The sequence below is a fragment of the Lynx canadensis genome, chromosome A1 (genome assembly GCF_007474595.2).
Source record: "Lynx canadensis isolate LIC74 chromosome A1, mLynCan4.pri.v2, whole genome shotgun sequence".
NCBI lineage: Eukaryota > Metazoa > Chordata > Mammalia > Carnivora > Felidae > Lynx > Lynx canadensis.
In genome coordinates this window covers 12,670,878-12,742,966 of record NC_044303.2, presented here as the reverse complement: position 1 = coordinate 12,742,966, position 72,089 = coordinate 12,670,878, and the positions used below count along the sequence as shown (strand labels likewise).

Here is a 72,089-nt window from a genome sequence, read left to right as displayed (position 1 = left end):
GTCTTACTGTATAGTTTTGACCCCAGAAATCTCTTATGCCTTCTACATTGTTTGGTTTCAGGAGACAGGAGAGGGGGATAATGAGAGGTAGGATGGAGTACAGGCAGAATAGTGCCCCCCAAAGATGTCTACATCCTCACCCCTGGAATCTGTAAATATGGCCCCTTACATGATAAATTGAACTTTATAGGTATGACTAAATTAGGTATCTGGGTATGGGAGATTATTCTGGATTATCTGGCTGGGACCTTTGTAATTGCAAGTGTCCTTACAAGAGGGAGGTAGGAAGGTCAGGGGCAGTAATGGAAGATGGGGCAGTAAAAGCAAGAAGGTGGAGAGATCCAAGGAAGAGGCCCCAAGCCAAGGAGTGCTGGTGGCCTCTGGAAGCTGGAAAAGACACAGAAACAGATTTTCTCTCAGGCCTCCAGCATGACCCAGCCAGTGAAACTGGTTTTAGACTACCAACCTCCAGAACAGCAAGATAATAACTGTGCTGTTTTAAGCCACTGAGTTTGTGGTAATTTGTTATAGCGATATAAGTGGGAAGCTGTGTTCTCTAGTAAAAAGAGCAAAGGACTGAGGGTCAGAAAGACTTTGGCTCCTGTTATAAGATTGGCACTACAAGGTGCCTGTGTGGCTCAGTCATTAAGCATCTGACTATGGCTCAGGTCATGACCTCACAGTTGTGAGTTCGAGTCCCACATCCAGTGAGCTTAAGTCCCACTTAGGGTGAGCATAAGCCCCACCTTGGGTGAGCATGATCCTTGTTTCAGGTAAAATATGAGCCCCAGGTGAGCCCAGCTTCTCTCTCTCTCTCTCTCTCTCTCTCCCCACTTGCTTACTTGGGCCCCCTCTCTCAAAAAAAAAAAAAAAAAAAAAGAAGAAAAAAAGATTGGCACCACTAGCCATGGGACCCTAAATGAGTCACATTACCTTTCAGGACTATCCATACACCACAGGGTTTAACTCTGGTTAATGCGTTAGTCCCTTCCAGCCCTGAGAGACTTTAATGGGAACAATGCAGATTATATTCTAAAATTTAGTTTACATTCTCCCTTCCATACCATAACTCAAATGACGATATAGCCAGATCACAAACCCCAGACATTAGTACTAAAGATACAGCGGCACACAAAATTTATTTCTAAATCCTGGGATGTATTTGCCTAGTACACAAGACTTTTTAAAACACACGGTGCTTGCCTTAGGTAGTTTTATTTCGGAGAAGGAGTTGCTTAGTTCTGGCCAAACATATGGTCTGGCAGTTCTACTACACCCACTGAGTGTTTATCTTCTCTGCTCCTGTGCAGTAATTTCAATAAAAGCCCTGTACCAGCCTTCACCCCAGGTGGTGAGCCCACCCCACCTGTCTCTTCCTGACAGAGTGTTGAACATGGATGCCTTCCAGCAACTAAAAGTCATTATTTTGCCTCCTCAACCTTTCTGCTTTTGTTCGAGGTAGCTGTTGCACAGTGTTGTATATTTAGAAACATGATGTCAGCTATTTCTTATCTTGCCATCTTTAAGATGTCATGTGTCTTAGAATTTTCAACAAAATAGATTCCTCCTTGTAGCACTCCCTATTCTAGACACACAAAAGAAAATAAATGGATTAAAGGAATCCCATTATTTTATCTGGGATTTATCTATTTCATCATCTTCAGAATAAATAAGCCCACCCACCCAGGCACTTGGTGCTGGAAGTAAGCTAAGGAGGACAGCCAGGTGATGCTTTTTGCCCTTCACTGGCCCTATACAAAGGACAGGGCCTTTTTTGTCTGAGACTGAGCTGTTAATTGCTTTTAATCAGACAGATCCTTTGAGAACATTTTCACCAAAATCAAAATAGAAACCAAAATATTCTGAGTATATACATTTAAGAACCAGATCCCAGGAACTTGGCAATTCTGAGAGTTCATGAGAACACTCACTGTATTTTGTCAACTTAACAAAGACTCACTCCTTCCCTTTGTGAAGCTAGCAAACATCAGGAAAAGAGAGAGTTAGATTTTTGTATTTCTTTCTCTCAGACTTTTGCGGGGGGGGGGAGGGTTTCTGTACCGACCATCTTGAGGAATCTGGAGCCTCTGAAAGCTTAAACAATAAAAGGGGGGCCTTTTAGAATGTGACATTAAAAAGATGATACAAATTATTTAGGAGATTAAGATATAAGAGACATGCTAGGAGATTAACCTTCACAGTGCAGAAAGGTCTGACCTTTGTGATACTCCTCCTGAAGGCCAGATGATAATGAAATTCTTTTCTTTCTCTTCCCTTTACTTGTAGGATCTGAAGCACTCACTTCACCTTATCCTGCACCTGCAGGCCAGTTCCATCCAGCGGTGGAACCACATGAAGATGAGAAGGGCAAATAACCCACACTGGAGACACAAAGGCAGAACTCTGCAGGCACAAGGCATAAGAGAAATTCAATAGTATCCTCTGCAGAGAAACACTCACCTCCCTGAGAAGAGTTTAATTTTCTATTAGTGGAAATGATTCCACATTTTTTTCTACTTTTTACTTTGTTATATAAAAAAGTAGATGAGTAAAAAAAACAACAATCATAAAAAAAAAATCTGCAGCATTTTTCATGTAGCCCTCGATTTTTTGTGGTTCACTGTCCCCAGACAGAAATCAAATGTTATCCATGAATCAGTCTTGTAAAGGTCAAGGCTCTTGGTTGCAAACAATGGAGACCAAATATCACTAACCTAATGAAGCAGCAAGGCATTTATTAAAAGAATATTGTGTTGCTAACTCAATCAACAGGAAGGCTAGAGGGCCCAGGCTAAGAAAACAGGCAGGGCCACAGTACAGTGACCCAGGAACACCCAGTCGGGATGTGACCACCAATTACCACCACCACCAACAGCTCAATGTTGCCACCACCGGACACTTCACGGCCTTGCCTCCAGAATTTTGACACTGACCACTGCCATTGCTGAGCTCCACGAAATCCCCAAGCTAGCACCAGGAAGTGGTGCTACTACTTTTTCACTAGCTTTGTGATTTAGTGCCCTACCCCAGGAACGCTAGAATGCTCCTCAAGCTTAGGTAATGGAGGCTTATCCCAGCACTGGGGGCCAGGCAGGAATGTCTGGCCATTTTAGCTTCTATAATGGGAAGTGAGGCCTGCGTTCCACCAAGGTTCGAATGTTGCAGGATTTCCCACAAACGGAAGGGTGTTGGGATGCCAGGTAGCCAAGCAATAGCAGATGTCCAGCACAGTCCAGTGCTCTTCTTACCGAATTTCTACATACAGTCCTCACTCGCAAATACTCCTGCTTCATCATGGAATGCTCTTTAATCAAGATATTTTCAGCCCCTCCCAACAAAGGAAGGTAACCTTCAGCCTTGCTAGTTCTGCCTCTAGATCAAAGTCTGAGATCTCGGAGTAATCTTTTTTCCTCCATTTCTGTTGAATGCCTACTTAATATTCTGCTGCATATAACCCAAAACGTAAAGTTATTCAACAAAATTTATTTAGAAATGGTGTGGGAAAGAGGTAGGAAAGGAAAAAAATAGCTAAAATACACAAATCTATACATGACATGGCAAGGAGGGAAACGGTGGTCACAGGATATATAGTTGATAGTTATGATTTCTCCCTCTATCACACATTTTGTTTACCCATCGTCTTTAGCCAGCATTGTAACTGGTACGGGGTCTTTAGCCACATGGATGATACAAACCTTCTTTCTCACCTGGGGTATCTCAGTCCTGTGGGTTAGCCTATAAGGGGTATTTGTAGTGTTTCAGTAACTCGTTTAACTTGATAAAGTGGTAATAGGATGCTTCCCAGGGAATTACCTGTACTCATCTCTGTCTCTTTTCAGTAAGTGAAACTGTATTTCTTCTCAATAGTCAGGATGCATCACCCCAGTTTACCACCATGATCCTCCTTTTCCTCTGTTTTCCCAAAAGAATGAGTGGTCTGAAATGGTTAATGTTAGTTTCCAGTTCAGTTGAAAACTATTGCTATTTCCTCTGAAAGAAGTATTTCTCCTTGGGGTATGATAATTAGTAAACTAACAGAATCCAGAGTCACAGAACAGAAAACAAGGTTTATAAGTGGGTCATTAGTCATACTAGGTAAAGAATCCACCTTACTTCCAGTTCATTATTCTTGGACATGCACATTCTGGCTATGGGAGAAAGAACACCATATTTCAGTTGTCGGTTCAGAGCACATTCTGAATTTTGTAAGACAGTATCCAACTTCACTAGGCATTGGCACTAAAATTGAGTACCTCATAGTCCATTGCACCATTTCATAAAGCTAACTGCTTCTAGTCATAAAGATATAAATTTAGTGAATTCCATGGACATCAACCATTGCCTTGTTTCTCATACCATAGCTTAACTTCCACTTGGCCCTTCCTACCATACAGTCTTTACTTAATGGATCAGAAAACTAATGAAGATATATGCCAATCACTCGGGATACTATTCTATGTAATATGTATACTTACCTTACATTTATTTATATATACATATATATACATCTAAATTTATAGGAACTAGGTAAATAACCATGTATACAAACACACTGAACCTGTGATAAGGTGGATCTGAGTCAAAACTCTATTATCTCGCTTTTTCAAACCCCATTCTTCTTGGTAGACCTTAGTGGCATTTGGGGTCACCAGAAACTAGCCTGAATTAGAACCATTGTGAAATCCTCCCCAAAGTAACTTGGTATTATACATTTACAATGGTAAATGGCTATGAGCCCTTAAAGAACAAGTAGTGCCTAAAGTATGTACAGAGTACACACTTGTTTGTGACTTTCTAATATGTCCTTTTTAAATTTTTTTTAACGTTTATTTATTTTTGAGATAGACAGAGCATGAGTGGGTGCGGGGCAGAGAGAGAGGGAGACACAGAATCTGAAGCAGTCTCCAGCTCTGAGCTGTCAGCACAGAGCCCGATGTGGGGCTCGAACCCACAAACAGTGAGATCATGACCTGAGCCGAAGTTGCACGCTCAACCGAGCCACCCGGGTGCCCCTCTAGTATGTCCTTTTGGAGGGGTCCCAGAGCCACCTTTCTTCAGGGGCTTCAGGTCTGTGATGTGGCTCAGGGCTGGGCATTGGGTGAGGAGATACTACTCTATCATAGAAGTTCATCAGGCCTTTTTTCACCACACCTACAGATATTTTTATTTTTTACTTAAATACATCAGGGACCACAGAGAGCTTCCAATCAGGTATCCCATGATCAATTATCCACCTCCAAAATCTGTATGAGTCACACTCTTCTAGTCAGCCATTATCCCAGCTGCCTGTGAAGGTAACCACACCACTTTGCCTCTGTCAATAAACACCATTACCTGGCCTGGGCATCTGAGTGCTTCCCATCCCCACTGAGTTTATGAGTCCATTTTCCTGCAGCACTTCCCACTGCCATAGCAGCCTCCAGAACAGAACCCCTGGACTGCTTCTCAAAGCTGCTCACCTCATCACTGCTTTACTCAAGGCCTTGGTGAAGAGTTTCTTCTGAGGCCTCTTGGAAGGCATAGCTATAGGAGTCACACTTGATTAATGTAATCAAGGACTCCTGTCTTTGTAGACACAGGCTACCTTGCACTATTTTCTGACCAATCACGTTTATTTACTCTAGATCTCTGTGAAACCCAGTTTTCACTCAACTAGCCAAATCAACATTAAGAACTACTTCCAGCCGCTTGGTCCAGCACACAGGACCCAGAATCCGTGGGGCATATGCCTGCACTGATAAATTCAGTCGACTCTGTGATTCTGTTCTTCCCTCCTGGATACAGCTTCCTCAGAAGTCATTCCCCTGTAGATTTTGCTGACGTGAATTAGCTAACAAAGATGTTTACTTCTTTCCTTACGTCACCTTCTCCTCCTGTGTTTACTTTTGTAATTTCCCAAGCACCCACTCCTCCATCACCCACATTCAACACACACTTTGGTTTCAAGTCTAAAGACATCACTAGGGTGAGTAAGTGCAAAGAGAGAAAGTACTTCTTCCAGGGCAACTCTCTCAACGTACTGTGAAATAAAGTTGCCTTACTCTGAAATTCAACAATGCTTATAGAAATATTTTTGCATATTTTACGGGCTTTCCAGGTGTTCTGCGTTGAGAGGATTACTCTGAACAGCAAAAGCACCATATTCCTGTAAAATTCTCCTGAAACATTTGATGCTTGTAATCACTGTCCTATTTGGAAACCCTTCTCCTTCTAACCTTCTATCCTTCTCCTTCTATCCTGTGTCATTTCATGTTCCTGGTTTTGACTTTCTCCCTCAGTTTCTGGCCATTCCTCACTATTCTAAGATAATCTTTTATCTCCTCTATCTTCTCTCTTCGCTTCCCATAGTTCCAACCACAATCAATTATTCATTTTTTTTCAACCATAGCTACATGCCTAGGTTTTCTCTCTCTTGTGAACTCCATTCCCACATTTCCAGCTGCACAACAGACACCCCCAAAGTTGCCACTGCAACAAGACCGAACTCCCCTTCTTCCTATAAAACAAGTTCACCATCACCCAATTTAGGTTCTGGGAATCATAGTTCAGTTGTTCTCCCTCACTCACATCATCTATGCCAGTTCCTTTCAAATATCTCCAGTCTCTAGGATCCATACCATTTTTATACCATTTTCTGCTAAAATATTTTCAAAAGGTTCCCATTGCCTTGAAGAAAAAAAAAATCTATATAGTATAAAAGGTCAAGCTACCAGTAATCTACAGTCTTTTCCCAGCCCTATCAGTCTCTAAGCAGATCTCCAGTTCACCTCTTGACCTCCAACCATACTCCCCAAGGTAATCTCAAGTGTCTACTATTTCTGATATTCACCCTTCACGAATTCACTTCATCATCTCTGGTCATGCTATTCCCTCCACCTTGCCACTCCCAACCCTCCTTTCTCAACTGGATCAGGTAAAGAACCCAAGAACTGGAGGATAGATATAATAACAGAAACAGAGAGAGAGGATGCAACAATGATGTCCTTGAGAGTGTATCCTATGCTTAGCCATCTCCTTTCCTAAATTATAAGGATGAGGAGGGGGGAAAAAAAACTATAAAAACCTCCAGATGGATGTTTAGGAGGCACAGAGCAAAAGGAATCTGTGCTCTATGCCCAGTAGAACCCTGAAAATTGCCAAGATCCTGGTGTTCCTAACCTCAGCATACATGGGAGAACAGAGTAGATATAGAAGTGGAGTGGGAAATCCAGAAGAAGAGCCTTACATGGTCTCAGAGAGGGCCTGGGTGCACATTCAATGTCAGACAAGAGAATGAATGACTTCATTGCACCAGAAACAGTATTTCAGAGTAGCAAACAGCATGGAAGAGGTGACTCAGCACTGACAACCCCTCAGTGGCTGAGAACATGCTTATGTTTGGGATGGAAGACACAGGAATTACCTGGGTGAAATAACTCAAGACCAACAGGAATGAGAATGTCTCAGCTGATGTCGGAGAGGTCAGTCACAAAGACCCATGCAGCCTATGGCCTTTTCAATGCCTGGATATCATAAAGCTGCTCTGCCTTCCCTCAACCCGCTCTCTCTTTTCATGAACATGGCCTTGGGTTGAGGAGGGTAAGGGTGCTAAATTGATGAAGACTTAACACCTGCTACCTAGCAGACTGAGGACTCGGAACAGAAATTAAACTCATTTACAGAACAATAAAAATAATCATTTCTTGGGGCGCCTGGGTGGCGCAGTCGGTTAAGCGTCCGACTTCAGCCAGGTCATGATCTCGCGGTCCGTGAGTTCGAGCCCCGCGTCGGGCTCTGGGCTGATGGCTCAGAGCCTGGAGCCTGTTTCTGATTCTGTCTCCCTCTCTCTCTGCCCCTCCCCTGTTCATGCTCTGTCTCTCTCTGTCCCAAAAATAAATAAACGTTGAAAAAAAAATTTTTTTTAAAAAAAATAATCATTTCTTAATCACCTAATTTTGTGTTTGAGATCCATATCTGTATATATGTATTAAGTATATACATCTACATGTATATATATTTTTTCTTTCATCCATAAATCATCAATGTGTGTCTCAGTCCGTTTAGGCTGCTACAACGAAATATCACAGACTAGGTGGCTTATAAACAGAAATTTATTTCCCACAGTTCTGAAGGCTGGCAAGTACAAGATCAAGGTGCCAACAGATGTGGTGTCTGGTGGACTTGCTTCCTGGTTCACAGATGGCAGTTTTCTCGCCGTGTCTTCATGTGCAAAAAGGGACAAGGGGGCTCTCTAAGGTCTCTTCTAAAAAGCACACTAAAATCATCCCAGAGGGGGGCACCTGGGTGGCTCAGTCAGTTGAGCATCCGACTTCAGCTCGGGTCATGATCTTGTGCTTTGTGGGTTCGAGCCCTGCGTCGGGCTCTGGTCTGACAGCTCAGAGCCTGGAGCCTGCTTTGGATTCTGTGTCTCCCTCTCTCTCTGCCCTTCCGCCACTTGTGCTCTCTCATAAATAAATAAATAAATAAATAAATAAATAAATAAATAAATAAATAAAATCATTCCTGAGGGGTTCCAATCTCATGACCCCCCCAAAGGCCTCACCTCCAAATACTAGCCCACTGGCAATTAGATTTCAACATATGAACTGGGGGAGGGGGCACAAATATTCAGTCCATAACAATGTGGTTATAAATATTGTGATGAAAGATAATCTGTCAGTAAGAGGAGTCTGTGACTATAGAACATCATTCTAAATACTTCTAGACATGAAAATCAACCAACTGGTAAAACAAACCAAAGTCCTCTGCGGGAAACACTATCCTTAAGGACCTCCAGGAAGTCATTTTCTAAACTTTCTTGAAAACTCAAGTAAGAGTTTATTATAAATAATAGAATCTGACAGCACTGGGAGGCAGTTTGTAAATTCCATTCTATGATGAAATCATGCAGCTGGAAACTTGAGGAATAGACTAAATAAAATGACCTTAGAGGTGACTTCAAAACAGCAACCCTCATTATATTTCTGGATCCTAAGTTTCCTACTTCCTATATAATTTCAGGACATTTAAACTGCCAATTGCAAGAAGAGATCAGATAAAAATACTCAGGAATTTAAGACACAACTATAGAAAACATATATCAAAATATATATGTTGACACACACACACATATATATACACACACATACACATACATGCATAAATAGTAAAAATACATAAATATATAATACATAAGAACTTTTTTAAACCTTTTACAATTTTGTCTCATTTTTTTTAAAGTATTTGGATATGTGTGTATGTGTGTGTATATGAATCAGTGGGAGACATACTGATTTATATAAAATCATGGACAAAAGTAGCTTATTGATGTAGAAAACCAGCAGAAAATACAGGAACACATCTAATTATAAAAGATGGGAACTATAAATGGAAAAAATTGCATAAAGACATTGAAGCTGAGTCAAGTCAAGGGAAGTCTCCAAGCTCTTCTTTTAAGAATAACTGTTAAACAGATTTCATTGAAATTATACTTCACAACATGTTAATTCCCTGTCCCTAAGGGATTCCATTTTGCATAGAACCTAAATAAACTGCCTGAAGAAATTTTGCTGAGATTGGATTTAATTACCGACCTAATTCTTCAGTAATGGAAATTCAGCCAAACAACTGGGAGAAACTGCTGACTGAATAGAGACCTGAGTGACCTAGCTAACTGGAAGGGAACAACATTTTTGATTAATTGAAAGGACAAACACTTCATCTTAAAATATCTAAAGGTGAGACGTGTCGCACTAAATAAATCTACAACACTGTTTGATAGCACTTTCCCAATAACCCTGTGGAGTACCTTTTCATATGATAATATATTAAATAGCAAGAAGCATAATTTTGCAGGCACCTTTCTACACCCAAAGTAAAATTTAGCATTTTTTAGAGGCTCCTGAATAGGCATTTCTACTACCCATAAAAACAATCTCTTACATTTTCAGGGTTATTTTTACCGCAAAGGTCACCAATTGTAATTGGTTGCAGTACTTTTGTATGGCACACTTTTGCTTGAAGTTGGTAAGAGGCTGTTAAGTGAAAAATCATTTTGGGAGAATCTAAGTGGAGTTGTAAATGTCTTTACAAGATAAACTGCCTCCATAGCAATGAACTGCAATGATTCTACATGTTATTTCAAACATGGAAATGTCACAATTCTTCTCTTTGCAAAGCTATCCCGAAATCAGCAACAATTAGTATGGTTGTTAAAAAAAAGGTGACTTTACTGATATTAAGAATTCAATGCCACACTAGAATCAAGTTTATTATCACTGTTCTAATACATCTTGAAATTAACATGCAGCCTTTAAATGGTGTGTTTTGTTTGTATGTTAATACGTTTTTAAGTATTGTATGATCTGTTCAAATATGTTTCTTAAGTAATACGAGGGGAAAAACAGGTTTGGCTACTTTAAGAAGTCATTGTAGGACTTGTTTATGAAAATGAAATATCACTAACTAGGGGAAAGTTATTAAAATTTTTTTTTTCAACGTTTATTTATTTTTGGGACAGAGAGAGACAGAGCATGAACGGGGGAGGGGCAGAGAGAGAGGGAGACACAGAATCGGAAACTGGCTCCAGGCTCCGAGCCATCAGCCCAGAGCCTGACGCGGGGCTCGAACTCATGGACCCCGAGATCGTGACCTGGCTGAAGTCGGACGCTTAACCGACTGCGCCACCCAGGCGCCCCATGGGGAAAGTTATTTAAAGGGACATAACATGATTGTTGCCAAAGTAACCTCCCTTGATTGGAGGAAAATCATGACAGGGAATCATGCTTCAGACAGAAACATAACACATCTCATTTTCTTTCTTCTCTCCTTGTTTTAGGCTAAAGGGAAAGAACAAGGAGTTTCTCTATCCTCAGAGCTGCCTGGAACACATATGGAGTCTAGAGTCACATAAAGAAGCCAAGGGATAAGCAGAAACACATTCAGACATGAGCAACCAGAAGGACATGAGACTGGAGACCAAGTCACAGGATGTCTAGTTTGGAGAGGGGGTAACTAGGGAAAAATACAATAACTAATTTAAATATTTGGAGCTCTTTCTTTAAAATTCATTTTACTTAAACTAAAACCAAAAACAGTTCACCTGTTTCCACCCCCCATCCCTCCCACCCTCTGCTTCTAGGAACCACCAACCTGTTCTCTGTATCTATGAGCTTGGTTTGGTTTTTAAAAATGTTTTTTTTAGATTACACATATAAGAGAAATCATACGGCATTTGTCTTTCTCTGTCTGACTTATTTCACTTAGCCTAATGCCTTCAAGGTCCATCCATGTTGTCACAAAATGGCAAGATTTCAATTATTTATGGCTGAATAATATTCCATGGTATCTATATACCACAATTTCTTGCTCTATAATGTAGAATGTGTCTTTAAATGTGTTTGTGCAGGGACAGAAAGCAACATTTACCCACATCTGGGCAAGCATCTGAAGGTAGCACCCTGCCCCAACTGCAGGCAATGGACTTCTGGCCTTCTCCTGCATATTATTGTTCCCTTGATTTTCTTGTGGGGGACTTTGCTCCCTCAGGTTTCTCCCCTGGGTCCTTTCCCCTTTTTTAAAAATACAAGTAACACACTTAGACAGAAGTAAGTCTTATTTGGTCATCATTATATAAAGGATGCTATTTGCTTGGTCTATAGGAATCTTTATTATTTATTTCAAACTGTAAATATATACATCTATGTGTGTGTGTATGTATATATATGTTTATGATTTAATTCATGTTCCTTCGAGGGAAAACTTGGAATATGTAGAAAATAGAAATTATCCATAGTCCTGCTACTCAATCACTACTAAAATTATGCTCCTTTTCCTCATGACTTTTCTGAGTATTTTTAAATTTTTTTTAATGTTAATTTATTTTTGAGAGAGAGAGACAACGTGTGAGCAGAGGAGGGACAGAGAGAGAGGGAGACACAGAATTTGAAGCAGGCTTCAGGCTCTAAGCTGTCAGCACAGAGCCCAGCATGGAGCTTGAACCCATGAACTATGAGATCATGACCTGACCCAAAGTTAGATGCTCAAATAACTGAGCCACCCAGGTGTCCCTTTTCTGAGTATTTTTGTAAAGTTCTAACCTTTGTACATAGTCACTTTTATAAGCAGTTCTCCTCACTCATTAAAACAAAGATTTTTATGTTCTTAAAAATACTTTAAAATCTTTAATGATTTTATAGCTTTCTATTATAACATTATTTAACTATTTTATCATTTTGGGACATTGAGAGTGATTATCAACTGTCCCTGTTGTCAATATGTTGGGTTAATCTGTTATTAACCCATCTGGAGTTTTTTGTTTGTTTTTGATTTTTTTTTCCCTGAAGATTCTCACTTTGCTCCATGACCTCTCTTTTGGTCATTTAGGCTTTGCCTCAGGGAAAGGACAAGAGGGCAAATGAAAAGAGTCCACACTCAGCTCCCGAGATTTAAGGCAGACTTCTGAAACTTGCAGCAAAGATGAACAAAAAGTTACCTTTGAGCCTTAAAAGCCTGACTTTTGAATGTCAAATAAAAACATGATGTTTGTGGTATTTATACCATATACAATAAATTTGAAAGCATGTGAGATTAGCCAAAACAGTTTAGAAGGGATAAAAACATACAAGAGAGAAGTCTGAGACATGAGGGTAGAGCCATGGAGTTAGATGGTGTGGGTCTCTGAAAAGAGATCCTGCCCTCTGACCATCATCACCAGAGCCAAAACTCTTGGGTGAGGGTGAAAGAAACGAACTCCAGATAGGTTTGGGGCTTTGAGTGAAGAGGAGACCAGTGCCCCACTTCCTGACTAGAGACTAGGCAAGAGGCAAGTCTTATAGAGGGCTCTACCTCAGCAAGATGACAGTGGGTAGAGATGATGCCATGGGGGGGGGGGGGCGTCTATAGGGAGACAACTAAGAAAGCTCCACAGAGTTTCCTTTGGCCACATTGTAGAATAGAAGAAGAGCTTAATTTTGCCTGTGCCCCACTGAGGCATGGAGTCATTAAAAGAGAGCTCACACTCTCATTAAAAGACATCTTAATGACATCTTATTAATGTCTTAAGAGACATCTGTCTTAAGATGTCTTAAGAGATATCTGTCTTAATGTTGGGATTAATGACTGAAAGGTGTGCCAGTGGAGTACAGCAACTAGACCAATGAGAACCCAGATGCCTCGGCAGATGCTGCAGTGGAAAAGTCACGGAGCCCAAGGATCAGTTAGAATAGTGTACATCACCAGATGCCAACTTGGGTAGAGAATATCCCAGGTGCACCCTCTTCTTCATGCATTCATGTAATGTAACTTCTTCACAATTGAGATGTAATCTCAGAAGGGGGAATCCTGAATTTACTGAGAAAACCATAATTTAACTCAGTCTATCCTGAATTGCCTAAGATTAACTATCCAAGTAGAATAAGGAGCTCAACAACAATGTTAATTTTAGTTGGATAAAAATTATTACATTTTTGCATACCCAAATCTTACACCACACTTCACCACTCGCTGATTCGCAGCAGTAAGAACTTGAATGCCTTTGTATCTGGTTTTAGTCATTTACCTTTATACTCATTTATTCCTTCAATGAAATTTTTGAACACCTATTTTCTAGGCACTATACTAGCCACTAAGGTTAGAGCATGGAACAAAACAGATATAGCTCCTCTCTGTTTTCATTGACTTCCAGTTAGGAAGACTGACAATGGAGACATTATTACAACAAAGTAATGTGGCCCTTTTGACAAAGGAGGGGTACTAACATGGTCTTCTTTAGGCAAAGCATGAGAGACACAAAATCCCAAAGAATTAATAGACATAAGTCAGAGAATAGTATCCTAGTATCCTTTGGAAGAAAACAGCTTATCCAAAATGTCAGGGATCAGAGAGAGAAGGATGATATGGCCATACATTACAACCATGCACTTAGCATTTGAGAATGTATGTTGTGTGTCTTATAAATGGATTTTCAAGCACCATGCTGCTACAGTTTAAATAAAAAGGTAGGACTAAGGGCTAGAATTAGAAAAATAAATTCTGTGAAAAATACACCCTCTGTATTTGATAACCTACCACTTTTATTTCCACTTAAATCAGTAAATAGATACTTCATTTTTCCATGACTGGAACAGAGACAGATAATTGCCTACCTCAATATTAATTTTCTACTTTTTCTCTGATTGTAAAAAAGGATTTTACTCAGTACAGTCATACCCTCAGCTTTTCTCCAATTTCAGATGTGACCAGGGAAATAAATTCTGGTCATCTAGAAATAAGTAAAAGTATAGGAGGTACCTTCAGGAAATCTTCTTAAGTTCCCTTCACTCTGCTGCCATCCTAGAATGCAAGCATGATATATGGATCTCCAGCTGTCATCTTGAAACATGAGGACAACACTTGTACTGCAGGATTTGTGGAGTGAAGAGTGAGAAGGACCTTGGTTACCAATGGTCTTGTAAAAGCCACCAGACTAGCTTCAAAATTGCTTTTACATGAGAGAAATAAACTTCTCTCATATTTGATCTATGTTCTTATTTATCAGGGATATCATATAGGTAGCCAAGCCTAATCCTACCTAATACAGTGTGGTAAGGAGCTGATTTAGGATAGCTGAGAAATATTCTAAATCTGTGGCAAAGGTCCAAAACAAAAATCAGAAAACTCTAAGGCTTAAAAGAAATGTAGAAGTCGTTATGTCCAACCGTTTCATTTTGTTTAACCTGATCATTATCACTCTCAGGGTTCAGGCTGTTCATCCTCCTCATTAATAAGATGTCTTAAGTCTAATAAGCTTCTTGAACAGTATGATCTGGTTCCTTCTACTCACCATCCTTATTTCCTAACATTGAAATTATGCTTTAAAAAAAATGAAGGAAGGAAGGAAGGGAGTGGGAGAGAGGGAGAGGGGGTGGAAGAGGGAGAGAGGGAAGGAGGAAAGGAGGGAAAGAAAGAAAGAAGGAAGGAAGGAAGGAAGGAAGGAAGGAAGGAAGGAAGGAAGGAAGGAAAAGAAAGAAAGAAAGAAAGAAAGAAAGAAAGAAAGAAAGAAAGAAAGAAAGAAAAGAAAGAAAGAAAGAAAGAAAAAGAGTTGTATGCTCAGGAATTATCAACTATTTCTAGTATCCTGGTATAACATGCGTCTCTCCATCAAAAATATGCTTCCCCTGCTTAGTCATTTTGCTCAAAAATTTCCTTCTCCATGACAGCTGCCTACCTCCAAATTACCAGGCAGGCTGATCACTTCCTCCTTTGTGTTATCTTTTTGGTGTATGTGTTTTTCTAATATTATATATAAACATGTAAATAGTCACTATCTAATGAGACATTGTTTATTTCTGTATTCCCAGGGTCCAGCACAATAACATATAGTAGGTGCTGAATTTGTTGAATTGACTTTTATTTCAAATTAGAAAAATTAAGAACTCTGAAAAACTAATCAAACTAGGTTGTAACAGAGCAAAGAGACCCAAGGGTTATATCAGGGGCCAGAACAAAAAAGATGAAGCCAAAACATCACTTTTATATATAATAGAGATCAAGTTGGAGGGCTTGGCCTGTATATTGACACCCATTAACACTGAACTCCACAACTGGGCAGACCTACTGGACTAGCAAGGAAGCACTGGAACGGGGCTAGGCTTCCATGAGTCGTAATAGAGGGAAACGCATGTTTACTTCTGAGGCAAGGAAAATGGGAGCTGAGCTGAGCATGCCCAACTAACTGAACTCAGAGGCTAAAAATCTCTCAGAGACAGAGCAATTAACAGGGAAGAAGGGAGCCCAGAGTTATAAGAACTTGGGCTCCTCTCGTAAGAACAAAGCCTCAGGAGTGGGGAAGAGGTGAACCCCATCAACATCCCCCAGCCTTTCATTCTCTTAACTCATTGAGCATGAAGCTTAACTTCATTAAGCATGAAGCCTTTGGTCACAAGAGTTGTGGCTCTCTCCCTCAGTAGAACTTTACCCCTGACCCTCATGAGACCACACTCTACACCAATTTCTGCTCTTCTGGGTTTCCTCCTGGGTCCAATGGCAAAGCTTAAGCTTTTAAATGTTTAAATATTTAAATGTTGTCCCCAGAAGAATCTGCAATGGGTCAAAACAACACATTCATTGTATCAGCTTTGAGTCCACTCCACACCAAAAGCAGAAAATGTATTTCCTGTTCTATTTTCTGTCCAAAATTCTGTCTAGGCATGCTGTCCAATGTAGCATGACAGAGGTTCTGCAGAGATTGAATGCTATCTTAAAGATACTTCAATAATAAAATGACTTTAAAGAGATGTTTCATATTTGAACACAATTTCCCTTCTATTATTAAATTCCAAGAAAGAAATTAACGCCCGAAGATTGCATTCGTTTACAAGTTGAAGACATTAAAATCCGAAAGAACTAAAGCCTGAAATCAAATTCTCTTGTCCTGTGTGTTGAAGTTCAAAGTGTAAAGTTCAATGGGGCTTCTTCAGCAACTGTAGCAATCTTTCCCTGGAATGGGTTTGGAGCTTCAAAAGCCTCAGAAGTCATAGTAATACAATGCCTAATTTCTCAGAAGCCTCACTTCCAAAATTCCAGAGCTAACAGGTCACACAGAATTATCCCAGGCCTTTTCCAGATCTACCTAATATAGAAAGCCATTCTCCTGCCATTAAGTCAATTAGTGCAGGCCAAATTACATTCCCAGCACGAGGGCTGCCGAGACCCCCAAGAGTAATCCCATGATATCTGAGAGGAAAGGAAAATATTCTTGACCTCAATATTAGCAGGAAGTTTGTAATTCAAGACCAACTGTCTGGATTCCATGACCTGTTTACTTAAGCCAAACTAAGAAAATTCTCCCAACAAGTTATTTGAGCCTACACATTTAGCATTTTCATTTACACTTCTTTACATTTACATTTTTGTGGACAAAATAAACCCATCTCTGATTCCTACATCCTCACATAAAGTGTCATGTGAGGCATTTCTGTCCCCTTCAAATAATTGCAGTGGGGCTTCAGGTGATTTCTTCCACATCCAGCATACCCAGTACTTCTTAAATTTTTTTTTTTTTAACGTTTATTTATTTTTGAGACAGAGAGAGACAGAGCATGAACGGGGGAGGGTCAGAGAGAGGGAGACACAGAATCTGAAACAGGCTCCAGGCTCTGAGCTGTCAGCACAGAGCCCGACGCGGGGCTCGAACTCACGGACCGCGAGATCATGACCTGAGCCGAAGTCGGCCGCTTAACCGACTGAGCCACCCAGCCGCCCCTACCCAGTACTTAATCTCTTTCCCATGGAGTCTTGGGCCCCTAACACCACCCTGAGGACAGGTTCTGTCTGGTGACACAACTACACCACTTCCTGGGAACAGGTATTTTCTGTCCTGTGCCACAGTGGTTGTCTCACTGCCTCTAGCTTGGGGGTTGCTTGCACTGTGAGACCTGCCCCCTTGGAAAGAGGTCTTAATTCCCCCATTTGTTTTAGCTGAAGAATCAGATTCCTGCACGAAGAGATGTTGATGCTTCTCAAGCTTGTGCCCTGAGGAAAAGCCGTTTCAAATGTCTTGGGGTCTGAATAGCTTTTTTTATTTTTTATTTTCCTGCTATGTCTTTTTCTGAAATACTGGGACATACCACTGGTATTTAATTTCCCTCTGCTATTTCCTGACAGCTTTCAGGAAGGCTATTTGAGTTTGTTAACAATTTAATCTAATTCTTAAAATGGCCTCTTTCCTTCTCTAATCCCAAGAGCTAATGCTGCTTTCTGGAACTGAGTGCCTCCCTTCTGTTTACTTTATCTTTACTTTCTGGCCCAGATGGTTATTTTTATAACAACTCTGCATTATTAATAATAAAAGAGAAGAAATCAACAAGTTCTGGGTTTATTGTCCAAATATTTTCTACTTTATTCTCAAGGAGATGGATAATCCCCACCTCCCTGGAGATATTCTTCCATCAGACAGGTAGCTAAAGCTTGAACTTGTTCTTTTGTCACTGGATTTCTTCACATCTCTTCTCTACTTCCCTTTAGGGTCCTCACTTCATAAATTTATCAGCTAGATTCATTAAAAGTTCCTTCCCCAAAGTATTATTTCAGTGAGCTTCTATGTGACAGAATCATAGTATACAGAGAAACAGGCAATGCCATTTCCCTGAGTAATATATGAAATTGTTGAATCATTACGTTGTTCACCTGAAACTAATATAACACTGTATGTTAATTATACTTGAATAAAAAACCAATTTGCCTATTTCACATGCATTTCCTCTCTCAGTTCTGCCCAGATTTTTTTGTAACCACTTGGGGTTCTGTCCCAATCTCTAAGAAGTGGTTCTTCAATTGTTCTGAGTGATGGCCTGTGACTTTCAGAAATCATCTCTCAATGACTTGGCCTTTCTTTGAGGAATCACTCAAGGTTGCTGTTAGGTTTGTTTGGATCCCAGTCACCATTTCTGCTCTAGTAACAACAAAAATATCTTTCCCTCTTAAGAGCAGTTAGAATCTGGGTACTTTTCTCCCCTGCTTGCATTCTTGTCATTCAGGATGCCCTTTTCCCCTTATTCTTTCTTGAATGAATAAACAAAAAAATCTCTTCCTCCAGTTCAATCAGCTGTGTTCCTTTATTTTCTTAATCTTTTTGTGCTCCTGGGTTTGATAGTAAAACTGAAGTACCCTTTTCAAACCACTCTGGTTTCTCCTTGTTTTCCTAAGCAAATGGGATTATTACAGGCAAATAGTTCCAAGCATAGAACATTTTTGTTTCTAACTCTGTGTTTGTAATAATGTAATTTGGGTGACTTTCTATCTTAAGGGGATGGCATTTTCTTTCTAATAGGGGCTCACATCTCTTACCTGTTCATTAAATCTAACATAAGTTTATGGTGAAGCCATGTATCAAGTCAGAGTTAGAACTTATACCAACATAAAGCCAATGTGAGATTCTATAATGGGACAGTGAGTCATAAAAATAGGCAGAAATGCCACATGAAGTCAAGGTCTCTCCACGGTACCCTCCTTGATCCTGAAAGAGGAAGACAACGTGGAATACCTAATGTAGTTGTCTAACCAGCCATGGTACTAACTGTATAAAGTTAGGGCATCTCTAAGTGTTCTGTTATACATGCAGAATTCAGCTGCCCTTCAGTTTAAAAGTAGCAAATATTCTTTTGTCAGCCAGTGACTAAAATACTTGCAAAATTCTTCTCTACAATGGAATCTTTGCCTTGGCTAAAGAAAAGCTAGCCTGTGCAGTAAGCTAAAGCAGCCTCTACCTGAAGCTCCCAACACAGCTAACGGGTTCTCTTATTTTCTCACATAAGTTGTGTAAGTCAGAAGTTGCAGTCACCTGCCAAGCTCAAAATACCTCATGATAGCTACAGCTTCTTTCCTAGGCTACAGAAGTTCAAAGACATGTGCAAAAGTGTAAAAACACGTTTGGCCTAAAATAAGCCTCTGTAAACCAGGCATAAATATCTTTTCTTGAAATTTTCTCCCTCAAAATGTTCTTTTATTTCGCAATGTTCCTGATGAATAAACCACACCTGTGAGAGCCCCTACCCGATAAATCGCACCTTATCCCACACTATTTATTTTGAAAGTGAGAGAGCACACAGGAGGGGCAAGAGAGGGAGAAAGAGAATCTTAAGTGCAGAGCCCGACCTAGTGCAGAGCCCGACCTAGAGCCTGAACCCATGAACCACAAGATCATGACTGGGACCGAAATCAAGAGACAGACACTTACCCGCTGAGCCACCCAGGTGCCCCCTACCCTCAGTTTAGAACAAGTTGAGAAATACAACAAAACATAAGAGTGGGAGGCCAAAATAACACCTGTTACTGATAGAGAGCAGCCTCTATGGCATGGTTTGTTTGGTAGACAGTGCTGGACTTGGGTAGGCCTCCCCATATGTAGGAAGCCTGACTAGGTAAGGTTTACAACTTAGAACACACAGGCTCATTCTCCATAAGAAAAAAGTTGGACCTAACTCAAGCCGGTTCACGTACTTTTCTCAATGCTGACATTCAAATAAAACACTTCATCTCTCTAGGAGCTGAATAGATAAAGGATAGAGAGGCCTGGAGTTACATTAATAGAGCCCACTTCCCAACAAGGAAATATTAGGAATGGAGAATTATTCGCAGCTAACAATATTTGCAAACACAGTTGAAATCCTTGCTTATTCGTTTTTGAACTGACAGTAACTTTTCTCAAGATGTTTGTGTTATTCTGATGGTATAATATTCTCATGTTTTTAACACCATATTGCACTGCAATTTAATAAATCCCATTCATGGAATTCCAATGTTTAAAATATCAACATTATTTTCATAAAATTTGACATCAGAAAGTCCATTTTAGAATTCAGTCTTCCACTCTACAAATGGGGAATGTATTCAGAGTAAGCTCTGTTATTTAAATGTCTGGAAATGGATTTCTCATAAAATTGTAGGCCAGATTATTCAATTATTCCCTGCCAAATAATTTCCCAAATCCAACTTCAGTAGATATATCAGAAGAACATAGATGTGTAATGGTATAACAATAACTCTACATAGAAATATTCACTGTTTACATGTGTTGTATTATCAACTAAAGAATCCAATCTTTGCAAAGCAGGAGGTTGGAGGTGGGGAAAGTTAAAAGGATGTGGTTAAGAAATGTACCAAAATGGAGAATGCATACTCTAAACAAAGCCATTCCTCAGCTCCAATGAATTAAATTCTAGAAAGGAAAGGAATGCCTATTTTTTTTTCTAAAAAAAAAAAAGAAATTCATTCTTTATAGGATATTTCTAGATTTTTAAATATTGATAACAAGATATTTTAAAGCAATGTGTAATTCAACACTATGTAAACCAAATTAAAAACTTTGTTAGCCAGGAGTTTGCAGCCAAATGTTTATACAAAGAGTAACTAATACTCTCAACCCAGTGGCTAGATTCTGTTAAAACATAAACCTGATCATGTAATTTCTCTAAAACCCTCCACTGACCTCCTTTCTGGAAGGAGCAGCGGAAGGGAAGGAAGAAAAAGAAAAGAAAGAGAAAACTTAATTAACTGTGGTTTATTAGTGGTGTGCTGGAGATGTACCAGCTCACAAGGTCTAATAAATTTTATGGAATTTTGGAAAGCTCGTTGTTCTCATGTTAGTAGCTTGAAATTGCCGTGGCAGGAATATTTACACCAGAGAAATTAGTAAACAGTGAAAACCAGGGATTTTTATTAATTTTGCCCCCAAGGAGCCAGCTGTTAAAACATTTACCAGCACACCAGTGCCCTATATAATCTATCCTACTCCATGCAAACCCGATACAGCTCTGACATCTTTTACCACTTTCCCATTTTACCCAACTCACTCCACTGGCATGTTCCTTCCTGCCTCAGGTCTTGCCTATATTGTTTATTCTGCTTAGAATTCTCTTATCCCTGATTAGTTCTCTTGTTGAAGAGGTTTTCCCTGATCATCCTATGTAAAACAAACCAATGCTCCACATCCATAACACCTCTGACACACACTATTTTATCTATCATCTATCTTTGTGGTATAATGTAATTCACAAGGGGAAGTGTTACCTATTTTGTCCTGCTATATCCCCAGTGTCTTTAAAAAAATACCATGGCACATAACAGGTGCTCAATAAATATTTTTCTGACCTAATGAATGGATAAAAGTTGCACTTAGTGGTCTGAATCTAAATATTTATAGTTATATGTATCTCTTTCTTGCACAGAAATTAGGTGCTAGATCACTTAAGGCGATGAGTATGAAGAGTTACAGTTGTTGTTATTGTTTTTTTTAACACATATCTATGTTTTGCATTATATCCATGCTTTCTAGAAATCTGTTGTGTCATCAGAGTGAGTCTAACCATGAGTCCACATAGTCAGTCTGTTCTCAATTTAGTGGCAGGTACAATTAACTACATGCACCAAATGCTGCAAGTACAGAAGGATGAAAATAACACTCATATATCAGAGAAAATAACCAGAACCTGACAACTGGCTGTTTTAAAATAAAGGGAGAGGTTAATTTACTCCAAAGTTTTGGGGGGTTTTTAAAAATTTTCTTTTAGCATTTATTCAGTTTTGAGAAACTGAGACAGAGTGTGAGTCCGGGTGGGGCAGAGAGAGAGGGAGACATAGAATCTGAAGCAGGCTCCAGGCTCTGAGCTGCCAACACAGGGCCCAACACGGGACTTGAATCCATGAACCATGAGATCATGACCTGAGCCGAAGTTGGAGGCTTAACCACCTGAGCCACCCAGGAGCTCCAATTTACTCCAAAGTTTTACACCATGTACTAGGAGAAAAGTGGTGTACTAACACAAGCAAGAAGCTAAGAGGAGTAGTTGGTTTAACAGAAAAGCTGGTGAATTATTTTTTTGATAAGCTAAAGTTAGTGAAGATGATATTAGGAAACACACCAAATGTCTCGACATGTGAATCATTAGCATATGCATCATTTATAAACCCCAAACTGAGTTATCTCAGGCTACATATAAACTGGTCATTGAATAAAGAAAATTAGATGGAACCACAAGAAATTCCAACAGTTGTAGAACAGGAAAAACAATCCAAAAAGATGACTCAGAAAAGAATACCGGAAAAGATCTAGTTGGGAGCTGGGAAGATCAAAAGCTCAGTTTGGGACATGTTCCAAGTTGAGACGTCTTTGATATATTTGTGAATAAGTATCAGAAAGGTGTTTAGGTGTAGAAGTCTAAAGTTCAGAAAAAGTCTGAGCTTATGTAAATGAAATTATTGGCTACAAAGTGGTATCTGAAGCCCTAAGCTTGAATAAGATCACTCAAGGAGAGTCTTATGAGCAGAAGGGTAAAAGATAAAGCCATATTCCACATTTGATAGTTTAGTAAGAATAGCCTGTAAAGTTGAGCACCCAAAGAAATAGTTGAAGAAAACAGAAGACAGCATTTGTCTCGGAAGCCATTAAAAAAAAAAAAAAAAAAGAGGAATTCAGGAAAGAGTAACACATGTTGCTGAGGTCAACCAAAAGAGTTCACTGGATATAGAGCAGATATTCATTGTGTGGAGATATAAACATAAACCTGTTTTTTGACTAGATGGGTTTTTGAAATTATGAGAGGAAAAAACAGATTGAAAGGGGTTGAGAAGTGAGAAAACTGTTGCAATGAGAACAGAAAGCATTATTTAGAAGTTTGTAAAGAGTAGTAAAAAAGGCCCAAAGATAGGGCTACAGTCATATAAACAACTTTTTTTCTTAATAGGAGGGACTTGAATATATTTACAAGCAATAGGAATAACTATTAGGAAGGAATAGGGTAACCAAAACTGCCAGAAAGTTGTAGAGACAATCCCTGAAAAGAGAGAACAAGACAGCCTGAGCTCCAATTCCGCACATACACTCTCTGACTAATGGCTGAATCACTCAGAACTTCTGGTGCAATTCACAATTATTCAATATACAAAGAACAGGACGTATTAAGAGAAAGGATGACCCACACAGACCAGCCCCATAGAATCCAGATTGTGAAATTCACACACAAAAATATTCAATGCAGTGACTGTAACCAGGCTCCAGGATATAAAGGAAAATACGCTTATAATAGACAGAAAAGTACCAGTACTGAAATAGACACTGTTAATAAGAACAACACAGAAATTCTAGAACTAAAATATACAGTATCTTAAACATGCACTGAATAGTCTTAATGGGAGAATGAAGATGACAAAGGAGCTGGAGAACTAGAAGTCAGATCTGTAAAAATTATCCAGTCTGAAAAACAAAGAGACAAAAATGTTTTTAAAAATGAAGGGGGCACCTGGGTGGCGCAGTCGGTTGAGCGTCCGACTTCAGCCAGGTCACGATCTCGCGGTCCGTGAGTTCGAGCCCCGCGTCAGGCTCTGGGCTGATGGCTCAGAGCCTGGAGCCTGTTTCCGATGCTGTGTCTCCCTCTCTCTCTGCCCCTCCCCCATTCATGCTCTGTCTCTCTCTGCCCCAAAAATAAATAAACGTTGAAAAAAAAAATTAAAAAAAAAAAAAAATGAAGACACAGGGATCTGTGAGATAATAGCAATAAGTCAAATATATGTGTAACTGGATTCCTGATAGAGCTGTAAGTCAATGAGTTGGAAAAAATTTTCATAAAATAATAAATGAAAATAATCCCAAATTTGGTGCAAAATATAAATGCATAGATAGGAAGCTCAATGAGCCCCAAGTAAGATGATTACAAAGAAAACACCAGGCATATCATAGTTAAATGTTAAAATCCAAAGCTAAGAAAATACTTGACTGAGGACATTTTGCTAAGTGATATAAGCCAGTCGCTCAAAAAAACACAAATACTGTAGGACTCTACTTATATGAAGTACCTAGAGTAGTCAAATTCATAAAGACAGAAAGTAGAATGGTGGTTGCCAGGGGCTAAGGAGAAGGGGGAAATGGGGAGATGTTATTTAATGGGTATAGAATTTCTGTATTGCAAGATGAAAAAGTTCTGGAGATGGATGTTGGTAACAGCTGTGACAATGCAAATGTACTTAATGCCACTAAACTGCATAGTTTAGGAAAGCAGTGTGGAGGTTCCTCAGAAAATTAAAAATAGACCTACCCTATGACCCAGCAATAGCACTGCTAGGAATTTATCCAAGGGATACAGGAGTACTGATGCATAGGGGCACTTGTACCCCAATGTTCATAGCAGCACTCTCAACAATAGCCAAATTATGGAAAGAGCCTAAATGTCCATCAACTGATGAATGGATAAAGAAATTGTGGTATATATACACAATGGAATACTACGTGGCAATGAGAAAAAATGAAATATGGCCTTTTGTAGCAACGTGGATGGAACTGGAGAGTGTAATGCTAAGTGAAATAAGCCATACAGAGAAAGACAGATACCATATGGTTTCACTCTTATGTGGATCCTGAGAAACTTAACAGGAACCCATGGGGGAGGGGAAGGAAAAAAAAAAAAAAAAGAGGTTAGAGTGGGAGAGAGCCAAAGCATAAGAGACTGTTAAAAACTGAGAACAAACTGAGGGTTGATGGGGGGTGGGAGGGAGGGGAGGGTGGGTGATGGGTATTGAGGAGGGCACCTTTTGGGATGAGCACTGGGTGTTGTATGGAAACCAATTTGTCAATAAATTTCATATATATATATTAAAAAAAATAAATAAATAAAAATAAAAAAAAATAATAAACTGCATAGTTTAAAATGGTTAGGGTACCAAATTGTGTATGCATTTTATCACAATTAAAAATAATAAAAAATTTAAATAAAGAAAAATCTTCAAAGCAGGCAAAGAAAACAAATTACACATACAAGGACAAGAACACATATGACCAAAGACTTCTCATCAAAAATAATGGACAAAAGGTACAAACTTCCAGTTATAAAATGAGTAAGTGTGGGGGATCTAATATACAGCATGATGACTATAGTTAACAATGTATTATATACTTGGAAGTTGCTAAGAGAACAGATCTTAAATGTTATCACTACAAAAAAAAATGTTATGGACATGTTAACTGACCTTATTGTGGTAATCATTTCACAATACACAGGTGTACCAAATCATATTATACACTTACAGGGTTATAGGTCAGTTAGATCTCAATAAACTTGGGGGAATAATCAGAGAAGAAAATGTGAGGATGGAAGCAGAGTCAGAGAAACATTTGAAGATGCCACATTGTTGGCTTTGAAGATGAAGAAAAAAGGAATGAGCCAAACAATTCAAACAGCCTCTAAAATCTGGAAAGGCAAGGAACTAATTCTCCCCTAAAACCTCCAGTGAAACATATTTTAGACTTCTGACCTCCAAAACTGAAAGATAAGCTACTAACATCAACATCATCAACATCACCACCACCATCACCATCATCATCTAACAGCAGAGCAACAACTAAAAAAAATTCTGCCAATCTAGAATTTCACATCTAGTGAAAACATCCTTCAAAAGATTAAGACAAAATAAACACTAAGAGAATCTGCCAATAGACCTACACTGTAAGAAATGCTACAGAAAGTTACTCAGGCTAAATGGAAAGCAAAAACAGATCAAACTCTGGATATTAAGGAAAAAATGAAGTTCCAGAAAAGGTAAATAGTTAATGTTAAAATCTATTATTTTTTAATGTTTATTTTTTAGGGACAAAGAGAGAGCACAAGTGGGGGAGGGGCAGAGAGAAGGGGACACAGATTCCTAAGCAGGCTTCAAGCTCTGAGCTGTCAGCACAGAGCCCAACACAGGGCTCAAACCCACGAACTGTGAGGTCATGACCTGAGACAAAGCTGGACACTTAACTGACTGAGCCACCCAGGCACCCCTAAAATCTATTTTTCCTCTTAATTTCTTTTAAAGTACTTGGGTCTATTTGTTTAAAGCAAATTAATACTGTATTATAAGTTCTACAAGGTTGTAGATGTAACATGATAGTCATAAATCACAAAGCACTTTGAAGACAATAGACATCTTGAGTCTTCAAATCCAAGACAAATTTCTCTATTTATATAGGTGTTCTTTAATTCCTTTTAAGAATTTATTTTGAATATACAGGTCTTGGGGGCAAGGTTGGTTAAATTTATTATTTATTATTCTAGGGGGTCTCTGATGTATTAGAAATTTAATAAATTATTGAAACTTTATTTTCCACTAGTATCCTGCTACTATGTAAATTGACTTCTGTACATTAACTTTACATCTTGTGATCTTACTAAATTCACCCATTTGTTAAAGGAATTATTTAGAATTTTTCTAGGAAAACAATCATTTTGTCTAATATGAAGACTTTTCTTCCATCCTTTTGTTTCCTTATGCCTGTTATATATTTTTCTTACCTTATTCAACTAGATTGTTAATGATGTATGTGCTAACAGTCTTGGGAAAAATGTACTGATGTCTGTAACTTGCTTTGAAATGCAGCAAAAACATGAGGACTGAAAGATGGAAGGATAGACATATGATAAAGCAAGTACTGGGACACCTGGGTGACTCAGGGAAGCATCTGATTCTTGATTTTGGCTCAGGTCATCATCTCACGGTTCTTGAGATGAAACCTTGCATTGGGCTCTGTGCTGACAACACGGAGCCTACTTGAAATGCTCTCTCTCCCTGTGTGTGTGTGTGTGTGTGTGTGTGTGTGTGTGTGTGTGTGCGCGCTCTCTCTCTCTCTCAAAAATAACTAAAAAAAAAAAAAAAAGTACAGTTAAAATTCACTATAAAACATTAGTATGAATGCTGTCAATATTTTCCAGTTTTCTGTATATTGGAAACTCTGATGATAATATGTTAGGAAAATCAAAAGCAACACAAGGGTCTACTTTTGAGAGGACTGAAAATACAAGAGAGAAAGGACAGAAGATACTGACACTTTTTTAGACACAGGCTACAACTGATGAAGATTAGACTCGAAACAAAGATGATAGCTTCTCTTTATATAAGAGAATATGCATGCACAGATAGTACATAGGATGCATACAAATGAACATATAATACAGAATGCATACACATTTGGTTTTATTAGCTGGTTGATAAAGAGGTAAGTTTTAAAGAGGCATTGTGGAGACTTGATAGAGAAATGTAAAATTTATTAGGCAGTATTGAAGACCTATTTCTTGGGTTGGTGGCTTTCAATTCATTGGAATAGAACCTGTGCTCAGCTGCCTGGATCGTTTTCCCACTTGCAAAACAGGGCAGCTCTGAGACTATTAGGAGAGTTAAATGAGGATGCCAAAAAAAAAAAAAAAAAAACCTAGCACAGTGCCTCACACAGAGGTACTTAATGTTATTCTGGAAAGGCTGTGTGGAGTTCTCTATATGCCTACTACGAGTGATTATTTTGTACAGCTGCTCTTCAGGAAGTTGCTAAAGTTTCTTATGCTGCTATATTAAAGAGCTGGTAACTTCGGGAGGCAATCAGCTAATCAAAAGAGCTGCAACAGGCAGAAGGTACCAAGTCACAAAGGTACCATACAGTGTTTATAACCAGCATTAGGCTGCAATTCAGACATGAGCTAAGGTTCGGAGGGACCACTATTTTTGCAAAGCTACTGAGAGGAGTAATTTATTGTTAAGTCATGCATACCACGATCAAACTGATAAATAGCATCTTGTGATAATGTTCCAAATTTCCATAGGAACTATGAACAGGAAAGAAACTGGGGTGAATATCTAGTGGAATTTAGTTCACCAATTTGAAAAATATGAAAAAAATTATGTTCTTCTTGAGAACTAGGTACAAGGAAAATTGCTGCCAAGAGTTGATTTTTTACTTTTTATGAACTGTGTTTCACAACTTGGAGTGCTATAATTTGGAAAGAACATTTAAATCTCTATCATTCAGTTCTGATATATCTGAATATAAAACAGAACTTTATTAAAACCTCAACAAAGCTTTTTGTTGTGATGTATATTGCACAACTTCAAATCTTAGGAACAAAATTTTAATTTATATTCTAAAAACATAAAAAGAAAGGAGAGTCAGCATCATGACAGCTTAAGTCCTCCCTGGTTTTTGTCCCCCATCCACAACAAAACTTTGGTATCCATGGACAGAAGTGCCTTTGAGAAAGCTGTGGGGTTCAGCCCCATATGTCAAGGGACTCTAGAGGAGTCTTACCCACCTGTACAATGGAGTCACAGACAGACCTCAGTCCCCGTGTTGACCCTACAGTGGCCTGTAAATTGGGTCCAGGCCCTCTCCAATCACAGTCCCCTGAGAACACTGAAGAACAGTAACTTAAGACAATCATTTTAAAAGGAGAGAACCTTTGTGGAAGTCCAGGTTTCTAAGAAGTTCTAGCACTCCACTGGAGCAAAAAAAAAAAAAAAAAGAGTTTCAATGAATTGTAGTGGGTAACAGTAACAGTTTAACTTTATCCATATCACCTCCTCCCCAAGGCATCACAACTTAGGGCCAAAAGACACCTTCCTTCACCATTATTTGTCCCACAGGGGAAGAGTGTGTGAGCCCCTGGCTTCATCTGTACATGATGCTGCTCAAGAGGTCCCTTTCTTTATTGCCCCATCACAGTGCAGAATCACGAGCTACATGACAGGAAAAGATGAGGAGAGTGGCAAATATAACTACTGGATGAAAGTAAGGGACTCAGATCCTAACTAGATCACAGATTCCATCAGAACTCTGCCAGTGAGCTGATGGGAACACCTCACTTGTCGATCACTTCAACTGGCCCACAGAAACCTCTAGCACTCTGTGTACCTCACGTACAAACCTCCCTATCTTGTGGCCAGCTATCTGTGCTCCCAATGGTGGCAACAAGAGTGAGCTCTGGAAGATGGCCAGTGAACATGCACATAAGTTGGCAAATCTGCGGGCCAGGGAAAGACCACAAATTTGAACTTCAGTACCACCTTTAAGGGGAAACAAAAGAGAAACTGTCAGCACTTGGCGTGTTGCATTATAGAATACAGGAAAGGCTTAAAGCTTAAGCACTCTGCCATCGAGGGGCAAGAAGTATGAACAGCTGGACCCAAAAAAGATCTGAGATAGCTTCAGAATATCTGTCATGGCTGATGGAAGGTCTTTCTCTCCCAAAAACAGTTAGTAAAGCCCAGAAGAGGTGACTCCTACTTCAGAAGTGAAGAAAGTAATGCAAAACTTCAAAGAGCATGAAAAATCAAGGTAACATGATTGCACCAAAGGATCACAATCATCCTCTGGTAACAAAATCTAAAGACAAAGAGATCTGTGATTTACCTAGTAAAGAATTTAGGCAACCTAGATAAAAATGGATAAATTCCTGGAAACAACAATCTACCAACACCGAATCATGACGAAATGGAAAATCTGAACAGACCAATTACTAGGAAGGAGATTTAACTGGTAAAAACCCTTGACAAATAAAAGTTCAGGACCAGAAAGCTTCACTGGTGAATTCTACCAAACATTCTAATAATTAATACCAATACTTCTCAAGCTCTTCCAAAAATTAAAGATGAGGGAACTCTTCCAAACTCATTTTATGAGGCCAGCATTACTCTGATTTCAAAATTCAGACAAGAATACCACAAGAACAGAAAATTACAGGCCAATATCCCTAACAAGAATAGATATAAAAATAATAAATTATTAGCAAAGCAAATTTAAAAATACCTTAAAAATATCATACATCATAATCATGTAGGATTTATTCCAGGGATGCAAGGATGGTATAAAATCTGCAAATCAGTCAGTGTGATACACATTTTAATCAAATATGAATAAATATCATATGATCATCTCAACAGATTCAGAAAAGACAGCTGACAAAATTCAACATCCATTTATGATAAAAACTCAACAAAGTGGGTAGAGTGGAAAAATACCTCAATATAAGGGCCATATAGGACAAGCCCAGAGCTAACATCATACTCAATATTAAAAAGTTGGAAACCTTTCACCTAATATCAGGAAGTAGACAAGGATGCCCACTCTTGCCACTTCTATTTAAGACAGCACTGGAAATCAAAGCCAGAGCCATTAGGCAAGAAAAAGGTATAAAGGGCATCAGAACTGGAAAGAACAAGATAAAACTGTCAGTGTTTGCAGATAACCTGATTATTATATCTAGAAAACCCTAAAGACTCCATCAAAAAAGTGTTCAAACTAAAACAAATTCAGAAAAGTTTCAGGATACAAAATCAATACACAAAAAGCTTTTGTATTTCTACACACTAATAACAAACTATAAGAAAAGGAAACAATCTTTTTATAACTGTATCAAAAAGAATAAAATAAACTGGAATGAATTTAACCAAGGAGGTTAAAGACGTGTATATTGAAAACTACAAGAAATTGAAGATAGAAAAGATATTCTGTGCTTATGAGTTTGAAGATTAATAAAATGTCCATACTCCCCAAAGCAATCTACAGATTCAATGCAGTTGGTAGCAATGGCATTTTGCACAGAAATAAAAAATCCTAAAATGTGTATGGAACTACAAAATAACCCCAAATAGTCAAAGAAGTCTTAAGAGAGAAGAACAAAGCTAGAAGCATTGTGCTCCCTGGTTTCAAATTATATTACAAAGTCATAGTAAATAAAACAATATGGTATTGGCATAAAAAGACATAGAGATCAATGGAAAATAGAGAACCCAGAAATAAACCCATGCATATATGATCAAATAATTTATGACAGAGGAGCCAATACTACAATAGAGAAAAGACAGTCTCTTCAACTAATGGTGGTGGGAAAATTGGACAGCCACATGCAAAAATAATGAAACTCAACCACTATCTTATACCACACACAAAAATTAACTCAAAATGGATTAAAGACTTGAAGACCAGAAACCATAAAATTCCTAGAATAAAATATATGTGGTAAGCTCCTTGACACAGAGCGAGTGTGACACCAGAAGCAAAAGTAACAAAGCAAAACTAGTTAATTTGAATTAAATCAAACTAAAAAGCTTCGGGGCATCTGAATGGCTCAGTCAGTTAAATGTCCAACTTTGGCTCAGGTCATGATCTCACTGTTCCTGGGTTTGAGCCCTGCATTGGGCTCTATGCTGACAGCTCAGAGCCTGGAGAATGCTTCCCATTCTGTGTCGCCCTCTCTCACTGCCCCTCCCCTGCTTGCACTCACGCTCTCTCTCTCTCTCAAAAATAAATAAACTTAAAAAAAAAAAAGACTAAAAAGCTTCTACACAGCCATGGAAATCATCAATAAAATGAAAAGGCAACCTACTGAATGGGAGGAAATTACTTCTGGAACATGTCTGATAATATCCAATATCCAAAATACATATCCAAATACCCCAAATACATACAGAACTCATACAATTCAATAGCAAAAAAAGGAAATGATCCAATTAAAAAATAAGCAGATCTGAATAGGCATTTTTCTAAAGACATACAGATGGCTAACAGGTACATGATCCATGATTCAGCAATCCCACTTGTGTATACCTCTAAAGTAATGGAAAATGGAAAATCTAAGGGATATATGCACTCCCATGTTCATTGTAGCATTATTCACAATAGCCAAGGATAAGAAAACAACCTAAATGTCCCTCAACAGATGAATGGTTAAAGATGTGATGTGTGTGCATGTATACATATGTACGTATACATGTGTACGTACACACACACGATGGAATTATTCAGCCATGGGAAAGAAGGAAACACTGCCATTTATGACAATATGGATGGACCTTGAGAGCATTATGCTAGTGAATAAGACAAAGGCATATAATGTATGACATCACGTATGTGGAATTTTAAGAAGCCCAACCTCACAAAAACAGATAGTAAAATTATGGTTATCAGGAACTGAGAAGTGGAAAAATGAGAAGATACTGGTCAAAGAATATAAACTTCAAGTTTTAAGAGGAGTAAGTTCTGGGGCTCTAAGGTACAGCATGGTGATTATAATTAATAACACTATATTATATACTTGAAAGTTACTGAAATCTAACGGTCTCACCATAAAAATGAAATAGTAATTATTTGATGTGATATGACGAGAGAGGTGTTAGCTAAAACTATGAGGATACTCATTTGGCAATTACGTATATCATATCAACACACTGTATAACATAAACTTACAGAATGTTAGATGTCAATATTACCTCAATACCACTGGGAAAAAATACATTAAATCATAGAGTTTTACAGAAATTAGGGCTTTCAGTTAAAATCTTTAAGACTTTCACTACCAATTATGTAAGAGTAACTGATACTGGACTTGCTTTCCCACTGTAAACAACTAGAAAACTAGACAAAATACATGAAGCAACTCTGTAATAGATGTTGAACAGAGAATGCAAGACTGTAAGGCATAAGAGAAAAAAAAACAATGAGGTAAATTAAGGTCACCTGATTTTTGCCTAGAGGCACTTTCCTGCAGGATAAGAAGGGCAAATCCAAGCAGACAACTGCGATAACAATGAGCTGGAGAAAAGAGAATTCAGAAGCTAAGGTGGTTGAATATGCACAGCAGAGATCTGGAAAAAGAGCGAAACAGAAAAGGCGTACAAAAATCTGCATAAGGGTTTCTTTTCTTGCATCTTTGGATGATTACTAAGCTACATATGCATTGAGTGTGACTCCACAAAGCCAGACCCCCCCCCCAAAAAAAAAAAATACTGGGAAAAGATATGCTGAGAACTGTAAGCTAAAAAATTACCAGAGCTCACACAGGGCTGGAAGACATTTGATTTCTGGTGATCCAAGACACAGACACCTTAGTGATCTCCAGGGTATTGAGTAGAACAACAGAAACGTAATGTCTCAGTTGTCAAGCTTAACTACTCTAAAAAAAGGTGAAAAACAAGCAAGAAAAGGGATCAAGCAGTTAAATAACTGCCCGCTAAAACAAAGTTCAAAACTGTCTAAAGACAACAGAATTCAGACATTCAAAAATGTAACATTACCATGTAATATTCAAAATAGCCAGCATCCAATAAAAATTAATGCACATACAGAACCGCAGGATATATGACCCACAACCAGGAAAAACACCAGTCAACAGAAACAGATCTAGAAATGACAGATGGAATTAATCAAAGACTTCAAAAGGGCTATTATTAATATAAGAAATTTTTAAAAAATCATGAACAGAATAAGAAATGTAAAATACAAAAAAAGAACCAAATGAAACTTAACTTCCAGAGTGGAGGAACTCAGTATTTAAAATGACAATTTCACTGCATGGTCTTAAAAGCAGATTAGACTGTGCATAAGATTAGTGAACTTGAAGGTAACATTAGAACCTATTCAAACTGAAGGACAGTGAGAAAAGGCCTAGAAGAAAAAGAGAGACTCTACAGGACACTATCAGGAAGTCAGAAATATAAAACTAGAGTCTCAATGGACAGGGCAGAAAAATATTTCAAGAAAACAGCTAAATTTTCCCAAGTCTAATAAAGTATATAAACTCACAAATCCAAGAATCCCAATAAATACAAAGCAATATAAACAGGAAACTACAAAGAAAAATAGTGTCAAGACACATCTTAATCAAACTCCAGGAAACTAGTTATAAAGAGAAGTTGTAAATCTCACAAGTAGCTGTAGTAAGTAAAATAAAAGAAACAAAAACACATAGGGAGAAAAATTAGGATATAAATCTCTCTTCAGAAAAAATGTAAACCAAAAGACAAAAAATATTTTTCAAGAAAAAAAACCCATCAAAGTACAATTCTATATCCATTAAAAATGCTTTCCAAAGAACACTGCATACTAAAGACATTTTAGGCCCCACCAAAACCAACAAAACAAAACAACCCTGAGAGAATTCACCAGATCTGCCCTGCAAGAAAAGCTTAAAAAAAAAAAGGTTTTCAGACTAAAGGAAAATGATATCAGATTGAAATTTAGATCTACAAAAAGCAATGAAAAAATGAATCAGTGAAGGGCTACTTACACTAAGTGAAACAGGAGGAAATTGGGTGATCTCCCTCTACAGAGAAGTATTAAAAATGAGTGGATAAAACTGTCAAAAACAACCAATCGGGATACTTAAAACTGATCCAAATTAGGCAAATTAAACAATGTTTATTGCTAAGAAACTAGCTTTACATAAAAACGGCAGCAACTCTATGGCATTCTCCACCTGGTGTTGTTAGAACACACCTGTCACTTGGTCAGTAAAAATTGTAGCTGTGTAAGTTCAAGGCTGATTGCAGCCAGAGTAGTGGACTCAATTCAGGATGTAGACATATGAAAACCTATGGCTTTGCTGGATAAAAGTGGCAGACGTGGTTCAAAAAGGATGGGGGAAAATCTATAGCTTTGCTAGCCCAAGGTTACAATTCTAGTTCATGACCACTGAGAGACCAGTCAGTTATTGAACTGAGAGATCCTGGAAATAAAAGAGCCATAGAGGGACTAAGATACAATCTTGACTGACACATAACCAAATGAATGCTAAACTGGGGAAGTGAAAACCAAAAGATACTGAGAACTGGTTGCAATCTTGGAATGTGTTCCTCAGCCCACCTATAGGTCAGCCGACTTCAAGCCTCATTTAAGACGTTGAGCTCAAACTGCCCAAATGATTATCTGGTCACGAAACTATGCAGACAGAAAGATGAAGCCAGGCTTAAAAATAATAATAATAATAATAATAATAATAATAACAACAACAACAACAACAACTGAGCAGAAACATCAGACACTGCACAGTGAAAGGAAGATAAATTACACAGTTTAAGTCTAGGTAAGCTATGAAACATAAAAATCAGAAAAAAAAAAAAAAAACACATAAAGATGGCTAAAATATATTATCTAAAATTAAGTTTTCAGCCACAAATTACCAGACATGGGGTTATGGGAAGGAAAGAAATATACTGATACTGAGTAGAACCAGATGTTGGATTTAGCAAAGACTTCAAAGCAATTATAAATATATTCAAAGAATTAAAGGAAAAAGATAACAATGAGACAACAAATAGGGAATTGCAATAGAAAAACTGAACCTCCATAAAAGAGCAAAATGGAAACTCTAGAGTTAATATGCACAAACATTAAAATGAAAAATTAAATATCAGATTGCACAAACATTAAAACAAAAAATAAATTAGCTATCAACTATGAAATGGCATAAGAAGGAATCAATGAACTTCAAGATCAATGAAATTATCCAGTCCAAAGAACATAAAGGAAAAAGACTAAAGGGGCGCCTGGGTGGCTCAGTCGGTTGAGCATCCGACTTCAGCTCAATCATGGTCTCACGGTCTGTGAGTTCGAGCCCTGCATCAGGCTCTGTGCTGACAACTCAGAGTCTGGAGCTTGCTTCGGATTCTGTCTCCCTGTCTTTCTGCCCCTCCCCTGCTCATGCTCTGTCTCTCTGTCAAAAATAAATAAACGTTAAAAAAAAAATTAAAAAAAAAAAAAAAAAAGACTAAAAAAATGAACAAAGCATCAGCATGGGGGGGGGGGGGACATCAAACATTCCAGCATATAAATAATGGGACTCTCAAAGAAGATGAGAAAAAGGATCACAGAAAAGATATGAATAAATAACGGTTAGAAATTTCCCAAACCAGGGGCACATGGGTGCCTCGTTTGTTGAGTTGGCTCAAGTCATGATCTCATGGTCCGTGAGTTTGAGCCCTCCATCAGGCTCTGTGCTGATAGCTCAGAGCCTGGAGCCTGCTTCAAATGCTGTGTCTCCCTCTCTCTCTACCTCTTCCCCACTTGTGATCTGTCTCTCTCTCAAAAATAAACGTTAAAAAAAAAATCCCCAAACTGATACTACAATAATACTACTCATAATAATCTAATCCAAGAAACTAAATAAAACCCAAGATAAACACAAAGAGAATTAAAACTAGACACATCTTGGTCACACTGCTAAAAAGCCAAAGAAAAAAAATGAAAATATTGAAAACATCAAGAAGAAATAACAGAAGGTAGTAGAATGAAATATTTAAAATGCTGGGGGGTTGGGGCGCCTGGGTGGCGCAGTCGGTTAAGCGTCCGACTTCAGCCAGGTCACGATCTTGCGGTCCGTGAGTTCGAGCCCCGCGTCAGGCTCCGGGCTGATGGCTCGGAGCCTGGAGCCTGTTTCCGATTCTGTGTCTCCCTCTCACTCTGCCCCTCCCCCGTTCATGCTCTGTCTCTCTCTGTCCCAAAAATAAACATTGAAAAAATAAATAAATAAATAAAAATAAAATAAAATAAAATGCTGGGGGGAAAAAAAAGTAAAATCAACCAAGAATTCTATAGATGAAGACAAAACAGATACATTCCAGATAAAACTGAGAATTCATTGCTAGCAGAACAAGAAATATGCCTACCATGCAAACTCTCATCAAAAGAAAGCTGGAGAAGCTATCTTAATATTAAAGTAGATTCAGAGCAAAAAATATTATCTGAAACAAATATTATCTGAAGTAATGACAAAGGTGTCAAATCACTAGCAAGACATAATAATCCTAAATATGTTTGCACCTAATAATGAGATTCAAAATGCATGAAGTAAAACTCAAAAGAATTGAATGCGATAAATCCATAATTATGGCTGGAGATTTCAATATTCCTTTCAGTAAGTGAAAGAAAATTAACAATAAAGAAGACTTAAAAATATATCTGGAAAATCTTAAGTATTTGGAAATTAACACATTTCCAAGTAATAATTCAAAGAAAAAATCGTTAAGAAAAACGAAAAAATAGTTTGAACTAACGGAAGTGAAAACACACGATATCAAAGACTGTAGAGGAAGCTAGATCAGTATGCAGGGTGAAATTTGTAATTTTAAATGATTATTAGAAAAAAATGGTCTAAAATCAATGATCTAAATCTTCATGCTTAGACTCTGGAAAAATAAGAGCCAACTAAGTCAAAAGTAGAAGAATGGGATTAATAAAGATGAAAAGGTAATCAATAAAATATGAAACAGACAATACAGAAAATCAATGCAACCAACCAATTTTATAGGAACAACTAGAACACTCTTTTTGTTGACAGGAATGCAAAATGGTACAACTTCATTGGGAAGCTTGTTTGGCAACTTCTTAAAAGTTAAACTTACACCTATCTTACGTCCAGTCATTATATTCCTATAAATTTACTCAAGAGAAATGCAAACAGTATGTCCACAAAAAGACTTATACAGAAATATTCAGAGCAAGTTAATTTATACTAACCAAAACATGGACACCCAAAGGTCCATCAATAATAGGCTTAAAACATACACAAACATATTCTGATCAATAAAAATTGAAATTAGTGAAACATACGTGTTTCAACAACATAAAGGAATCTCAATTATAATTGAGACAATGAAGCCTGAGAAAAAGACCATACAGTATTTGACTTTAAATTCTTGAACAGGCAAAACTAATTTATAACCACAGCAAGCAGATCGGTGGTCACTTGGGCCAGGGTAGGGGTAGAGTGACAGCAAAGGGATGTGGAAGAAACTGATAAAATCTGTATCCTGATTGGGATGGTGCTACTCTGAATACATTTGTCAAAAATCAAATACAAAGTGGGTATGTTTTAGTATAAATTACACCTCATTCCTCTAAACTTCAGCCTCTTTATTTTTTATAGAAGATAATAACTCTCTCCCAGAGATGTAAGGGTCTAATAATACATAAAGTCCCTAGTGCAACGTCTAGCATATGTAAGCATTGCATTCTCCGACAATTCTCTAAACATTTCCTGTTTATAAGAAACTCTCAAGCTTGCCATACAATTACAAGACAGCTGCTGTTAGAAAGTTCTTCTTCACTTTCAACTAAAATGTCTCCCTTTAATCTATGCACACTGATCCTAAGTACACATTCTCTAGAGCAGTGGTTCTCAAACTTAAGGGTACACCAGAATTCCCTGAATAGCTGATCCGATTCCCATAGTTGCTGATTCAGTAGATGTGGAATCAAAGTTGAGAGTCTATGTTTCTCAGTTCCCAGGTGATGCTGGTGCTGGTCCAGAGATTCTACTTTGAGAAGCACTGCTCCAGAGGAATAAAAATTGTAAGACCACTCAGACTTCCTAAACATCAGAAGACAGTCACAATATTTTCACTTTTTGTTTTTCAAATTAAAAGTCCTAACTCTGCCAAACCGCACTTTCCCAGTTCTTCAGTTATAGTCAATATCCTTCCTAGCATGTAAGTGCCCCAAGGACTGGGACTGCTAACTGGGGCCTAACTAGTACCCCCAAAACAAACAAACACAAAAAGGTCATCTTTCCTGACCTTAACAGTTTCCCATAAGCCTAAAACTGCTACGCGTTTTTATACGTGTGTAGCTGTGTCCATCAATTAAATACTTCCTGACTGATCACTACTACAAGAAGTCTCCCTGTTATCCTCACAGAGGTAATTTAACTTATTGGAACTTAAAATCTTTTATTTCACCCTTGTTGGTTTAGCTTTTGAGTCATGCTTCTGTTGCCCAAAATTAAAGAAACTATTCAGAGCCTGTCCTACAAATCTGTCAAGCAAACTCTTTGTTCCATGAACCAAATATCTAATGAAAAAATGTTCCAAAGGATAGGATCAATGACAGAAAAATACACTTGTTCAAAGAGTAATTTCTGTACTAATATACCTTTGCTGTGAAACACATGATGCATGTTCTTCAACAATCTCAAGTATTCAATGAAAACATTCTTATTTCTTAGTAGCCCACCTAATATGTGAATTACTGAAATAAAATTGGATTTCTATAGTCTCAACAGGAATGGTACCAACAATGTTCTTCACACTCAGGCTATTTTATTTCAAAATTAATCCTTATATTTCCTGAAAAAAAAAAAAACAAAAAAAAAAAACAACCCACAATTCTTGACTGAGAGAAAATATGATTAAAGGTAATGACTTGCCAAGCAGAGTTATGTGCCTGTGGCCAAAAATGGTCATTTAGAGGATAGAAAACAATCTCTGCTTTTGTATGTAGTAAATTTCCTCCAACAGATGAGAGAAAGGATGGAAAATGGGAAGACCAACACTGTATAGTTGAATAGCAAATTTTGAAAGTATATTAAACTCTAAAATCATGTTTCTGGACTCTGAAGTTTCTAAGTTGTGTCCTTTCAATAACTTCAACAGTATAAAAGAGCAATTATTTAAGTATAATAATTAATAGTTCACAGAAAAATTGCTACCAAAAAAAAAACACAAAACACCACAAATAAGGCATGGTTAAGTGAAGTTAGTTTATTTTACCTGCAGCTCTTCCAATATAAAATGGATGTAAATGATGATACTGAGATATATTAGGAAGAATTAAGGATAGCTGTCAAGATGTCAAAACATCATGCCTTCCAATCCATCCTCCATGAACTTCTTATAAAGTGCCATAAATTTGGCTACAAATGCTTCCAAGTGATAAATGGCTTTGCTACCCAGCTGTAGACGATGTTCATAGTAAGCTGCCATCTGGGCCACTTCCCCTTTCAGCTGTCCATCACAATTATGTAAAAGTTCTGAGAGAAGGCCCTGAAAAAAAGATAACCAGTAATTTAAAAAGTAATCATTAAAAAAATAATAAGCTGAAACAAGTTTTATTTCTCATTCAAAAAAGAAGCAAAACCTCAGTATGTTCTTTTTACTTGTGAAATCTCTTTTGTATGTTCTTTTATATGGTAGTTTTCATCCAAAAACAAAAAAATTGCATACCTTTTCCATAATGTAAAATGTGGTAGCTATCAGTCATATTCCAAATGCCAAATACTTAATGTATGAGGGTGCAAAGAGAGAAGTAAAAAGATGCTCACTGCAACGTTATTAGTTACAATAATAACGTGTAGCCAACCTAAAGTTCCACCAACAGCACCATATTCAAAAAACTATGATATAGTCCCATAATGAAATTCCATTCATCACTAGAAAGGATAAAAGAAATCCATACTGTCATGAAATATCATCCATGCTACATTATTTTAAAAAAACAAACCACAATGCAGAACATTGTGAAGCTTTGTGAAAATATACACACACAGCCATACATACGGGCATATTTCTACATGACTAGAATACAGGTCTGTTGGAAGTGCTCACCCTTGTGAAATGGATGGGTAGAACTCACTCTCTTTTATATTTGGCATAATTAGAATTTTTTCTTGTGAGTGTTGCCATATAACTTTAATAAATACAAACAGAACCCCCTGCATTCCCTAACATCTAAATCAGTCAACACACATGGCTTAGACCTACCAGACCAAATCTAAAGCTGTGCCTTACAAAATCTTACAAAGTCTAGACTCTGCCTACTTCTTTAATGTCATTCCCTATGTGCACTAAACCTCACTGTCTGAAATACAGCTGACCCTTAAACAACGTGGGTTTGAACTGTGAGGGTCCACTTGTAAGCACATTTTTTTCAGTAAGTCCAGTAGCATAAATGTATTTTCCTTATGATTTTAATGTTTTTTTCTCTAGCTTAGTTTATTGTAAGAATACAGTATATAACACATCTACATAATGTGTTAATCCAGTGTGTTATCAGTAAGGCCTCTGGACAGCAGTAGACTATTAGGAGTCAACTTTTGGGATAGTTAAAAGTAATACACAGATTTTCAACTATGCAGGAGGTCAGGGTCTTAACTACCACGTCGTTCAAAGCTTCAAGGTTCAAAGGTTAACAGTACTTGTTCCCCAACTATTTACACGCTGCCTCTCTTTTAATCTTCCAAGTCTCAGTTTAAACATGCCTTCCTCACAGAAGCCACTACTGACCTTCCACAGCCCACCTTCCATTACCATTTCACCTTCTTACTTCCTTTGTAGCACTTAAAACATTCTGAAATCCTTTTGCTTCTTGTTTCCCATTTCACCCCACTAAAATGTATATTTTCTGAAGGCAGGGCCTCCCAGGTCTTCCTCAACACTCCCCTAATGGTATCTGGCACACACAGGAAAGGTTCAATAAATACCTGTTGAATTAATGAGCTGGAGAGAAAGAAATGACAATGTGTCTCAGTACTGCAAAAGTCCAAATTTCATGGTTATAAATGGTTCAGGAACTGAAATCGGATTACCTTCATTATAATTTCAGGAGGAATACAATGAGTTAGAAGCTCATAAAGTCTTCCACGGACTTCAAGGAGCCTATATAAAACAAGATAATTAATACTTTGTAATGAAAATAAGACACAATTTTTTCAAGAACATACTGTGCTGTTTTAGTTTATGAATTAATTCCCATACATTTTGTTAAATGGCTTATCATACTTAAGATACACATTTAAGCTTTTCCTAATTTCAGTTCATGTTTCTAAAAGAAAATGTTCAGAACTCATTTAAAGTCAGACATTTATATTCAGTTATTAATTACATCAAAATACCATGAAAGTGCCAGACAAAAACTAAGACTTCAGGAAGAGTGAGGGTTGACATTATTCACACTGCATTTCAACCTACTTTCATGACATATCATGTGAATATGTTTATTTTTCCTCCAGATAGATACCTCGGACATCTAGAAAATGGTCATGAAAAGATAAGACAATCACTAGTTAATTATACAAGAAAAGAGCATACAAGCATGATTCTATATATCATTACATACTACCTCAACTGCAAAGTAAAAAAACAGTATGGCAAGGAAACAAAGCAGTCCTGTCACAGAAAGGCAGTACAATAGGTCATAGGCAAGCACAGAATCAGATTGTCTAAGTGAATATGAATACTCCAACCTCTGAGCTCTTAATTTTCGGCCCTTCTCATAATAGTTCCAGGAAAGAAAGAATACATATGGCATTTTAAAATGGCAAGAAGAGGGGCGCCTGGGTGGCGCAGTCGGTTAAGCGTCCGACTTCAGCCAGGTCACGATCTCGCGGTCCATGAGTTCGAGCCCCGTGTCGGGCTCTGGGGTGATGGCTCAGAGCCTGGAGCCTGTTTCCGATTCTGTGTCTCCCTCTCTCTCTGCCCCTCCCCCGTTCATGCTCTGTCTCTCTCTGTCCCAAAAATAAATAAAAACGTTAAAAAAAAATAAAAAATAAAAAAAATAAAAAAAAATAAAATAAAATAAAATAAAATGGCAAGAAGAAAATGACAAGTAAAATTGTAAGTACACACAAAACAACTATCTTTCTCCGTATATATACTTAGTACCCTAAAGGGAAAACATGTTTTAAAGCTTTTAGTAAAATATTAGTAAGATTTAGGAAGATATTAGTAAATATCAGATGTTCCATATTTAGATCAGAGAAGTGACTCATCAAAGATTTTCTTTTGCAATACTAGAACACTTCCATTCAAAGCAAGTTTTCATCTTTTTTTTTTTTTTTTTAAATTTACAACCAAGTTAGTTACCATACAGTGTAATAATGATTTCAGGAATAGAATTTAGTGGTTCATCACTTACATATAACATCCAGTGCTCATCCCAAAAAGTGTCTTCCTTAATGCCTCTTGCCCATTTAGCCCATCCCCCCACCCAATACCCCAACAACTTTGTTCTCTGTATATGAGTCTCTGATGGTTTGTCTCCCTTGCTCTTTTTGTTATTTTTGCTTCCTTTCTGTTATGTTTACCTGTTTTGTATCTTCCACATATGAGTGAAGTCATATATTAAGCTTAGCATAATACACTCTAGTTCCATCCACATTGTTGCAAATGGCAAGATGTCATTCTTTTTGATCCCAAGTAATATTACATTATAGATATATACCACACTTCTTTATCCATTCATCAGTCAATAGACATATGGGCTTTTTCCATACTTTGGCTATTACCACCAGCACTGCTATAAACTTACCACCAGCACAGCACCCCTGTATCCTTCGAGACAGCGCTCCTGTGTCCTTTGGAGAAAGACCTAGTAGTACAATTGCTGGGTCATAGGGTAGTTCTATTTTTAATTTTTTGAGGAACCTCCATACTGTTCCTTCAGAGTAACTGCACCAGTTTGCATTCCCACCAGCAGAGCAAAAGGATTCCTCTTTCTCCGCATCTTTGACAACTTCTGTTGTTGCCTGAGTTGTTAATTTTAGACATTCTGACAGGTATGAGGTGGTATCTCGTTGTGTGGTTTTGATTTGTATTTCCCTGATGATGAGTGAGGTTGTGCATTTTTTCATGTTATGGGTCTGTTAGCCATCTGGATGTCTTCTGTGAAAAAGTGTCTATTCATGTCTTTTGCTCATTTCTTCACTGGATTATTTGGTGGGTGTTGATTTTGAGAAGTTCTTTACAGATTTTGGATACTAACCCTTTATCTGATATATCATTTGAAATATCTTCTCCCATTCCGTCAGTTGTCTTTTAGTTTTGCTAATTGTTTCCTTCACTGTGCAGAAGCTTTTTATCTTAATGAGATAAAGTTCAAAGGTTCATTTTTGCTTTTGCTTCCCTTGCCTCCAGAGACATGTCAAGTAAGAAGTTGCTGCAGCCGAGGTCAAAGAGGTTGTTGCCAGCTTTTTCCCCTAGGATTTTGAGGGCTTCCTGTCTTATGTTTAGGTATTTAATCCATTTTGAGTTTATTTTTGCGTATAGTGTAAGAAAGAGGTCCAGGTTCATTCTTCTGCATGTTGCTGTCCAGTTTTCCCAACACCATTTGCTGAAGAGATGGTTTTTTTTCCACTGGATGTTCTTTCCTGCTTTGTCAAAAACCAGTTGGCCATACGTTTGTGTGTCCATTTCTGGGTTCTCTATTCTGTTCCATTGATCTATGTGTCTGTTTTGTGCCAGTACCATACTGTCTTGATGATTACAGCTCTGTAATACAGCTTAAAGTCCAGAATTGTGATGCCTCCAGCTTTGGCTTTCTTTTTCAGAATTGCTTTCACTATTTGGGGTCTTTTCCGGATCCATACAAATTTTACGACTGTTCTAGCTCCGTGAAGAATGCTGGTCTTATTCTGATAGGGATGCATTGAATATGTAGACTGCTTTGGGTAGTGTCGACATTTTAACAATATTTGCTCTTCTGATCCATGAGCGTGGAATGTTTTTCCATTTTTTTGTGTCTTCTTCAATTTCTTTCATAAGCTTTCTATAGTTTTCAGTGTATAGGTTTTTCACCTCTTTGGTTAGGTTTACTCCTGAATATTTTATGGTTTTTGGTGCAATTGTAAATGGGATCGCTTCCTTGATTTCTCTTTCTGCAGCTTCATTACTGGTGTATAGAAATGAAACTGATTCCTGTACGTTGACTTTATATCCTGAGACTTTGCTGAATTCATGTTTCAGTTCTAGCAGCTTTTTGGTGGAGTCTTTTGGGTTTTCCAAGTAGGTTATCATGTCATCTGTGAAAAGTGACAAGTTTGACTTCCTCCTTGCCATTTTGGGTGCCTTTTATTTCTTTGTATTGTCTAATTGCTGAGGCTAGGACTTCCAACGCTACTCTGAATAAGAGTGGTGACAGTGGACATCCTTGTCACATTCCTGACCTTAGAGGGTACACTCTCAGTTTTTCCCCATAGAGAATATTAGCAGTAGGTCTTTTCGTACATGGCTTTTAGAATCTTGACATATGATCCTTCTATCCCTACTTTCTTGAGGCTTTTTATTAAGGAAGGAAGCTGTATTTTGTCAAATGCTTTCTCTGCCTTTGAGAGGATCATGTGGTTCTTAACCTTTTATTAATGTATCACATTGATTTGCAGATATTGAACCAGCCCTGTATCCCTGAAAGAAATTCCACTTGATCATGAAGAATTCTTTTAATGTATTAGTGGATCCAGTTTGCTAGCATCTTGTTGAGAATTTTTGTACCCATGTTCATCAGGGAAATTGGTCTATAGTTCTCCTTTTTAGTGGGGTCTTTGTCTGGTTTTGGAATCAAAGTAATGCTGGCCTCATAGAATGAGTTTATAAGTTATCCTTCCACTTCTATTTTTTGGAACAGCTTCAAAAGAGAAGGTGTTAACACTTCTTTAAACGTTTGGTAGAATTACCCTGGAAAGCCATCCAGCCCTGGACTTTTGTTTGTTGGGAGATTTTTTGATTACTGATTCAATTTCTTCCAGATTTGTCCATTTCTTCCAGATTGCCCTATTGGCATATAATTACTCATAATATTCTCTAATTATTATTTGTATTTCTGCAATGTTGGCTGTGATTTTTCCTCTTTCATTCGTGATTTTTATTTGGGTCCTTTCCTTTTTCTTTTTGATCAAACTAGCTAGGGATTTATCAATTTTCTTAATTATTTCAAAGAACCAGCTCCTGCTTTCATTGATCTGTTCTGCTTTTTTGATTTCAACAGCACTGACTTCAGCTCTAATGATTATTTCCTGTCTTCTGCTGGTTTGGGACTTATTTGCTGTTCTTTTTCCAGCTGTTTTAGGTGTAAGGTTAGGTTGTGTACTTGAGACCTTTCTTCCTTCTTTAGGAAGACCCGAATTGCTATATACTTCCCCCTTATGACTGCCTTGGCTGCATCCCAGAGGTTTTAGGCTGTCATGTTTTCATTTTCACTGGCGTCCGTGTATTTTTTAATTTCCTCTTTAATTTCTTGGTTAAGCCATTTAGTCATTAATAGGGTGTTGTTTCATCTCTAAGTATTCATGATCTTTCCAAATTTTTTCTTGTGGTTGATTTCAAGTTTCATAGCATTGTGGTCTGAAACTATGCAAGGTATACTCGTGATCTTTTTGTATTTGTTGAGGGATGATTTGTGACCCAGTATGTGATCTATTCTGAGAATGTTCCATGGGCACTAGAGAAAATGTGTATTCTGCTGTTTTAGGATGAAATGATCTGAATATACCTGTGAAGTCCATCCAGTCCAGTGTTTCATTCAAAGCCATTGTTTCTTTGATTTTCTGCTTAGATGAAATGTCCATCGCTGTAAGAAGGGTATGGAAGTCCCCTATTATAATGGTTATTATCATCAATGAGTTTATGTTTTGATTAACTGATTTATATATTTGGGTGCTTCCACGTTGGGGGCATGAATATCTACAATTGTTAGATCTCTTTGGTGGACAGACCCCTTAATTATGATATAATGCCCTTCTGAATAATAATGCCCTCTTGTTACTGTCTTTATTTTAAAACCTAGTTTACTTGATATAACTATGGCTACATCAGCCTTCTTTTAGCCACAAATAGCATGATAGACGGTCCTCCAACCCCTTACTTTCAATCTGTAGATGTCTTAGGTCTAAAATGTGTCTCTTATAAGCAACATATAAATGAGTCTTGTTTTCTTATCCACTCTGATACCCTACGTCTTCTCATTGGAGCATTTAGTCCACTGACATTTAGAGTGAGTACTGAAAGATATTAATTTAGTGCTGTTGTATTGCCTGTAGAGTTGGGTGTTTCTAGTGATGTTCTCTGGTCCTTTCTAGTCTTTGTTGCTTTTGGTCTTTTTTGTCTTGTTTCATCTTTTCTCCACTCAGAGTCCCCCCTTAAAATTTCTTGCAAGGCTGGTTTAGTGGCCACGAACTCCTTTGGTTTCTGTTTGTCTGGGAAACTCACTATGTCTCCTTTTAATTTGAATGACAGCCTTGCTGGTTAAAGAATTCTTGGCTGCATATTTTTCCAGTTCAGCACACTGAATATACCCTGCCACTCCTTTCTGGCCTGCCAAGTTACTGTGGATAAATCTGCTGTGAACCCGATCTGTCTTCCTTTATAGGTTAAGGACTCTTTTTTCCCTTGCTGCTTTCATAATTCTTTCCTTGTCTGCATATTTTGTGAATTTGACTATGAAATGCCTTGGTGATGGTCGGTTTTTGTTCAATCTAATAGGAGTTCTCTGTGCTTCTTAGATTTGCATGTGTCTTTCCCCAGATTAGGAAAGTTTTCTACTATAATTTGCTCACATTAAACTTCTGCCCCTTTTTCTCTCTCTTCATCATCTAGGACTACTAAGATTTGGACATTATCTCTTTTTTAATAAGTCACTGAGTTCTCTGAGTCTTATATTGTTTCCTGTAGAACTGAAACTATGAAGCACTCTATAGTCCATACACTAAGCAGGTAGACAGACCTGTGTTGGACTTTTAGGGGATGTGCCTGGAGGGCACAGCTGGGCAGGGCTTGGTGAAAAGGCTCTGTTCTCCACTAGGTGGTGCTGCCTAGCTTACCGAGCTGGATCAATGTGATCTGCACGCACTGTTATGCATGTATGCGGGAGAGGTGGAAATGGCTTCACCCAGCTTTCTAGTCTGACAAAGGAACTTTGTGCTCTCACCAACCCACAATCAAGCACCTCTCCTTTGTCTTGGGCTTCCATCCACTCCCCACCTCCACCTTGTCCATGTCCAACCCATCAGCCTACCAGGCAGCATCTCCCTCCAGAGTTTTATCTCAGATGGGGTTGTGTTTCAAAACCCCACACTTCATAGACCCCTGAAGCTTAGATCCCTGCTGTCTCTCTGGGGGAGGCGCTCGCTGAGCAATGGCTGGGTGGTGAATTACCCCCAGAAAATGTTTGTGCAATCGCACAGTGGTAGAAGTTCAGAGATTATGGCAAATCCCAACACAGAGCCAGTGCCTGGTTTCAACACGCTCAGGTGTCTTTGTCTCAATAGCAGCAAATGTGGCTGCTCTCAGGGGTCCGCTGGGACCACTGCCTGTGGAGAGGCCATATGGCCTCTAGCAAATGTTTTCCAAGAAGGGGAACCGCTTCTCCCTGTGTGGCACATGGACCCGTCAGACCCCGCTGCCTGCTCCTGCAGATTTGCCCTTTTACCTCTCCAGAGCACAGAGCATAGAGGATTTATAGAATCCTAATGGTATTGAGACCCTCTCCTTCCTTTCTGTCACCGGTTTTAGGGACCAGATTTCTTATTCAGTCACTTGTTAGTGTTTTCACTCTTTCTCTCTCTCCAGCTACTTTCAGGAGAGTGCTTTTCCTGCACTCTCCACCCTCTTTCCTCTCTCCACAAAAACAGCTCCCTATCCTCTGTGGCTATTCTCTCCCCCAGTTCACTTCTCCACACAGTGTACCTGCCGAGTTCTGTGACTCAAGTTATGCATATTGTTGTGTTAATCCTCAGATCAATTTCCTGGGTATGCAAAATAGTTTGGTGCTGATACAGCTGCATTTCAGAGATAAGACAAACAGAACTTCCATGGTGCTTCGCCATCTTGCCTCATCCCCTCATCAAAGATTTCTTAAAAGTAGAAGTTCAGACTCTTCTCCAGACAGCCCAAGAGTATGAAGTTGTATCACAATAAAATAAAGTGGGAAAAAAACCCAGCATCTTTTGAACATCTGCTATGTGCAAGACACTGTAACAAATTATTTTACTTAAGTCCTCACACTAGCTCTGAGTGGGGGCATTATCTCCCTTTTTTTAGATGAGAAAAAAAAAAGGCTGATAGTTTAAGTAACCTCACAAAGTTGACTATAGAAGAACCATGAATTAAGAACAGATCTGCCTTACTCTCAAATCCATACCCTTCCAATGTTTGCCAAAGTATTTAACTCTTTCCTCTGTATGAGACTGACTGCAGTATGCTATTTATACCTCACAACACCATTCTTTTACTGAAAAGAGAGGTTAGGCTTTCATTTAAACTCATGTCACTGAGGCAGAATCTTAATTCAAGTCTGATTCCAAAGGCCTTGATCCTTCTTGGACATGATAGTATTATCTTTAAAAAAAAAAAAAAAAAAAGCAGGGGTGCCTGGGTGACTCAGTCGGTTAAGCATCCAACTTCTTGGTTTCTAGTTTAGGTTCAGGTCATGATCTCACAGTTCATGGGTTCAAGCCCCACATCAGGCTCTGCACTGACAGTGTGGAGCCTGCTTGGGATTCTCTCTCTCTCTGCCTTCTCTCTCTCAAAAATAAATAAGTAAACATGAAAAAAAAAAAAAAAGTAACCCTGATTATTAAAGAGTTAAGAAACAGATACAAATGACAGATGGTATTAAACCATTTTAGGGAATCTATACACCCAACCCGACATCAACAGTTGCATGCTCTATCAACAGAGTCAGCCAGGCACCCCAAAATTATTCTAATAATTATGCATATCATTTATTTCTAAAAAGTTAATTCAGGATGTTTTCCTCTACAACTGTTCTATGCTGTGTGCATTGTGTGCATGTTACATGCATCTTGTCTTAGTCTGAGTTCATTTCTAATATAACCTAGTTTCTTAAAAATGAATATATTCTACAATTTTTTTGTGTCATTATTTCTTGGGGATTGCAAGTGCTAAAGAGTACAAATTCTTCTGTCAGAGAAACATGGTATTATTGAACTGTCTCTGATTCTTAACTGAATGTCTGCAAGTAAGCAATAATCTCCCAAAACAGTTTTCTTACCTATAAAATAAAGATAATAATAATACTTTTCCACGTAGGACTGCTCTATGAATTAAATGAGATGTCACAGTGTAAGAACATTAATAATTGCTCACTAAAATTAGCTATCAAATTAGAAAACTATGACTCTTCTAAAATAAATCAAATAAGAATCAAGACTGTAAATATCACAGCAAGTCTAATGGGTCAAAAATGAGAAACAATTATTTGGTACTGTGTGGGCCAATAATCAGAATGATACCAGCCCTCCTAGTATTTCTGGTCAACCTGAAAGCTTTGAAATTCAAATTTCTTTTTTGTAGCACAACGAAATCAATTCCTACAACTGTTAGTCTAATCAGGAAATAACAACACCTCTTTTTAAAAAAGTGTATTTGTGAGCTGCCCAAACTTGTTTGGAAAATTGAAAGAGATAGCAGCTGCTAGAAGAATTAAGCAAAGCAATGATCAACTAAAGTCTTAAGAACAAACTAGTAATTATCAAATACTACAACATCTGTACCTAGCTCTCCTAAAATTAGGAAAGTTCTACAACTGCTACTACCAAGTTTTTGTCTTTAAAATCAGAAAACAAGAAAGTCATCTTCAATGCAGAAATATTTTACAAAAGTAAAAGTCTCCTAAAACATGTTTTGAATTTTATCTCTTTTAAGGCTGAGATTACTTCACTGCTTAGCAACATTTTACAAAATGGAATGCACACTTTTTCCTAAAGTAAAGTTTTCTTTTCTGAAGAGACTACTTACAATGTTTGGCACTTCTTAAAAACTATTAAATTCTTCCATTAAAATAAATGAATTATAGGAATTCAAAGCAAACCCTGATGAAATACTAAGAACCCATTATGTATGACTATCCACGAATCTACATGGTGGCCAAAGAGTACATGTTATAATCCTTTTGAAGAATCTTTACAAAAATTAGAATTCATCAGATATATCACCCAAGAGGAGAAACAAGGTATATTTTTCTCACGATTATTTTCACATGAACCAACGAAGCTTAAACTTTAGCAGATGAACACAGTCCAGTGTGTTTCTTAAAGCAATCAACTACCCTCTCTTAAGTCCAGAGATGGTTTCTCAGGTCTGACAGGCATTAAGAATAGGAGACTACATATCAACGAGCCTTAAAAACCTCTGGGCCTTAAAACTGCCACTCCTGATTTGGAGAAAAGTAGATGGCCCTTCTCAAAGTTGTCATAAATCAAACAATTAATGGCTGACATATTTTCAGTATGAGCCACTACTGAATAATAGACCCACAGAAGTAAACAAAAACAACTGTTCAACAAATATGTTATAAAACACTTCCTAAACACTGGTGGCATATACACAATATTGTTAACAGAGCTTATCATCATACTTGAGCACAGAGTTCATGTATGTTTTCAAACCATTATCACACAATCTTTTTTGCTCTTCATAGCAAAGGCACAAGTATTCCCGGCAGAGTAATAACAACAGTATCTTCATTATATAAATGAAAAAGTTAAAACTCGTTAAAATGAAGTTACCTGCTCAAGGGCATAAAAATCAGTAGAGGTATGATTCATAGCCTGGTATCTTTCCAAGATATGATGCATCAATTACAATTACAATATTATTCTTTTCAATATTAGAAAATTAAGCACATTGAGTTATAAATTAAGTCATCTGAGATTCTGAAAGGAAAACTAAAACTTCCAAGATTTGTTTTAATTTATATGTACGTTCCATATGCAAATGTCAATAGTTTAATAAAAGCCATGTTACTACATACCACCTATTCTGAACCAGTAAACTTCTAAAATTAAAATCCTATCTTTTCTTTGAAAGTTTAGTATTCATATTCAAGATTTAACTATAATTCTAAATGGCACTGGTGGTAGTATGAAACAGCTAATCCAAAACTCAGACTATCTGTTCTATTTCTATGATCAAACTTTTATGGTCATTTTTGAGACTACTTACCTTTGTGGAGTCTGCTGACTGACAATAGCATTAGCAGTCTCTCTCAGATACACCTCCCAATCTGTTTCAGGGATTTCTTGATCTGCAGTAAAAGGATATCTACATGATAAAAAGAGAACACAATAAATTATATGGAAGCTTGTGCCCCAAAATGTTTCCTGTGGTAACTGCCCCTTTCACTCACTGTTGCACTCTGCAGGCTTCACACATAAGTAGGGCTTTTCGAAGATTCCTGCAGGACTTCTCTGCAAGTCTATGAGCCAGTTGTGAAGGAAGATTCAGACCTTCCTTCTTACACACAGTAGATAAAACGTGACAAATCTACAAAAAAGACAATTAACAAAAACGGGCAATCTATCAGCACACTGAAGCAATTTCTGTTGATAACACCTTTATAGACCCTTGTTATTTATTTTTGTCACTCCCAACCCTAACCCACAGGCTCCTTTAGCAGAAAGCCAGGGGTCAGTCAAGTTGTCAGGAAGAGGCAGCAACTGGTCCTGCCAACTACAGAAAGAGCTGGTTTGAGCTCCAAGTCCTGCCAGCCATCTTGGGGGGGCTGGGTGTGTGTGTGTGTGGGGGGGGGGGGTGCTGTGAAAAAACACACAAGGCCTCAGGTCTTTGACAAGGACACCGATCAGAGGGCTGCCAAGCAGAGTCTCATAGGCTGAATTCTGCGTGACTCGGGGGGTGTTACTTGCATGCCCTAAGAAGCAAATAGTGCCCACAGGAGGGTGTAACCTGGTGGTCCCTTTTAACTATATTACTCTCAAAATTTTTATAAGTGAAACTTCTAATAAAGTTACTTCACCACTTTGCAACTAACACAAGGTGACATATTATCCCTACTTTGCATAAAATCACCCCAAATCTATTAATAGCAGGGAAGCTGCTTATTGTGAGAAATTTGCATTTTTACTTTATAAGTGTTAAGAAAAGAAATCTATCTCAAGTCTCCTCCAAAGCCAATTAAATCAGCTTGAGGTAGAATAACTAAATAACTAGAATAACTAAATAACTAGCCCTTAACTAGTTTAGTGAAATCCATACCTACTTAAGGTAAAAAATGACTTAAAAGGAAGAACTTCTTAAATATTGATGGCATATATGCAATATTATTCTTAATAAGAGTTTATAATCATATTTTCTATGTATTGGTGATATCTGGTATTTAATACCATACATATTCATTTATATATCTACTACAGGTTAGTATCCAGGCCATAGCTGTTCCTGAATCACTAATACATTTCACTATGTTTTTACAAAACAAACATGACAAAGATATACACACAGTACTCAGAGAATCTGAAATGAATGACTTCTGAAAAGTTTCACTTGACTTACATCTTCAATGCTGGGAGCAGGCACACGAACCGCCAGGCACCTACTACGAATAGGTGGTATCACTTTAGATGTAGAATTGCAACACAAGATCAATCTGCAAGTGGACATATACTTTTCCATGGTTCTACGCAAAGCATGTTGAGCGTCTTTGGTGAGTTTGTCAACCTCTGTCAGTAATACCACTAGTCAAGGAAAAAGAAAACAAATTTTAACTTGAGAATCTATCTCCTTCTCTTCCTTCTCATTATTTGGAGTGAAATTCTAAATAAGAAGTCTGATATACTACTCTTCCCTTTGGCAAGGACATATAAAAGTCTCAGGTATGGTGAGAATAATTTATTTTATTTATTTATTTTTAAGTTTATTTTGAGAGAGTGGCAGACTTCATAAACGCAGAAGAAGGGCATAGAGAGAGGGAAAGACTCCCAAGAAGGCTCTGCACTGACGCAGGGCTCAATCCCACAAACTGTGAGATCATGACCTGAGCTGAAATCAAGAATCAGGTGCTAACAGCATGGAATCTACTTGGAATCCTCTCTCCCTCTCCCTCTGCTCCTCCCTTGCTTGTGTTCACTCTCTCCCAAAATAAAAAAATAAACATTTAAAGAAAAGATGTTAAAAGAAAATTCCAATCACACTTAAGAAACACTAGGCTAAAATGCAGTTAAAGATGTTACTTTTTTGTAGAATTCACTGCAGTCTTTATTATATTTATATGAACCAAAACTCACCAAGACAGAGAGGTACTAGGCTGTACTTCCCCAAAATATTTTATCTCAGAAGCACATTTCTGGGGAACACTTTAAATCTTATCATGCCTAAGAATATACTTTGGAAAATACTGATGCAAGAAACAGAGCCAAAAAGAATAAAGACAGCTGGTCACATGTACTGTGAGATTCCACCGAGCCATAACAAAGGATTGACTTTAAAGTGTTTCAGGAATACTATGCAGCTAGACCTGAATGCAACTATTTATTGTATTTTTCATCATATTATTTCTAGAAGATGGCAGTGGTAGCAGTGTAGATTTGAATCTCTCCCACAAAAGTAGAAAGATTCCAAGACCAAAGACTCATGGACAACATTTATACCAAAACAAAGTGATAGGTTTTACCTAAGAACTCCCCAATATGAGCAAATGAGAACAAGCAACTATGTGTGGGAGGGTGGCAAGAATGTACCATGTTTCTGACAGCCTTTGGTACAGAACGCAAATCCAGGTACCTGTAAGAACACACTGTGAAGTATAATGGGACAATTTGAGAACAGCACCCACAGGGTTCAATTTATAGGTTAAAGCAAAGGAACCTGGATGCAATAAGGTTTGACAAGAACAGAACACTGAAAACAAAATGAAGCTCCCTTCCAAGACAATCCTTCACAGTGAGGAGAAATTCTAGAGATAGAATCCAAATGGAATAGGACAGGAAAAATAGAAACAAGGAGACTGATCCCAAAATCTAACAAATAGCACCTAACATAAAAGTACTACAGACCAAATGATACAAAAATAAGTCCTTGATAGGCAGAAAACAGCAGCATATTTTAAAAATTAACACATCATGACCAAGTGAGGTTTACTCTAGAAATAGAGAGCAATTTCACTAGAAGAGCCAATAATATAATCTACTTGACCAACAGAGCTAAAAAGAAAAATCTTAATACCACATTCACGGATGCAGAAACAGCATTTGAAAAAATTTAATACACATTCACATTAGGAACACTCAATAAAATACAAACTGATGCTTACTTTCTTATTTCTTACTATGATCAAATAGATACAGGGACGCCTGAGTGGCTCAGTCCGGGTAAGTGTCCGATTCTTGATTTCGGCTCAAGTCATGATCTCATGGTTCGTGAGTTAGAGCCCTATGTTGGGCTCTGTGCTTACAGTGTGGAGCCGGCTTGGGATCCTTCCTCTTCTCTCTCTGCCCCTTCTCCACTCGAGTATGCGTGTGCACATGCATGAGTGTGCTCTCTCCCTTTCTCTCCCTCTCAAAAATAAATAAATAAGCTTAAAAAAAAAAAATAGATACACCTCAGGCCAAAATCCAGCAACTAAATGGGGAAACCCTAAGGCTCTCCTTCCAAAGTCATGACAAGGATGTCCACTATCTTTAGTACTATTAAACACTATACTGGAGGTATTGGTAAACATAATTAGATAAGAAAGAATATTGAAAGCCATACAAATTGGAAAGGGAAAAAATTATCTCTATTCAGAGATGATATAAATATATATCTGAAAACTCAAAAGAAACCATGGAAAGGCTATTACAAACAATACAACAATGAATATAGTAAAACATAAAATTAAGATATAAACATCATAGCTATCACATATAACAAAAGTTAGAAAACGTTAAGACTCCATTTACAGTAGCAAAAAATAGATAAATGTACATTTATTCTGAAATACAATGAACTAAGGAAGATAAAAACCAGCTGAAATATGCATAGGCAATTCACAAAACAGTAAAATGAGCAACAAACAAAAGAAAAAAATTATCATACTAACTTAAAGAAAAAACAAACACAATTTATTTTCTCCATTCAAACTGATAAAGATTAAAAATAATTGACCACAATGGTGATAAATGTCAAGGAATAATGGCACTCCCAAACACTTCAGATGGTAGTATAAATTGACCTTTTGAATGAAGAATTTAGCAAAATTGTATCAAAGGCATTAAATTCTGGCATATTTATTATCACAAAATCTTCTATGAGAACGTACACATACGTGTGCATACAGGTAATACCGGAAGGTAATGACAAAAATGTTAACAGTAATTGTCTCTGGATGGCAAAATTATACCTGATTTTGTTTAATATTTGATAATAAACATGTAATTTTGGTCCTAGGAAGTTATGCTTTTTTTTTAAATGTTTATTTTTGAGAAAGAGAAAGACAGTGTGAGCAGGGGAGGGGCAAAGAGAGAAGGAGACACAGAATCTGAAGCAGGCTCCAGGTCTGAACTGTCAGCACAGAGCCCGACGCGGGGCTCAAACTCATGAACCGCGAGATCATGACCTGAGCCGAAGTCAGACGCTTAACCAATTGAGCCACCCAGGTGCCCCAGAATAGTTCTGCTTAAATCATGTTATTTCTTATTTTAAATAAAGTGTTTTCATTACTCATCTAGTTCTAAAATAACAAATGAGTGGCATAAATTGTCCTCTTTCCACCAAAATTCAATTCCATTAGGCTACAACCTCCCATGAGCAGAGAGATCATGCCTGTCTTACTCACTTTTATGTCCAAAACTAAGAGAGCATTAATGCCCAGTATAGAACAAGTTAATAAATATTCGCTACATAGATGGAATTTATGTTTCCCCACAACATTTTCCCTTATACTCACTATGTACCAGGTCAGTGTTCACCTTAAAAGAAATATGTTTATCACATACCTTTAAAATCTCTTTGAGAGTTTGTTTCAAGTTGCTGTGATTGTGCCACTGTTTTCAACATCTCTTGAATTACTACCCGGTCACTATTTCCAGCATCACTATATAATACAAAAATAATGGTAAATATAGACTTAGGTATTTAGAAAGTATTATCCCTTTAATCTGTTATTACAAGAAAAACATTGAAGATTTTAAGTGGTTAAAATATTAACCAAAATTATTCACACCTAATTACATTCACAAAACTTTCAAAGTGAAATAGTTCAGGGTCACTAAAATAACAATATTCCAATATTCAATTACAATATGATAGATAACACTGAAAACGGTAAACATGTTCCTATATTAAGTTTATTGTTACTTAAAAAAAAAGAGCAACAACTGGGGCACCTAGGTGGCTCAGTGGGTTGTGTGTCCAACTTCAGCTCAGGTCATGATCTCACGTTCACAAGTTCAAGCCCCGTGCTGACAGCTCAGAACCTAGAGCCTGCTGCAGATTGTCTCTTTCTCTCTCTCTCTCTCTCTGTCCCTCCGCCACTCGTGCTCTGTCTCCCTCTCAAAAATAAACATTAAAAAACAAAAAGCAATAACTAATACCTAAGTTTATCAAATACTTTAATACTTCTGTACTGACTATAGTTAGTATCTAGTTATAGCTAATTTCTCAATCATCTGTAGTCAACTCAAAATGTAAAAATAACTCTGAAACAAAAAATTTTTTTTTTTAAATTTTTTTAAACGTTTATTTTTGAGACAGGGAGAGACAGAGCATGAACAGGGGAGGGTCAGAGAGAGGGAGACACAGAATATGAAGCAGGCTCCAGGATCTGAGCTGTGAGCACAGAGCCTGACGCAGGGCTAGAACTCACGGACCACAAGATCATGACCTGAGCCGAAGTCTACCGCCTAACCGACTGAGCCACCCAGGCACCCCTGAAACAAAAATTTAACCTCCATGCCTCTTCTCCACCCAAATAGTAAAGGTCTGAGAAAGAACAAGCTTAGACAAGTCTGCTCCCAGCACTAGCATGGAGCTGATTCAGGGTCTTGGGAAGATGATGAGACAAGCAAATGGAATTTAAGATAGTCAGAACTCTGTAAACTACTGACTTATGATAAGCATTATCTGTCATTTACACCTACATTATTGCTTTAGCACCTAAGTCCTGCACCTCACAAACCAACATAAAGTCACCTAGTTAATTTAGGCTGTCAATTTCAAACACGTGAAAAACAATCAGCTCAATCTCTAATGGACTACTCTTGCCACAGAAGAACTCGAGATGAGAAACAGGGCAAAAAAATCAGCTTTAGTTTATTTTCCCAAACAGCCATCAAATCTTTCTTAATTCACTAATATTGTATCAATATGCCTCAAGTGTCTCTTATGATCATTTCCTAGTCAAGAATCAAAAACATTTCCCTCTGTCTATGAAATTACCATTTTTCCCTACTTTTCTAATCAGACCCTTTCTCACCAGTCATATTTCTCTTAATTTTCTTGGACACATATAAGGAAAGCAATAATGCCTAAGCTGTTTTGAAAACTACATATAATTATCCATGTAAAGTAACAGTGCCTGTTACTGAATACGTATTAGCTTATAACTATATTCCTCCTGCTCCATTCAATCTTGATATAGATGTTCATCCTCATCTTTGTGCCACTGCCAAAAAGGCTGCCTTTGCCTGAAGATGTCCTTGATTTTCTTCTCCTTCAAGAACATACCAGGCCCTAGACAAAACTGAAGCTTTACTCAACTTTGCTCCCAAGACAATCACTTCTACACTATTAAGCAGTACTACACTGCCATGGCATGAGTTTTCAATGTGTCTCCCAACAGGAGCCTAATCTTTGATTAAGTCATGATAAATAATATAGACATTGGTTGGTGGACTATTATAACACACTTTAATCAAGAAACTGAAACAAAGGAGAGGCAAAAAAAAAAAAAAAAAAAGATTTGGTAATCCAAAATATATCCTGAAATATTCACTCCAGACATTACAAACTTTTTAGCCATACTTTATTTTGCTATCAGTTCTGCTTGAGCCAACAGAACAAAAATTTAATGACTATGAAATGTACTTTGTATAAAACACTGAGTTCTATAGAGCAAGAAAACTTAATTATTAAACTTATTTGACTCAGAAGTCAGAGAAAAGGGGAAATGGGAAGGTTCTAGTCTCCCTATTTCACAGTGGGCATCTTTACTTTTACCTATTGTACATATGGTGTTTCCACACATGATTCTATTTCAAGAATGGGTTTAATTCTTAAAAAAAAAAAAAAAAAAAAAGAAGAAGAAAAGACTTGTTTCTATATAGTAGAAACCTACCTGGGATTAACTTCAAGGTGATAATTGCTCGCAATAGTGCTAATTTCAATTTTCTTTTTAGATGGAGTCTGTGGACAAAGAAAATAAATGTTCTGAATGTGTAATTACTGGCTATTTCTCCTCTTTTCTCTGTTTCACTGTTTGTTTTCAAAACAATTTATTCTTTTTTTTTTTTTTTAATTTTTTTTTTTTCAACGTTTATTTATTTTTGGGACAGAGAGAGACAGAGCATGAACGGGGGAGGGGCAGAGAGAGAGGGAGACACAGAATCGGAAACAGGCTCCAGGCTCTGAGCCATCAGCCCAGAGCCCGACGCGGGGCTCGAACTCACGGACCGCGAGATCATGACCTGGCTGAAGTCGGACGCTCAACCGACTGCACCACCCAGGCGCCCCACAAAACAATTTATTCTTAATAAAAAAAACTTCAGATAACCACCAAGAATATTTTAACTTCATTAACCCCATTTTTTTCTCTATGTGCAGATGAACGTATTTCTATATAAATTGGGTCATATCACACATCCTGGTTTCTACTTTTCCCTCTATCTCCAGAAATCTACAAACCATCTCATTATGAGTGATCATCCCTGTAAACAGTCTGCGTATGTCCTTGCATAGACTTTTCCATAACACACAAAAATAAACACATAGATATGTATCTATTTATATATATATATTTAATATATTTCTATAGAGTGTGTTTCTTGTAAAAAAGTTATAAAAAAAAGAGTCAATCATACCCATTTCTCTGTGTTTTACTTTTCCTAGTTAACAATGCATCTACACAATTCCCCTCAGATACTGGTGTAGGTTAGTTGCATATGACCTATAACATGGATGTCCCAAAGCCAATCATACCGATGGGCATTTTTCTTCTTGCTTTTTGACATCCCAAACTATCCCACAATTATCATCCTTCTCCATACATCTATCATGTACTGACTTCATTTCTATGCAATAGATTCCCAATAAAGGATTTGCTGGATTGAAGGGGACACATTTTCTAAATTTTTATGTGTATGTATGCATGTATGTATATATGTATAATCAGCCTATCTCCCCCCAAAAAAATCTAACAATTCAGTTTTCCACTACCAACAAATACTCTTGCCCAACATTCCCTTCTGGATATATCATGCCTTTAAGTTCTGCCAATTTGATAACAGACTCACTGCTTCTCTTTAACTATCAAAAATGACAAACATCTTTACACACATTTATTGGTCATTTATATTTCTCTCTTATGACTCTTTTATTCAGTTTTTTACCAAGTTGTCTTTCATTGTCAATTTGTAAAATCTTTTATCTAACACATTCCTTTCAACTATTTTTTGACAATCATTTGTTTTTCTACTGATTCTATGTACATTATATAATAGGAACATAAATTTATATACATCCAAGTACATATTTCTTTTTTTCTATCACTTCCTTATTTAAAAACTTTTTTTGGGGCGCCTGAGTGGCTCTGTCAGTTAAGTATCTGACTTCATCTCGGGTCATGATCTCAAGGTCCATGAGTTCGAGCCCCGCATCAGGCTCTGTGTTGACAGCTCAGAGCCTGGAGCCTGCTTCAGATTCTGTGTCTCCCTCTCTCTCAGCCCCTCCCCCGCTCTCGCTCTGTCTCAAAAATAAATAAAAAAAATTAAAAAAAAAAAAAACAACTTTTTTTAACGTCTATTTTTGAGAGAAAGAGACAGAGTGCAAGCAGGGGAGGGTCAGACAGAGAAGGAGACACAGAATCCGAAGCAGGCTCCAGGTTCCGAGCTGTCAGCATGGAGCCCGTTACGGCTCGAACTCACAAACAGTAGGATCATCACCCAAACCAAAGTCACTTAACCAACTGAGCCATCCAGGTGCCCCTGCCCCTTCCATGTTTTCTATTAAAAGGTATTCTCGACCTACAGGCTGCTCATATAGTCTAAGAAATTTAGTGCTTCATTTTAACATTTAAGTTTTTAATTCGTCTGGAACTCATCTCTGTAAATTATGAATCATAGGGATTCAACTTTATTTTCTTCAGAGTAGATAACTAGTTATGCTAGCACATCTTGCTAACCCAGGTTTTTAATACTGATTTGAAATAGATTTTCCATCATATTTCTGGGCTCTCTAATAAGTTCCACTGATCAAATTCTCTATTCCCATGCCAATATACTATTGTTTTGGTTAAAACAGCCTTACAATATGATTTAATATCTCATAACACAAGTCCCACTTCAGAAATCTTTTTTGTATGGTCTCGGAAAGGTATTCTTTCATATGTACTTTCAGATCATTTCATGAAATTAAAAAAACAAGTTGGATTTTAATTCTAATTTCACTGAAATTTATACTGTAACTTGGGGAAAACAGATTATTAAGCCTCCTATCTGAGAACTTGCTGGATCTTTCCATTTGATCAGCTTTTTTTCCCCTTTTATAAGGTATTACAGTTTTCTTCCTACAGATCCCACACCTTTCTTATTAAATTTGTCCCTGAATATTTTATAAGAGTTCCCACCAGGATGTACCACAAGCCACCTTAAACTCAATGTGTCTAACATAAGCTCATCAATATTAGCTCAAAATCGATTTATCTTCCTAAAGATTCTATTAATAGCACTACTTACCATCCAGTCACTCAGCATTCATTTCTTCAGTGCCTAATATGTACAAGATGCTACACCACGGGCTATGAAGGATATAAAAATGAGTAGGACATGTTCCCTGCATAACTTCAAAACAAATACAATCTTCTCAAAAAAAAAAAAAAAAAAAAATGTATGATAAACTATAATGAAGGCAAAACAAAGTAAGTACTAAAAAGTATAAGTTATGGGTTAAAAAAGGAAAAACTAGGGGTGCGTGGGTGGCTCAGTCAGTTAAGCATCAGACTCTTGATTTCGGCTCAGGTCATGATCTCATGATTCATGGCTTCAAGCCCCGTACTGGGCTCTGCGCTGACAGTGCAGAGCCTGCTTGGAATTCTCTCTCTCTTGCCACTCCCCTGATCGCGCTTTCTTTCTCTCTCAAAATAAATAAATAAGCTTTAAAAAAAAAAACTTAACAAAAAAAAGGAAAAACTAATTCTAATGGGGTTGGAGAGGGGCACACCAAGAGAAGGTAATTTCAACTAAATCTCAACCACTGTCTATAAGAAGAGTATGAAAATGCACTGCATGGTACAGGCTGGAAAGCTCAGCTAAGATTAATCATAGGAATTCTCTGAACATCCCAGAGCTTCATGCTTCCTTGTCTAATCAGTCAGCTGTCTAATCTTTACCAAGTTGCCTGATTCCACATTTAAAATTTTTCTCAAAATCATTGTTTTTCCAAATCCATTATTGCTCTCAGAATAATGAACTGTAGAGACTTGAGTTCCAGTTTCAGCTGAGGTACTGATTTGCTAGATAATCTAAAATAAATTCCATTGCCTACATTTTACCCCAAATCTCTGATTGCTCATATTTCCTCTCGAACATAACTGACTTTGTTCTGGTTTTAACAGTTAGGTCTATAAATCAGTAGCTCTCAATCCTGTGCATCTGGGTTATCTGTGAAATTCTTACTTAAATCACACATTGGGCAGCAATGGACAGGGCCATGGGAATATGTATGATAGGACTGGAAATCCCTCCTATAAATATTTGGAGGCCTCAAAGCAAAATGCTTACTGTGATGGTCTGATGTTCAATTCTCAATTTTTCCACTCCAACACCATAAAGTTCACGTAGAATACACATAATCCTTGTCTTTTTTCCAGCACCTGATGGTCCATACACTAAGAGATGAGGAAAATCACCACACTGCACCTGGGGGGAGGAAAAAAAAGAGGCATTTTCCCTAGTCAAACAACTGCTCTAGAGAGAATTAAACTACTTTTTTAGGTATCAAATATTTTGTGTCTCCACTTATGAAACTTCAAAAATATGTATGTATGAGCCTATATAGAGACTTTTATATTTATTTTCATTTATTTCCTTTTTTCTGAGAGAGAGAGAGACAGAGCACAAGTGGGGGAGGGTCAGAGAGAGAGGGAGACACAGAATCTGAAGCAGGCTCCAGGCTTTCAAAAACTCCTAGAAAACTTTTTAAAATAAAAAACTGATTATTGGACCCCATCCATGAGATTAAGATTCAGTAACTAAGAAATGATGCCTGACTTAGTTTGGGCTATAGTCTTTTTAAGAATTGAATGTATGTAGTTTATTTGAAAAATAAAGGAAAACTTTGTAGGGGAATAAGGAAGCAAAGCAAGGAAAGGAAGGCAGCCAATGAATGCACTATCTGCTTAACCACTGCGGGCATCTGCGGTTTAATCCTGCTGGGGATACTCTTGAAGCCAGTGTAAAAAAAAAACACCACAATAGGGGCGCCTGGGTGGCTCAGTCAGTTAAGCGTCTGACTCAGGTCATGATGTCACCGCTCGTGGGTTTGAGCCCACATCAGGCTCTATGCTAACAGCTCAGAGCCTGGAGCCTGCTTAGGATTCTGTGTCTCTCTCTCTCTCTCAGCCCCTCCCTAGCTCTCTTTCTCTCAAAAATAAACAAACATTGAAAAAAAATTTTTTTTAAAGAAAAAACACACCACAACGTTAACCCACCCAAGAGGTGGGGAAGCTGTAGTACAATACGCTCTCTCTCATCAATCCTTTGATGCAACTTGCTGGGGAAAGTGGTTCAGATTAAGGAAGAGCATCAATTACCAGGCATTTCAAGTCTGCTTAGGAGTGTCAGCAAAAGAAAGCCTTCAAGAAGCACAGATCCTGGAAGCTGGAAGTCAATCTGTGTGCATTTATAAGTCAAGAGCAATGGGATGGAGTAGGGCACTGACAGTGCTGCAACAGAGTACAAGACTGTGCTTTTAAAAAACTTCCCAGGCGACCCTGGTGATCAGTCACGTTTAGGAGTCAGTGCTATGAAGGCTAAAAAAAAAAAAAAAAAAAAAAAAAAAAAAAAAAAAAAAACACAACACTGAGAACACAGGTCTTAACCTCAGGGGCATAAAATCTTGTGACAGAAGTTTCTAAGTAAGCATTATAGAAAAAAATGAAATAAGTATCTTAACAGAAAAGCTTATTGGGGTGAATTTTAGTACTTTGGAAACTCATCTACGTCTCGCACTGAAAAAAAAAGTATCAAGGAAAGGAACTATTCACCTGAAACAGTGCCTGGAAAATAGCAGGTGCTTCACAAATACCTGTTGCCTTTGCTTTTTAAACTCCATCTAGCCAAAAATTAAGGGTATGCTTTAAATGTTCCAGTTTTACTAAATTGTAGATTGAACAGTAAAACAGTTGAACAGTTTTTAAAAGCAAATCTATAAACATCCGAGAGCAGTATATTAAATTTTTGTCCAAAATATTTACTCCAAATTCTGTATAACAAAAAGACAGCCATAGAAAATAAAAGGTGTCGTTTGCCTAGAAAATCAAAGTGAAAGCTATGGTGAGAAAATGCAATTTGTCTAGAAATGGAAGTATAGAGCTGTATACAGCTGTAATAGAGCTTAAACTACCATAGATGGAATACCAATAATTTAAAAAAGGAAAAAAAAAACCTTCAATCTCACAACACTATCAACTTTTCCAATGACTCTGAATAAGGATAGAGTTCTTTTTTTTTTTTTATTATTTCTCATTTTTTTTAAGTACTTACCAAATAGTACCTGTAACAGAAAAAAGGTGGGTACTGAAGAACCTGAGAGCTGAGCAAAACACTTCCATTAGCATATGGTACTACTTGGTTCTAAAAAGCAGTGAATAAACAGCTTACACAGACACTAGATTTTTCTCAAGACCCTTCTCCCCTCTCCATTTCCTAAAATATTCAGTTTGTTTCTCAGAAAACATTGCCATTCGACACTTATACCAACTACAACACGAAAATACACATCAGGATGGAGAAAAGAAAAAAAAATCTTCTATTAGGAATTACACTCAAGGATAATACAACCTTTTAAAATTAGAAATGACCTCTGAAATTAATAAATCAAACACCCTCCTTTTTACAAATAAGGGAAATGACACCAAGAAATTTTAAGTTACCCTGTTAAAAAGTAAAGTCAGATGATGTCACTTCTCTGCCCTAAACCTTCCATGGCTTCCAATCTCACCCTATAAGAACTTACTGGATCTGCACCTCCCCCCGCCCCTCCCTCTGCCCACTATTATCCAGCTACACTGGACTTCTTGAGGTTCCTAGAATAGGCCGGACACACTCCTGCCTCAAGGAATTTGCATTTGCTGTTGCAAGTGCACTCTTCCCTCACTGTCCTCTATTTCAATGCTTTCTCACTTCAGGGCCTACCACTCCTTAGGGGCTTCAAACTCCCGAGATGGGGGCCTACCCTCTCCCCGCTCTCCCTGCCCCGTTACGCGGACTCACCAGGTTGCGCAGCTGGGCCGCCTGCTCCTTGTGATAGTCCAGCCGTCCCAAAGAGCAGGGACGGTACTTGTCCACCCAGAGGCTCATGCCAGCTCGAATTCCCGGGGTCGGCCGCTTGAAAATCCCGCGCGCGGGCGCTCTCTCGGTCCGCACGCAGAGAGAAGTTCTCCCGCGAACTCCAAATCTCGCGACGTCACTTCCGGCCCTGGTCGCTTACGCGACCAAAGAACTAAAGACTACGGAAGCTGGGTCGGGACAGTACTAGCCGCAGTGTTGGTGCCGTCTGGTCAATGATGTTCATTGTCTTATTAATCATTTTTTTGTGTTGTTTTTACCCTCTATGATAGTCCAAAAATTACCAAACAAAATTGGAAATTCGGCTCCGGGCTTCAAATACAGATACTCAGAGGAGCCATGTTCCCTGATTAATTTCGTTCGTTCCTTCGTCCACTCATTCGTTTTACAGAAACCTGAAGAATAAATACTGCCTTGGGCCCTGTTCCCGGTGCTAGAATATATAAGACCTTGGTCAGTTCTCACTGGGTAGGCTCTCAATAAAGCTGTTTAAGACAAATTGCTAAAATTAAAATCTAATCTTCACTACCTTTCCTTCGATTCCTCAAGAGTCTTACTGGGTTGAAAGCAAGAGAATCAAAAGGCCACAAAAAACTACAGAAGTGTGCCTTGTAGAAGAGACAATATGACATTAGTATGTTATTTTAAGTCCAGAATGTTTGTAGAACCTTCTGATTAAAATGAGAATAACGGGTGCCCAGGTGGCTCAGTAGGTTAAGCCAGTGGACTCCTCATCAGTCTGTGGGTTCCAGCCCCACGTGGGACTCTGTGCTGACAGCTCCAGAGCCTGAAGCCTGCTTCTGATTCTGTGTGTCCCTCTCTCTCTGCCCCTCCCCTGCTTGCACTCTCTCTCTCTCTCTCTTAAAAATAAACATTTTAAAAAAAATTTTTTTAATGAGAATAATGTGAAACCCTTGGGAAAATATTCTGCAGAGCAAGCCTATGTAAAACTTTCATTGTGCCTCTCAAACTGCACTCTCAAATGCACCCTTCTAGTTGTACATAAAATTCGTTGTTTAATTTATGCTTTTATTTTATATATTGTTATAAATATTTGCTGTCATTAGGTTGCAAGTTCTTACAAGACAGGTATTGATTTCCAAATATGTCTTATAACCTATCAAAGTACCCCCTCTCATTCACTTATTAAACAAGAATTTATTGTGGTCTATGAGTCGTCATATTTACTGAGTTATTTCTATGGGCAAGACATTATTGGGCACAATCAGTAGTACAACCAACCATAAGATATAGTCCCTATTCTAAAGAAACTTTCTGAAACAAGCTCCAGGGGGCTTCAACCTCTGGGCCTTTGAACTTACTATTTCCTCTTCATGGGCCACTTTTGTCTAAGTCTCAACAGAGATGGGTCTCTCACCTCTCTCAGGGTATTTGCTCAAAGTCATCTCTTCAGTGAGGCCTCCTTGGCCATTCTATTTAATACTATGAAATTTTCCATATTCCCTATGTTACTATGTTGAATCAGAATGGAGGGGGGAAAATGTTTGAAATTAGAAGGTAAAAGAACTCAGAAGCAAAGATATTGAATTGTCATCTATGTGGGTAATGTAATCCTCAAAAAATAATAATGGAAATAATTACTCAGAGGAAGAAGGTGAACCAGGTGCTGAAATGATCAGTAAACTGATAAGAATGACCCTGAGCATGACAGACAACTTCAAATACAAGGAAGGGTAATACAGAGTGGAGTTTGAAGACATGTAGACACATGTTTCAAAGTTGCCAGAGGTTATAAGGAAGGAGAAATGGTGTGAAGAGAACAATACATAAGAAAGACACTTAGCTCACTTAGGATTGTCAGATTTCATAACTTAAAAATACACAAAGCCCAGTTAAATTTGAATTTCAGATAATTGTCACTAAATATCACTGCAAATAATATTTAGTACTACTAAATATTACATAAATATTTCATAGGCATATGTATACAAAAAATATTCATTGTTTATCTGAAATTACAATCTAATTGTGTGTCCTGTATTTTATCTGGCAATCCTAGACTCTTGAATATATGGGAAGTGAGGGAGGGCTGGGAGGAAATAGGATCCTCAGGGGAGAGCCAGAAAATGAAAAATATGTTCAGAGAAGAGGTTATACATATTAATCAGTGGCCGGCAAACAATAGCTTCAACAGCTCACTGACTCAGCTTCCTCAGCCCTAAAATAGGGTTGATGAAACCTGCTTTATTTACATGGTTCATCTGAGGATTAAGTGAGGTAATGTAAGCAGCAACCACATCAAAGGTACTCAATAAATAGAGGTTATATTTTATTGAGAAAAGACATTTATGGTGATACAGGGTAAGGGGGCTTGAATACAGAGATGGTTAAGAACACACCAAGTTTAAATTTGCACTGAGCTCATCCAAATGAAAATGATAAAGCAGTCATCTTTTACCTGTAACTAAGGGCTAGGCAAAACCAACCTAAACTTGTAGAGACGCTCAAGATGAAGGAATGAGTTACCTGGCTTTTCTGCCCCTAACCCTTGGCAGTTTATCCCAATGCACCTCTCTGGAGCAAACTTATACTTGGATGTTGCCAGAATCAGAAGTAAGGTATTTTTATAGGCTGGATCTAATTTTGTTTCTTTAAAAAGAAGTAATGAAGCAGATATGTCATGATCTCAAGACGTCTAGAGAGGAGTCAAGGAGTGTGTGTAATTTTACTTCCTCTAAAGATATCACTTTGACTTCACATGTTTGTGAGTTTTCTCTTTCATATATCTGAACAGATCTGGATCTTCCTTTGCAGAGGGCATACCCAGCAAATTTTGCTGGCAGCCTTGCCCCTATCTTAAAGTGAGAGTGTTCTGGTCCTTTATACTTATAATGTATTCTTTGAAATTGTCACCGATAGTGTCCAGTTATAATTCCATTTCAACATTTGAGGAAGGGCCAATGGGCAAATCCCTCTCTACACTTTAGAAATAACATGACAGGGGCGCCTGGGTGGCTCAGTTGGTTGAGCGTCCAACTTCGGCTCAGGTCATGATCTCACAGTCTGTGAGTTCGAGTCCCACATCGGACTCTGTGCTGATGGCTCGGAGCCTGGAGCCTGCTTCCGATTCTGTGTCTCCCTCTCTCTCTGCCCCTTCCCTGCTCATGCTCTGTCTCTCTCTGTCTCAAAAATAAATAAAAACATTAAGAAAAAAAAAAAAGAAATAACATGACATAGTAAGGTGGAAAGAATTTTGAACAGAGGTTTCTCAGAGCAGCTTTACATAATGTCACGTTCTTTGATAGCAATAATATGAAATTTAACATTCTGAAATAAGTGAGCATAGATTTTGCTGCAAATAGCTTGGGAATAATTTAAAACTCCCAAAGAGAGAGGGGAGAGGTAAAATTCATTTTAAAATTGTGGCAGAGTCAATGCTCTGTGTTCACCATAGCTCCTGATTTTCCTGGATACACAGGTGCTTTCCCCAGCTTTCTCTGTACTTAGTGGAATCACGTGACTGAATTCTGGCCAATGGCAAGTAGGCGGCAACGATGGGCACCATTTCCGCTCCTGTCCCATTAAAACTCCCGGGTGCTCCTCCACGCTTTCACCACTTTTGGTCAGTTTGTTGCAGAGAATCTAGTGGAGGGCTCTGAGGTTCTAGGAGACACCTGAAGCACTGGAGGGAGGGGACCTAGATGCCCGTGTCTTAGCCCCAGTTACTCTCCACACAGCTGCAAAGCAAAGCAGGTAATTTATTTGGGATGTGGTTACACATATCAGCAGAGATGGACTTAGGAAAGAGAAATAGGGGAGAAGTAAAGCCAAAGCAAGAATGAGTTATCAAGGTCACCTCTGTGGGAAACTGGGGCTAGATCACTATCTGAGAAGTGTGCAGATTTCTTTCAGTAGTCTTCTGAGAGGATTAGGGAGAAATGTTTATCCAGCAGCTCCCATACTCTATTGGTTGAAGGCATTCCTTGAAGATGCTAATCCCCAACACCCACACACACATTTCTGTGGCACTAGGCCTGCATGCTCAGCAGAATCCTGCTGGTGCCGTGCCATCAAAGTCCAACAATCCTACCATTTCTTTTTTCTTACTCATTATCCATCTTTTTATCCACTTATTCTCCCATTCTCCCAAGAAAACAGATAATAATGATTTTGTACTTTTCATATTAAATTGCCATACAGTACCAAAATATCCCAATAGACAATTTTTACAAAAATAATTACAATATAAATGATAGCTTTGATTTATCAGAGAGCAGACAAGTACTTTTCACATAAAAAGCAAAATGGCGCCTCATTAAAATGGCAGGGATTCTGCGGTTAAGTGGGGATGCAGACAGTTCCTTGACTGGGGCCCCTCTGCCCCTTTTCAGTTGGCACATGCAGTGTTTCAAAAAGTAAATCTAGGAATTCAAACTCTATAGGTCCATTGTATGTTCAAGGGCTGCTCCAGCCAATTGTCACCAGTCAAGAATATGTGCTTGCTGAATGCCCTCTATTACCAGAGTAAATTTTGTTCTAATTTTAGTTTGATTTTAATATGAAAATTGTTTCCCTTCTAAATGTATATTTTTTCTTATGATAAATCTAAAAATTACATAGTATTAAAAAGAGGAGGGTCTCTGAAATAATGTATTGCAAAAACGAAGACAAAGTACAATTGTGGGGCACTGCAACACAGGTTTTTTTGTCTGTTTTGTTGTTGAGGGGGATGGGGGGTCCGTCATGTGAGGCACTTTGGCTCATGACCTAAGTGTCTCAAGTAGACTTCTGTGTCTTTTGGGTGTGAACTGGCATTGCTCGTATCCCTGGCTCTTAGGGTCTTAGGATGACAGGTATTGGTTGTAGACAATGGAAATGTCAGTGCCATGAATCAAAGAGCATGAAGGGTCTTAATCCAATGTTCTCTGAGCCATAGGACCCTGTAACACCTCCCATCCAAACAAGAGTCAGAGCACAAGATTCAGATCTGTACTGGGTGAAAAGGACCTGAAGGTATAGGCAGCTGATACCATGTGGTGCTTTTATATTCAATCCGACAAGTATTGTTACTTATGCTTTTATATACGTTTATATCTGTGAATCCACAATCTATATCAAGATATAGAACATTTCCACCACCCTAGATGGCTTTCTCATGCGTCTCTCCATTCAATACATTCCCCAGGGCAGCCACAATTCTAAATTCTATCATCATGCATTATTTTCTCTGTTCTTAATCTTCCTGTAAACGACATCATATAGTATAGTTTCTCTTGTGCATGAGTTCTTTTGCTTATTGTATATCTGCAAAACTCATCCATTTGTTATATGCAGTGATAGGTTGTTCCTCCCTTACTGCTCTGTAGTATTCCATTGTATCACTATCAGGACAGGGGGAATCACGTGTGCAAAGCAACACAGCCTCCTGTTTGGTTTAATGCTCTGTTGTTGACATCTTGAAATTGTTAATAATTCCTTAACAAGGCACCTGTATTTTCATTTTGCACTGTAAAATTATCCTGTGTCAAAACTGTGTCACCAGACCTGACCAATATATAGCTCAATTTATTATTTATCGTACCATTGATGGACATTTGGGATATTTCCATGTTTTGTCTAGTACGCATAATTTTCTTGAATATTCTTATACATTTTTTTGAGACATGTACTAATTTCTATTGGACATATGCATCTAGGAATGAGATTCCTGGGCAATGATGGTAGGCATGTATTTAGCCTTAGTAAATACTAACGAGAGCTTTCCAAAATACTTGTACCAGTTTACCTACCCGTCAGCAAAAACTCAAAGACATTTCACATCCTCCTCAACAAATTTCTTTTTTATTATGGTAAAATATTCATAACATGCCATTTATCATTTGAGCAATTTTTAAGTGTATAGCTCATTATCATTAGTACATTCATGCCGTCGTGCAACCATCACCACCATCCACTTCCAGAACTTTCCCATCATGCCAAACTAGGACTCTGTACCTATTAAACAGTAACTCCCCATGATGGTAACCCCCAGGCCCTAGAAACCATCATTCTACTTCCTCTTCTTTAGGAATTTGACAATTGTAGGTACCTTAACGAAGTGGAATCATATAATATTTGTCCTTTTGTGTCTGGTTTATTTCACTCACCATGTTGTCTTTAAGGTTCATCTACATTGTAGCACATAATATACTTTTATTCCTTTTTAAGGCTGAATAATATTCCAGTGTAAGTTTATACTTTGTTCATCCATATCTGTTGATAGATATTTGAGTTATTTCCATCTTTTGGCTTTTGTGAATAAAACTGCTAGGAACATTTTTGTACAAATATCTGTGTAAGCTCCTGGTTTCACTTCTTTGGGGCATATACCCAGAAGGGGAATTGTATCACAGGGTGGTTCTATGTTTAATTTTTTGAGTAACAACCATACTGTTTTCTATGGCAGCTGCACAATTTTACATTCCCACCAACAATTCATAAGGGTTACAGTTTCTCCGCATCCTTACCAACCAGCAAGCCTTTTAATTTTAGCCATTCTCGTAGGTTTGTAGAGAAATCTCATCATGGTTTTAATTGCCCTAATCATTAATGATGTTAGGAATCTTATGTGTGTGTATCAGTGATCAGAATATTCTCTTGTAAAGTGCGTATTCAAATCTTTTTGCCACTTTTTTTATTTGTCTCTTATTGATTTTTCTTTTCTTTTTTTTTAATTTTTTTAACGTTTATTTATTTTTGAGACAGGGAGAGACAGCATGAATGGGGCAGGATCAGAGAGAGAGGGAGACACAGAATTTGAAACAGGCTCCGGGCTCTGAGCTGTCAGCACAGAGCCCAATGCGGGGCTCGAACTCACTGACCGCGAGATCATGACCCGAGCCGAAGTCGGATGCTTAACCGACTGAGCCACCCAGGCGCCCCTCTTATTGATTTTTCAACCACATGTATTGTAAATATCTCTTTCCTATGTGTGGTTTTTGGCTTTGAACTCTCTTAATGGTTTTTCTTTTCTTTTTTTTTTTTTTGCTGATTTCTTTTTTATTT

General features: G+C 37.9%; 1 protein-coding gene across 1 annotated transcript; it reads right to left on the bottom strand.

Moving 5' to 3' along the window:
- Window positions 1-39,544: 39,544 nt before the first annotated feature.
- RFC3 (replication factor C subunit 3) lies at window positions 39,545-65,211 on the bottom strand. Its single transcript, XM_030309006.1, has 9 exons — window positions 65,010-65,211; window positions 62,298-62,435; window positions 58,640-58,707; window positions 56,301-56,398; window positions 52,882-53,063; window positions 51,719-51,855; window positions 51,535-51,633; window positions 41,388-41,457; window positions 39,545-39,846 (listed from the first exon to the last, which is right to left on the bottom strand). The coding sequence occupies exons 1-9, from the start codon at window positions 65,094-65,096 to the stop codon at window positions 39,655-39,657; spliced, it is 1,071 nt and encodes a 356-aa protein (XP_030164866.1). The 5' UTR covers window positions 65,097-65,211; the 3' UTR covers window positions 39,545-39,654.
- Window positions 65,212-72,089: the final 6,878 nt, after the last annotated feature.

What these genes read in the sequence shown, in the direction of transcription:
- RFC3 (XM_030309006.1), bottom strand. Translation starts at nt 65,096, where the DNA reads ATGAGCCTCTGGGTGGACAAGTACCGTCCCTGCTCTTTGGGACGGCTG. An exon ending in TTGAACATCAGACCATCACA is followed by an intron (nt 58,708 to 62,297) that starts GTAAGCATTTTG and finishes CTTTGTCCACAG; the next exon opens with ACTCCATCTAAAAAGAAAAT. An exon ending in AGTCAGCAGACTCCACAAAG is followed by an intron (nt 41,458 to 51,534) that starts GTAAGTAGTCTC and finishes TGTTTTATATAG; the next exon opens with GCTCCTTGAAGTCCGTGGAA.